This window comes from Elephas maximus, chromosome 22 (assembly GCF_024166365.1).
Source record: "Elephas maximus indicus isolate mEleMax1 chromosome 22, mEleMax1 primary haplotype, whole genome shotgun sequence".
Classification (NCBI taxonomy): domain Eukaryota; kingdom Metazoa; phylum Chordata; class Mammalia; order Proboscidea; family Elephantidae; genus Elephas; species Elephas maximus.
In genome coordinates, this window is record NC_064840.1 from 64135610 (window position 1) to 64207698 (window position 72089).

Here is a 72089-nt window from a genome sequence, read left to right on the forward strand (position 1 = left end):
TTTTTTTTTAATGGATAGAAATATGAGGCCATAAATTGCCTCCTTCAGACCATTGAAGAAATCAGTTTTGGACATGGGATTTAAGAAGAGATAGACATGGCTCCTATGTTTACGATCAAATTAAGAAGCTATACCAAAATTTCAGGCTAGTGTCCCTCTGTGACTGCCTCCCATCCCTCTTCTTGGTTAAGCCAACATGTAAATTAAAACCAGACATAATTTAACACCTTGTGTTTAGTACTTATCTAAAACCTATTATTCTAGGATAATAATATGCAAATTTCTACCAGTGATAAAGTCCATATCTTTAGTTTGGTCACTCTCCAAACTGGGGAGAACAATTCCTACATTTATTAAGTAGAACCCAAATTTTCTATCTATTGTCCAAGTGGATTGTTTGATTTTTGAATGCTATCTACTTGTATGCATAAATTAAGTAACAGGAGTAGAGCTTTAAAAGTTCACAATGGACTTAACGGTCTTGCGTTCACTTTCACATATTTGTCCTTCCAAATAGACGTGTACTCAGAAACTCACAGATTATTTTCCAAACAGTTTTTCCCAGATTTCACTAGACTTAACTCCATAAAGACAAATGCTCATGTCTGTACCCTCAGCACCTAGTACAGTGCCTAGGCCAATCTCCAGCACACACACACAAAAAAATGTTTGTTTAATGAATAGATGGATTGATTATGCCCATATTATCTCCATTTACTACTAAGTGTCCGGCAGTTTGTTGGACTGTGGTGGCTTGCATGTTGCTGTGATACTGGAAGCTTTGCCACCAGTATTTCAAATACCAGCAAGATCACCGTTGGTAGACAGGTTTCAGCAGAGCTTCCAGAATAAAAGATACTCTAGAAAGAAAGACCTGGCAGTCTACTTCAGAAAATATGGCCAGTGAAAGACCTTATAAATAGCAGCCGGAAGATGAGCCCGTCAGGTTGGAAGGCATTCAGAATATGACTGGGCTACATCCTAAAAGTAGAGTCAACCTTAATGACATGGATGGAATCAAGCTTTCTGGACCTTCATTTGCTAATGTGGCATGACTCAAAATGAGAAGAAACAGCTGCAAAAATCCTTTAACAATCGGAATGTGGAATGTACAAAGTATGAATCTAGGAAAATTTAAAGTCATCAAAAATGAAATGGAACACCTAAAGACTGATATCTTAGGCATTAGTGAGCTGAAATTAACTGATATTGACCATTTTGAAGCAGGCAATCCTATGGTCTCCTATGCTGGGAATAACAAACTGAGAAGGAATGGAGTCACGTTCATCATCAAAAAGAACATTTCAACATCTATCCAGAAGTACAATGCTGTTAATGATAGGATAATATCCATTTGCTTACAAGGAGGACCAGTGAATACAACTATTATTCAAATTTATGCACCAACTACGAAGGCCAAAGGTGAAGAAACTGAAGATTTTTACCAACTCCGGCAGTCCAAAATTGATCAAACATGCAATCAAGATGCATTGATAATTACTGGTGATCGGAATCTGAAAGTTCAAAACAAAGAAGGATTGGTAGTTGGAAAATATGGCCTTAGTGACAGAAATGACACCAGAGATCACATGATAGAATTTTGCAAGACCGATGACTTCTTCACTGCAAATACCTTTTTTCAAGAACATAAATTACAACTATACATGTGGGCCTTGCCGGATGGAATTAAACCCACTGTGCGATGGAAAAGCTCAGTCAGAACAAGGCTGGGGCCAACTGCAGAACAGACCATCAGTTGTTCACATGCAAGCTGAAGTTGAAGAAAATTATTACAAGTCCAGGAGAGACAAAATATGGCCTTGAGTATATCCCACCTGAATTTAGAGACCACCTCAAGAGTAGATTTGACACATCAAACACTAATAACTGAAGTTCTAATGAGTTGTGGAATGACACCAAACACATCATCCATGAAAAAAGCAAGAGGTCAGTAAAAAGATAGGAAAGAAAGAGAAGACTAAAACGGATGTCAGAAAAGACTCTGAAACTTGCTCTTGAACATAGAGTAGCTAAAGCAAAAGGAAAAAATGATGAAGTAAAAGAGCCGAACAGAAGATTTCAAAAGGTGCCTTGAGAAGACAAAGTAAAGTATTATAATGAAATGTGCAAAGACCTAGAGTTAGAAAACCAAAAAGGGAAGAACGTGCTCAGCATTTTGCAAGTTGAAAGAACTGAAGAGAAAATTCAGGCCTCGAGTTGCAATATTGAAGGATTCTATAGGGAACATATTGAATGATGCAGGGAGCATCAAAAGAAGATGGAAAGAATACACAGAGCCACTGTATTGAAAAGAACTGGTCAACGTTCAACTATTTCAGGAAGTAGCGTATGATAAAGAACCAATGGTAATGAAGGAAGAGGTCCAAGCTGCATTGAAGGTGTTGGCAATAAACAAGGCTCCAGGAATTGACTGAATACCAATTGAGATGTTTCAACACACGGACGCAGTGCAGAGGTATTTGTCTATGCCAAGAAATTTGGAAGACAGCTACCTGGCCAACTGACCGGAAGAGATCCGTATTTATACCCATTCCAAAGAAAAGTGATCCAACAGAATGTGGAAATTATCAAATTATATCACACCCAAGTAAAATTTTGCTGAAGATCATTCAAAAGCGGTTGCAGTGGTACATTGACAGGGAACTGCCAGAAATTCAAACTGGATTCAGAAGAGGATGTGGAACAAGGGATATCATTGCTGATGTCAGATGGATCATGGCTGAAAGCAGAGAATACCAGAAAGATGTTCACCTGTGCCTTATTGACTATGGAAAGATATTTCACTGTCTGAATCATAACAAATTATGGACAAAATTGTGAAGAATGGGGATTCCAGAACTCTTAATTGTGCTCATGTGGAACTTACACATAGACCAAGAGACAATTGTTCAAACAGAACAAGGGGATACTGTGTGGTTTAAAGTCAGGAAAGGCGTGCGTCAGGGTTGTATCCTTTCACCATACTCAAAGGCACCTAACAACAACATTTCTGTTTAATTGAAGCCTACTGGCACTGATTTTTATGGACACTGTAGTTATCTATCTACATTCCCCTAGGAGGCAGAGGTTTTGACTGTATCAGTTAACTATTGCTGCATAACAAAACCAAACCAAATCCATTGCCCTGGAGATTGGGACTCATATGGATCCCATAGCATTTCAAGGGTTGTAAATCCCTGTGGAAGCCAACTGCCACATCTTTCTCCCACGGATCCGTTAGTGGTTTTGAACCCCCAACGCTTCCATTAGCAGTTGATCCCTTTAACCACTGTACCATTAGGGCTTGTACTGCATAACAAATTACCCCAAAACTAAGCACTTTAAAACTGTATTTATTATCTTACAGTTTCTGAAAGTTAGGACTCTGGGTAGTTCAGGCTTAGAGGTTCCCAAAATGTTTCAGTCAAACTGTTGGCCAAGACTTCATTCATCTTAAGGCTCAAGCAGGGCTGGTGAAAACATTTCCAAGTTCACTCATGTGAGATCCCTGTTCCTCACTCACTGTTGACTAGAGATTTCTGCTCCTTGCCATGTGGGCAACTTCACAACATAGCTCACAGAATTTCCTCCCCTAAAAAAAAAAAAAAAGAAAAATAGATCAAGTGATCTGAAAGAGAGAGGCAGATCAGGTAAACCATACCAAAAAAAAAAAAAAGCCAAACCCATTGCCATTGAGTCAATTCCGACTCACAGTGACCCTACAGGACAAAGTAGAACTGCCCCAAAGGGTTTCCAAGGAGCAGCTGGTGAATTTGAACTGCCAGCCTTTTGGTCAGCAGCCGTAGTTCACCGTAGTTCTTAACCACTGCGCGACCAGGGCTCCAGGTAAGCCATAAAAAAAAAAAAAAATGAAAACGGTAATCTTTTATTACCCAGTAATGGAATGACAAACCATCAGTCATACAGACCAATCCTGTGTTTGCCTTCTCAACGAGAAATTTTATAGAATTGTAAAATGAGATTAGAATTCTTGCTAACAGATTTTGTTGCTCCATGGTTTATTTATTTATTTTTCCTCCCTCAAAAATATTAAGCCCAACCCCGGTACGATGGAGAGGAAATCACACGAGAGTCTGAATATCAAGAAGCAGGGATCACTGGGTGCTGTCTTGGAGTCTGGCTACCACAATGACTGTGCAATCTAGCCCTCCATTTCAGCATATATAATAAATTATTTTACATGAGGAAGACAATTCTTTAAAGAGGGCAAGACCATCACAGGTTTGAGAACCTCATGAAGGACATTATGTTAAGTTCATCTTACAAGAGTTCAACACCAATCCTAAATGTAAAAGCGTTGTGGGTTAAATGAGGGCTGGGAGGCTGAGGTAAAAAAAGAAAGAACTAAATTGAAGGAGGGGGGAATGTCCATTGTCTCCCTCTTGCACAGACCATAATGGGTACTCATCAATTTTCCAAACTTTAATCTCTTCCTGTGAATGGCGAAATCCTGTATTTCCACCAAAAGTTGAAAGGCTAGCTTAGTGGTGCGATACAGGTAGTGAAGAGTGGTTGATAAATTAGTAGGATGACTGTATAATTGATTGTCCCACCCAGGACACTATTAAGAGCAAAAGGAAGTGCTATTAATAACTATGCCAAAGGAACAGGCATAAACTGAGACTGTCCAAGGCAATCTTAGACACATGTTCACCCAGTAAATTAGAGGCATTTATTTTGGACCATTTTTACTGTGAGAAACCTGGAATAGTGAGTTTGGTAAATAGTCCCTTGAAGCTTGCCTTTTGTGTATTCCACAAAAATATCTCTGCCAGAAAAAACTGAGAAAGAAGCAGGCAGCCCAATATACTGTTCCTTGACAAAGGACAGCCTCTTGGGGAAGGATTGATTTGTGAGGATGTTGTCTAAGAATTCATGTCCCTCTCAAGGAAATTACCAGCCGTTAGGGTTTTGAACAAATCTTTTACTGCAGTTTTCCTCATATCAGTTGCAAATAGAGGGTCTGTTTAATTTTGCAAAATTTCTTTTTCATATGTGTCTAATTAAAGTATCTGTTGAGTCCATCATGTTGTGTTCAAGTTAATTGAAGAGAAAAAAATTTTAATGGTCCTCTATTAGATTTTCCTGGTTAATGTCACAGGCATCTATTGATTTTTTTTTTTTAATTAGAGATTTTTGTTAATGGATTTGCAAACATTAAAATCTGTCTGATAACTAGTGTTCCTCTGGCAGTTCCCAGGACACTTGCTGGGATTTTGGCAAGTCCCTTTGATGGAATTTTGAAGAGTTTGCCTTTTCAATGACAGGTTCTATAGAATTGTAAAATGAGATTAGAAATCCTGCTGATAGATTTTGTTACTCCGTGGGTTTTTTCTCCCCTTAAAAATAATCAGGAGACACTTAGGGATATAAGTGCATAAATAATGACACTCATTTGCATGCAAACACAGAAAAACAAACCTAATGCACTCCAGCCCAATGGAATTGTTGGAACTCCAAGTAGAGAGTTGTGCTCTTGAATTTCTCTGCCTTTACTGTAATGATAGTAAGACAGGGAGCAAAGGCCCTGAGATCGGAGGGTGCCTATTTGAGAAATAGCAAAGAGACTGGTGTGGTTTGAGGAGAAGCAAGTAAAAGAGAAATAGCCTATACTATTTTTTTTTTTTTTATCAGGGGTTGGGTGTGGAACCTAGGGACTTATTAAGACAAGGAACAGAGGGGACCCCAAATCTGCAAACAAAGTAACAAGAAATGGGCCAGGGTGTAGGAACAAAGCCATTCCCCAGAACAATGGGGCAGGGTATCTAAAAATAGCCTGCAAACTTCTTTAAAGTTGCCTTTCAGAAGCAGCTGGAGAAAACCAGGCCCAGGGACATGCGTAGAACATCCACCTGTGACCGCTGTGTGACCTTTCACCAGGGGCAGTGAGGGGCTACAGCCCCAGCTGGGGAATTGAACCCAGGGAGCAAGAGACTGCGCAGGCATGACACTCCATAATAAGTCCTGCCACGAATCCCAGAGGCCTCCAGGATAGAAGCCATCTTGGAAAGCTGCTGCACGCACACCTTAGTTAACGTATCCCCGCCTGTGTCTATGAATAAACATGAATATTTTCCCACCCAAGAACTTTTAAAAACTCAGGCCCATCTTTTGTTTTGTGAGATTGGAGTATGCTTTGCTCTAGGCTCTCCTCATCTCCACTTGCAAGCCTCTTCAATAAAGCTTTGCTTGTGTGGAAAACTATGTGCCTTACCTGCTCATTCTTGACCAGTGAGAGGCAAGAGCCTTATTCCAGTAACAATAGGAGAATCACAGAAGGGTCAACTGTGCAGCGGTTAAGTGCTCAGCTGCTAACCAGAAGGTCAGCAGTTTGAACCCACCAGCTGCTCCCCAGGAGAAAGATATAGCAGCCTGCTTCCATAAAGATTACAGCCTTGGAAACACTATGGGACAGTTCTGCTTTGTCCTACAGGGTTGCTATGAGTTGGAATCGACTCGATGGCAGTAGGCCTAACTAGAAGAAAAAAATTTATCCAGGATAATTAATTATAAGCCATATCTCAGTTTCCTCTCCTTTTTCATCCCCAAAACACAAAAGGAAAATTTGCTGCAACAATGGTCTAGAGGTCTTGTGTTAATCTGAGAGAGGCCTTTTACTCCTGCGTTTATTTTACAGAAGTAATGACCGGCCTTTGACTTGATGAGCCATGGTTCTTGATGGTTTAAGGTCAGAAAAAGAATATACAGTATTTTTACTATAACTTATTACAAATCACTTAACTTCATACTGAACCCAAATCCACTATGAGACAAAAAGAAGCCTGAAGGCAGGTCAAGAGTGAAACAGAAAGTGTTCAGGGTCAGTATCTGGTCTGGGAGACAGACCCATGGTGAACAGGTTTCAAAGGAGCTTCCAGACTAAGACAGACTAGGAAGAAGGATCTCGTGGTCTACTTCTGAAATAATTGGCCAATGAAAACCTTAAGAAGAGCAGTGGAACATTGTCTGATACAGTGCTGGAAGAGGAGCCCCTTAGGTTGGAAGGTGCTCAAAACACAGTGGCTACAACAATAGGCTCAAGCATAACAATTACTGTGAGGATGATGCAGGACCAGGCAATGTTTCATTCTGTTGTATGTAGGGTCGCTGTGAGTCAGAACTGACTCAACGGCACCTAACTACAACAACTGCCCGGTGGGCTGGAGTTTGTCACCAAAATCAGATGAGCTATAGAGAAAATACCAAGACCATGTTCTTTGTGCATCTAAGTTGTTCTTTCAGCAAATCTGAAACCACGTTACATGGTTTGTTGTTGTGTTGTCAGTTGCCAGCGAGTAGGCTTTGATTCATGGGGACCTTATGTATAAGAGAACAAAACCTTGCCCAGTCCTGTGCCTCCTCCGTGATCACTGATATGTTGGAGTCCAATGTTGAGGCTATTGTATCAATCCACCCAGTTGAGGGTTTTCCTCGATTTCACTGACCCTCTACTTCATGTGAGTTAATTTTTTCTCCTCACCAAGCTAAAGTCCTTAAGACTATTGTTAATGCTGTGGAGTCTATTCCAACTCATGGTAACCCCATATGTGCAGGGTAGAACTGCTCCATAGGGTTTTCAAGGCTCTGACCTTTCGGAAGAAGATCGTCAGGTCTGTCTTCAGAGGCATCCTTGGGTAGGTTCGAACCTCCAACCTTTCAGCTAGTAGTTCAGAGTGCTTTACCAGTTACACCACCTGGAGACTCCTCTCTTAACTAGGCAGCAGCTTATCCTTCTTTTGCATTTCCTGCTGGCTCAGCTCACAAATGGGCATAGTAGGTGTCCAGGAATATTTGTAGCCAGGATGCCCCACTTGCCAATGAAAGGGAATGCATCTCTCTAGTATTTTTTCCCAGCCAATTAAAAGAAAGAAGATAGCACACTGCATGTAATTCTTTTCAGAATAATTTTCTTTCCTCGCATCTCACTGTCTTCTTGGTAAGCGTTGGCTTGGGAATCCAATCTGGCCTTGCTACAGCCTCTGACTGTGTTATAACCCAGGGAGCAGCTCCAAAACAAGATAGGCCAATTAGTAGTGCATCTAATTTTTGTAATTTTCAAAACCCTCCATCACGATGAGGCTATTACAGGAAAATTAACCTCTAGCAGTTGAAATCATTTAGTGCGGAGTTTAGCCAGGGGCAGGAAACAAAGCTGAGGTTTACCCAGACAGAAAGCACAGAGCTTTTTCTTTCAAGTGACTGTGCAAAAAGTCAGCCAAAATGTGGGAACTTTTTCTTACTCCACTGCCTTTTACATTCCTCTGGCAATCAGATAGTTGAGGGCAGGTTTGACTGAGGAAGGCAGTAGAGTGGATTCAGTTTGGAAGGACTGGTTTTCACCAGATGGCCTTGGGTCAATGCACATGGACAGCAGAAAAAAAGAATAGTCAGTGAAAGGGAGAGAAAAGAGACGATGTCTGGCACAGAGGGGCCATGATTGGAAGTTATAATGCATGAATGAACATTTTAAGCGGGTATGTGTCAGGTAAGGAGCCCTGGTGGCACCACAGTTAAGCACTCGGCTGCCAACTGAAAGGTCAACAGTTTGAACCCACCAGATGCTCCAAGGGAGAATGACGTGGCAGTCTATTTCCATAAAGATTACAGCCTTGGACACCCTGTGGGGCAGTTCTACTCTGTCCTATAAGGTCTCTATGAGTTGGAATCGACTCGACAGCAATGGGTGTGGTTTTGGTATGTGCCAGGTGAAAGGAGTTCTGGGTGGTGAAAATGGCTAAGCTCTTTGCCACTAACCAAAAGAGCAGCAGTCAAATCCACCCAGAGGTACCTTGGAAGAAAGGCTTGGAGATCTACTTCCAAAAATCACAGCTATTGAAGACCCTATGGAGCATAGTTCTCTGACACACATGGGGTTGCCATGGCTCAGAGTTGACGCAATGGCAAGTGGTTTGGGTTTTGTTCTGGTTTGTTTTGTTTGTTTGTTTGTTTGGTGTCAGGTAAAATAACAGGTATATTCTTAAAGAATTAAGTGGTGATAGATTTTTTTTTTTTTTAATCAAATTCTATGTCAAATGCTATTCGTGAAATACACCAAGGTTTTTATTGTTATTTTTTATTTTAAAAAACAATTTCTGATAAATTCATTTTGAAAATTTGTGATTTCTTACATTAGTTTTTCCTTTCTTTTCTTTTTAATTAATTTATTTATTTTTAACAAAGCACCTCTAAGTGACGTGCTCTCCTGCCAGGACGTAGAGCTAAAGGAAGAACGTCGCTCCCCTCAGCCCTGGCCAGTGCAGTAAGCGCCTTCTGATAGCCCAGTCCTTGAGACAGGTATACAGGAAGCATTCGCTTCTTGTGCCCATAGCTTACAATCAGCCTGGGTTTGAGTTTAGGGGAACTGCCTTGCCTGTGAACATAATCTGAAGTTCCGGGTTGTATTGTTTCAACCAGCAAGCCTATTTGGAAACCCATTTAAGAGAATTTTGCAGAAAGTGGCACTTACTTACTGGGTTGATGAAGCAAAACTTCCATCTACTTGGTAATAAAGGCACCTGGAGTATGTTAAAGTTCGTATTGGCCCTGTCAGATCTTCTCTCCAGAATGTAAACTTATTGCCACTTACGCAAGCCAGGTCAATGAGACCCAGGAGCTAATCAATAGCTCTCTGGCAATGATTAACTAGAATCTTTGTAAAACTAAGAAGGGAAAGATGTCTGAGAGCATGCCTACATTCCTACCCACCCCAGAGCCATGCAAGGCCAGAGAAGCAGGGGCATCTCAGAGTTCCTCTCTAGCACTCGCCAGCAGGGCATGAAAAAAGAACAGCACTTCACAAACTTCAACGTGCCCACAGCTCACTTGAACCCCATTGCCACTGAATCCATTCCGACTCATAGAGACCCTATAGGACAGAGTAGAACTGCCCCATACGGTTTCCAAGGAATGCCTCGTGGATTCAAACTGCCAACCCTTTGGTTAGTAGCTGAGCTCTTAACCACTGCACCACCAGGGCTCCTTCTATAACCCAGCGGTCTTCAAATTTTACTGCTCACCTGAGGATCATGTTAAAATACAGAATCTGATTCAAAAAGTCTGGGGGGGAGCCAGGATTATGCATTTCTAACAAGCATCAAGGTAATACTTATACTGCTGGTCTGTTCATGGATCACATTTTGAAAAGCAAGGCACTAGATAACATGATGTGGGGGCAGTGACGGTTTAGTAGTAGAACTCTTACCTCCCATATGAGAGAACTGCTAGGTTGGTTCCCGGTCAATGCACCTCAGCACAGGCACTGTTGGTCTATGAGTGCAGGCTTGTGTGTAGCTAGGATACTGAACAGGTTTCAGCAGAGCTTCCAGACTAAGAAAGACTGGGAAGAAAGGCCTGGTGATTAACTTCTGAAAATCAGCCAGCGGATCACAATGGTTCGATCTGGAACAGATCGTGGGGCTGGCATAGGACTGGGCAGCATTTTGTTCCCTTGTGCATGGGTTCACCATGAGTAGGGGGCCAGCTGGGTGACAGCTAACAAGTCCCCCAAGTAACAGGTAACATGTTGGAGACCCTCGTGGTACAAATGGCTAATGCCTTTGGGTGCTAACTGAAATGTTGGAGGTTGAGTCCAGCCAGAGGGACCTAAGAAGAAAGGCCTGGCAATCTACTTCTGAAAAATCAGTCATCGAAAACACTACAGAGCATAGTTCTACTCTGACACACATGGGGTCGCCATGAGTCAGAATCGACTCAGCAGACACTGGTTTTTTTAGATAACATGATACGCATTCGGAATCCAAACTAAAGCTGGTAGAGTTGAGTCTCTTTGCTTTTCATTTTTCTTGTCGCTATGTGTATACACAGGATAAAGCTGCAAACAGTTGTGGCTATGGGAGGATGGGAATAAAAAGGAACTTTTTTTTTTTCTTTTAATCCATTAAGCATTATTCTTCACTTTGGACCAAATGATGCAAAATTCTGTGGTCCTCCTTTTGGACTACATCAACTGAAGGTTTGATTTTCCAGGAAGAGGCTTAACCTTTGCAAGCCACTGGAAAAGTGCCTCTGAGCTGGGCATTAGTTAGGAGGCTGCAGGAGAGCAGTCTTAAATGAGTTCCCTTAAAAAACAATAAGAAATAATCAGCTATTTTCATTTTGCCCCGATTTACAAGCGTCTCAGATCACTTTGGGTATTTAAGCTATGCATTCTAATATTACTAAATAATAAAATAGAAGACAGCTACTTCAGCGTTGTCAAGATGTAGGAGTACCTTTCATCTATGCTGTAAAATGCGAACATAAATGTGCAAAAAGACCAGCTCACCTGGTAAGGTCAACAGCCAGTCTGTGAATGAACAAGAATCTGAAGTTCATGAGACCATTTCCTGAAGTCTCACAGAGTGACAAATTCTCACCAAGACAGCAATCCTTGACGGCGCATAGCATTGGGGAATAGACTTAGCTTGGCCTTGCACTTTGTGAATTGACAGTGGAAAGGACAGAGCCTGGAAAAGCCACAGAAAGGTATATGCTGTGAGTTATAATCCATTTACTCTGTCAATTACCAAAAAAAAAAGCTAAAACAAACAATTTAAAGAAAGGTAGACTGAACTCAGGATTACGCAGAAATATACTTCATTCCCCAGAGTAAAATATTCTCATGTCGAGGTTAGATGATGCAGGCCATGCCTGCAAATTTACGTTCAATAAACTGTTTGCCCTGAAGTTGATTCCAACACACGGAGACCCCATGTGTGTCAGAGCAGAACTGTGCTCCGTAGAGTTTTCAGTGGCTGGTATTTTCAGAATTAGATCACGAGGCCTTTCATTCAAGGCACCTTTGGGTGGACTCCAACCTCCAACCTTTCAGTTGGCAGGTGTAAGGATAACCCGGGACTCCTTTACATTTAACAGGAGACAACAAAACACCAGAAGCCCAGTTAAGGCATGCATGCATGCATCTTTGAAGTCTACAGCTTTAGTTTTGAGAAGAGAATTCTAACAGCAACCAGACAGACTTAAAAAACATCTTTTTTTTTTAATGATTAGGAAACTGGAAAAAAAATTAATCTTCACAACAGCCCTATGAAATAGACATAATATTATTATCTCTACTCTTCAGAGGCAGAAAAGGAAGCTAATCGAGAGTAAGTTATGCAAAATTACACAGCCTTACTGAGCAGGTCTGCAATTCTAACTCAGGCATTTTCTTCACAGACTTGTAGCTGTTTTCAGTTGTCTTCATATCGATTCTGATGCATGACGACCCCACGTATGCAGAGTAGAGCTGCTCCTCCTTAGGGTTTTCAAGGCTGAGACCCTTCAGGATCAGATAGCCAGGACTGTCTTCTTAGGCATCTCTGGGTGGGTTCAAACAGTCAACCTTTTAGCTAGTAGTCGAGCACTTAACTGTTTGTGCCACCCAGGAATAATATGTGTCACATGTAAGTAAATGCTTCCTTTAGGAGCCCAACTCACCTTCCCTGAATCAACAGTGGCACTGCCTTAATGTTTTCAAACAACTTGTTCAAATGTAATAAACATGGCAGAGCCAATTGTCCTGGTTATGAAAAATAGAAGTCTGTCGACTTCAGTTACAGTCCTTGGAAATCTCACAAAAGACAAACCTGGTGAGCTAATGAATTGTGTTTGTAGGATGTAACCAGGGATAGTCATGGTGCAGGGGACACGCACTAAATAGTCTAATGGCTGATTGTGTAGATCCATCACATGGAGCAGAGCAGGATTCTCTCATTTGATTTCTCTCTGTTCTTTGAGGAGAAAAGATACATGTCTGAGGCTGTATCAGCAGTAATGCTTTGTCTAATTACTGTGCTTCTTGCATCCAAAGAATTGGGGCATTTGTCTGTATTTTCAATGAGATTCAAAGAATTGTATTACTCAGCAGGAAGAAGGTGGTAGTGGGACACAATGTAGACAGGGTTTCTAGTTTTTGACTTTGCCTGTTTCTCTTTTTTCTGTGAACCTCCTCCACCTTTCTTCCTCTGTTGTATCCTTTCTTCCTAGTCCCCTTTTCCTTTCTTAAAGACTGCATCTATATTTACCATCTTCTCTTTTCCAAAAAGTTGACACTTGAAAGTCAACAAGGGAAGAAGAGAAAAGACAAGCCAATAGTAAGAGGTTTAGGAGAGGTCACGAAGGTCTCCAGAAACTGTCCCAGATTCCAGAGGACATTCCTTCTGTCCTTCCCTACCCTGCCTGACATTACAGCAGATGCCTCTGCCAGCCAGCCATCTGTCTGGTCATGTGCAAGGGCATCCTGAGGTTTTGGTACGAGCCCTATTTGTCTGCTTTCACAGTGTGTCATTGGGTATCTGAAAATCCAGCATTTTTTTTTTTTTTTATAGGGCTCTGCCATCATCCATTGCTCCCCTGTCTGTTCCCTCCCTGCCCCAGTCCTTTTGAAGCAGAATGTGCACATTCTATGTAATTGCCTCACTGGTGAAATTCAGCCTGTAGAAGAGGGGGCAATAGAAGCTGGAGAGCAGGGAAGATAGTTAGATCAAAGCTACCAGAAAAGAGCATTATTTTTAACAAGGTACAAGTCTGGGTCCAAGACCAAGAAAGTGATAGCGCTCCCAAGAGGCACCTGGGAAGGTCCCTAAAATCTTCCCTTTGCCTCAGTACTGACCCTTTCTAGTTCCCTTTCCTGGACTAGATATTGGGACAGACTATACTGAGACAGTATATTCAGTGGTGTACGCCATGAACTCTCCTGAGGCCCCTCATTTCAAAACAGTTGGAATGAGCTGCCCAAGGAATACTTGGTAAAAGAGTGATTAAATGCCACCGCGCACGTATTTGTGCTTAATTACCTTGTTGGGAACACACCATAGCTCGCTGCATCTACGAGCAAATTTTTGTATCTGAGAAGCTTCTGAAAGGGGTTGGGGCTGATTACCTGCAGAGGCTCAAATGAGCATCAATGAGGCAAATACTTCTTTTATTCATTTAGAAGAGATGCCCCTCCCCCGGTAGGTTTCCTTTGCTTAAATTTTGCCGCCTCTTTTTTTTTTTATGCTGCCGCGCTATTTTGCTGCTGGGGAAGATGAAGATAAATAGCATTTTGAAGAGTAGATTTTAATAAGGCAGGGCAGGGCAACTTGCCCAAGACTGATGCTTGGTAAGTCTGATTCCCAAACTTTCTGGACCACGTATTACAGTATTACTCCATTATGCACGCGCACGTGCATACGCACATGCACGCGCGCGCGCGCACAGACACGCACGCACAGCACATACACGCACGCACGCGTACATACATGCACGCACACGTACATACACACATGCGCAGGTAACACACATTCCCTTATTGTACCCTCTTGTCTATTCTGCTCTATTACATTTTTTTAATGTGTAATTACTGGTTGCGACCCAGTTAAGAGATTTTGCAACCCATATAAGGAACTGTGATGCTCTGAAAAGAAGAAAAGAAATTGCATTAGATGTTGCTCCCGCAGCTGCTCCTGTAGTATTTTTAAGCTTCATTAAATCCCCTAACAAATGATGGAAACGACGTTCCTACACAATACCCCAGCCCCAAGGGTCAGCCTAAAATCAGACCAAGCAGCAGGACTGAGAACAGCAACACAAGTGTGCAGGGTAGTTTGCTGAAGACAGCAGGCTTGGAAGCAGAAAGTATTCCCTGGCGTGTGGCATTCTGTTTAAAACGATGCCAGCTTCCAGGGGCATTTGTGTTCACAAATATAAGTGCTGGTCAGCTTGAATGGCTCTCGGGCACTGCTCTTATTCCCGATCACCTCTGCTCAGGCCTTCAGACCAACAGGGGCCTTGTGAGGTGAGGTGACCTCATGTTTAATGCTGACTACGGCTATCATTTTTCTCACTACCTTCCAGATGGAGTTAGGCGTCATTACCTTTCATGGCATCCTTTTAAGGTAGACAGATCTGTTTTAGAGATTCTGGCTTGTCAACCAATAGGGATCCTTTGTCAAAGGTAGCCCTCAGCTAACCAGGACTTAGAAGGACTCTGGATCTATAGAGGGTAGGGATAAGAGGGACCTCCGATTCTAGATAGGAGTTCTGAAGCTACCTTATAATATCTGGAGTCCAAACATTAATAGTCCAAAGATAACATCTTGAGTAAGATGGAGCATGGGGGGTTATAAAACTCTTGAAGAGAATGAAGGAGTGGGAGATGGTGAGAGAAAAGAAGGAAAGGTGGAAAAAACATTGATTGAATGCCTTCTGTTTGGGACACAATGCTAGACATATTATTTTATTTAATACTTTGATAACCCCATAAAAAAGATAATCTTATTTATTTGAAAATGATTTTTAGGAAGGCTGAGCTAAATTTTCCTGTGGGATGTAGCTAGGAGGTGTTACATATTAAAGTCCAGGTCTGCATGGGTCCGGAAAACATGATCTTCCTAATATACCTCGAACTTTATATCCTAAACTTGAACCACAGAGAACCTCCGTTGGAACTTAGACAATCAACTCTTGATACTATACTTCCACACTCCAAGTTTACCTTCACATCCAAAAACTCTAAGCAAACATTTGAGATTGAATGAAAAGTGAGCTGGAGATTATGAGAGCAAGGTCCTAGATCACTTGATGGGTCAGGCAAGGTATTTCCCTTGGGACTTGAATGAAGAACCTAAAAAGGGGTGGGGGGGGAGGGCTATTTTTTTAGATACACCACTCAGGAAGAAAGAAAGAAATTTTTTTTTTATATACGTTCAGAGAGCAGGTGTTACCGTAAAAAAAAAGTTTGATTCGAAATCAATTGTTCACTTCCTTTTTGTACCCTCTTCTCTGAGATCACCATTCCCCATATGTTTACAAGTTGCAGGTTTGGACCTCATGCCTGATTGGTTTAGACTTGACCCCTTTTCAGAAGCCTCAGCTTTTGGAAACATGCTATCAAATCAATTTGATGTTTTTCTGATTGTTACTTAATGTTTTTGTGTAAGGAAGGTATCTGTTAAAATTGAAAACAAGGAAAACAGTTTTATTGTGGGATAATGCTCCCTGGAAGAGAGGCCCTCTGCCAGTTGCTAATTACCCTCCTATTGTATGTCGGCTTCTTGCTTCCCACACTAGGGAGAGGAAGAGAGTTGTGGAGGGGTGGAAGATAATTGAACAAGGTGAAAATGAATGCTCATTAAATTCCAGAATACAGGAGGGCTCATTTCATAGGAGAGGGTTGTAAATATGACTTTTAATGAAGTTATGACATGGTTGCCAATAAAAGTCATTTACTCTGCGGTATTACAGTTAATTATACACAGCTGGAGCCATTTATGGCCTGTCCCTTGTTAACTTCGCCTTCACTGTGTATTAACCCTTTCAGCACAGGATCAGTCAGGATCCAGGCAGTTTTAAACCTAAACAAGACATCTATTCAATAAATGTCCCATATAACTCAAGATAATAATTATCACTCACTGTTACAGAACACACCTGCCTGCCCCTCCTCTTGGGATACCCTCCCTTCCAAGAGCATACTGGAGGGAGGGGTGAGGATAGAGAATAGACAAGGAGAGAGAAGCCTGCTACTTGGTGCTTTCTTCCTTTTTAAAAATAATACAGACATGGTCCTGGATTTGTGGGAAAATTTCTAGACATAGCCATTTTACTACTAGCTTTAGGAGCATTTTAAATACATTTCACATGGCCATCTGGTTTCTCCCCACCCAAGGTAAATGCTAAGAGCTTTGATTCTTTACTGTAGGTCTGCAGGATGTTAGGAAATTTCCTGTGACTATGGCCTCCCTCTGCTTTTCACAGCTAGCTCCTGGGGGCAACAATTTCAGGAGGCCACAGGCCAGTCTCAACTTTGTGGTTGAGAGAATTGCCCCATGTCATGGTATACATTATGATTATTATTTGAGGGGAGGGGTGGCATGGAAAGAACCCTCACATTACTTGCCTATGTCTTTCTGAAGTGGTCTTTTGCATACAACCCCCACTGATATTTGCTAGTGGCTGCGTTTTCTAATGCTGCCAGTTTTCCCTGTGTGTGTATCCGTATGTAAAAAAAACTAAAAACAAAACAAACAAAGAAATAACTCTCCCCACTCTACAGAAGGAAGATAATTACAAGGAATGGTCTGTTTGTAATTGGAGCCCTTTTCCATCTATAGCCAGAATATTTTGGAAGCATCCTTGGATACGTGTTCATCTTGGGAATTTACTCTATTTCCACACTATATGGATATATTCCTGGTGACACAATGCTTAAGCACTCTGCTGCTAACCAAAGCCAGCAGTTCACTGAGCCCAGCAGCAGCTCCTCAGGAGAAAAGACCTGGCAATCTGCTCCCATAAAGACTACAGCCTAGGAAACCCTGTGGGGCAGCTCTGCTCTGTCATACAGGGTCACCATGAATTGGAATCAATCCACAGCACACGACAACAACAACAACATGTGAATATCTAAGACAAACAGCCTACAGGACAGAGTAGAACTACCCCACAGGGTTTCCAAGGAGTGGCTGGTGAATTTGAACTGTAGACCTTTCAGTTAGCAGCCAAGCTCTTAACCACTGTGCCACCAGAGCTCCAAACGTACCACTAAAGAAGACAAACGATGTGCAAATATTTAAAGAAACTGAAACTATTTGGCCTGGCTTGGAGATGAGGGGCTTGCCCCAGCTTATATCAAAAATACGTGGATGAACCTGAAGATGTGATGGTTGGGAAGGCAGATGGATGAATATGGCCTAGCTGGGCCCTGAAGACCTCTCTCTCATTAATGAACACCTTACCTCCTGAGAAGGCGAAGGGTTTCTATATAATCAGGCCTTTTCTCTAGAAAGTTGAAGTGTACTATCCTCTGACTGTAAACTCAGAAATCCCTGCCTTAGAAACTCAGTACCCAAAGATTCCTACCTGGGCCTCAAACGTAGAGAAAAGATTTTATATCCATAGGGAAAGATGAGCCCTCGTAGTGCACTGGTTAAGCACTAGGCTGCTAACTAAAAGGTCAGGGGTTCAAACCCACTAGCTGCTCCATGGGAGAAAGATGTGGCAGTCGGCTTCCATAAAGATTTACAGTTTTGGAAACCCTATGGGGCGGTTCTGCTCTGTTCTTCAGGGTCCCTGTGAGTCAGATTCCACTAGATGGCAGTGGCTTTATATATATATATATATATATATATATATATATATATATATATATATATATATATATATAGGGAAAGAACATATAAGTGCCTCAACTCCTTCAAGACTTTGATTAGATTCTTGTGTAACTTGAAGTATTTTCTAAGAATACTTTTGGTATCCCTTTGCTGAACTTGGCCAGCGGTGGGGGGAGGAGGGAATTAATAAGTTAGAATACCTTAAATTTAAAGGAAAGAAGGAAGAACTTACACTTTTAATGCTTTAGATGTGCTGGCCCTTTGAGAACGACTTCTCCAGAAGCTCAGGGAAAGTCAAGCTGTGCTGGAGATGGCAGATCACTAGATAAGAAACCAAAGAAATGCAAATAGTATTAAGCAAGCAACAAATGGTCATAAAAAGTGCACAACTGAAAGCTAGGGTACACGTTTGCTGCATGGTGAATAAAGGCAGAATTACTCTAAGGTAGTAGCTTATGTGATAAGATTACCAATCAAGGTAAATCTTCTGATACATTTGATAATTTTGGTTTAAAATTTAGCAGTATGTCTTCTCTCTGCTTTTATCACAATGAGAAATAAAATATAAGTTTAATATTTTATAAATCATTGGGTTTATTTCTAATGGAAAGCCACTTTACTTTGAACTTCCTACTTTTCCAAGGCAGATACATTATCATTGTTTCCAGACACTATTTTAAGGTTTTCAGAATGTAAGCATAAATGTTTAACTAGTTGAATTATAATAATTAATGTCTTTTTAAAAGATGGTTTTGTGAACTTCAGACAGTGCTGCAGATCACCTGGGCTTGGTTCTTCTACTGGCATTGCCTGAGTCAAAATTTAAATGGGGTCTGTCTGTTGAAATAGCCTTGTTATGCATACAACGGATTTGGTCTTTGTAGAGCCCCAGTTAATGGTGAATTCATTGTGGTAGATGCATTCTCTACTAGGTTAATATATTTTGAAGTTCAAGTTAAAAGTTTTAAATTGGTCACCTCAATATATATTTGTGTAAAGACATGTTGAAATTACTAAAGAAAGCTAGCTTATCAGTGATAAATCGATTGTTGGTCTTGGAGTGTTCAGTCTAATCTTAACAACAGGGGGTAGTAAACGTTATCATTTACAAGCTGTATAGTTTGCCCAATGGAAAGGGACCCTCCTCCCTAACTATACTCTCATTCATGAGCCCGTTAATGCTATGCATCTTTTTGTTGGTTGGTATCAGGCTCAGGGTTTTTTTTTTTTTAATAAATTGTATCGTGGTGTGATTTATACATATACCAGTTTTCAGTGTGCAGTTTGCTGAGTTTTGACAAATGTATACACCTCTGTGATCACCACCAAAATTAAGACGTGGAACATTTCCATCATCCCCAAAAGGTCCCTGGGTTTTGTAAGCTTCTCATTGGCTTTCTACAAACTGCTATAGGTTTGAGTAGCTTTTTCTGGAATTTCATATACTTGGGTTTATATAGCATGTAATCTTTTGTGTCTGGCTTCTTTTGCATAACATAATGGTTTTAAGATTAATCTAGGCTCTTGTGTGTAACGAATTCTTTTTATTGCTGAGTAGTATTCCCTTTTATGAAAATAGAACAATATATCCATCTGATGGACCTTTAGGTTATTTGCATCTGGGGGCTATTTTGAAGAAAGTTACTCTGGACATTTACATGCAAATCTTTTTGGTGGACATATATTCTTATTTCTATAGGAACAGCATGCTAGGTTGTAAGATAAGTTTATGTTTAAATTTATTTTTAAAAAGTGCCCAATTTGTTACCAAATGGTTTCTGAATTTTTTTTTTAAATAAAAGTTTCTTACTTCCAAAAGAGCTAAAGTTCGTTATAATTGATACAGAAACTTCTTCTAGTTTTATATTGAAATTTTATCACTCTGACTAATAATTTAATCAATACATACTTCTTATCTTTAGGTATCTATAACTTATGGCCATTTCTCCAGATAATGATGGTGGTCCTATGACAACCTTTTTTTGATATTGCTATTCCCAAATCCAGGTCCAAAATTCAGAATAACAAAACCATTACGGTGTCTTTTGCATGTCAACTATCATTTCCTACAGGGCCTCTGGATGGCCCTGAGGTTTGCTCCCTCACCTCATGAAAGGAAAGATGCCAGAAAATGATTAAGCTTGTTTGTATTCACTATGCTTTTAATTAGTCCAACATTATATTGACAGCTGTCCTATTTTCTCAAGATCAAAATATGGGAAGAGCTGTCTAATCAAAAAGAGAAGCTCAGTCTTGCCTGTGTCAGTTAGGTACAGGTCAAATGCTATTAACATAAATAAGTTTGCACCATGCTTTCCCTTCCATGATGACCAGAAGCATACTTATGTTCACAAGGCAAAAACTGGCACAAGGACTACAAAGCAGTTAATTTTAAGAAGTTGTATTTTTAGGTTTGAAATACCCTGATCAATTAGTGGCAATTGTAACACACTTTACTGGATGGATTGGAAGGGCCTGGAGATCTAAGCCATTACTAAAGGTGATGTGTTCTTACCTTCAGGATAATCACTGAGTAAAGCACTACGCAAAGGCATTCGACTGTGTGGATCATAACAAACTATGGATAACATTGCGAAGGATGGGAATTCCAGAACACTTAATTGTGCCCATGAGGAACCTTTACATAGATCAAGAGGCAGTCTTTCGGACAGAACAAGGGGATACTCATTGGTTTAAAGTCAGGAAAGGTGTGCGTCAGGGTTGTATTCTTTTACCATACCTATGCAACCTGTATGCTGAACAAATAATACGAGAAGCAGGACTATATGAGGAAGAACAGGGCATCAGGATTGGAGGAAGACTCATTAACAACCTGAGTTATGCAGATGACACAATCTTGCTTGCTGAAAGTGAAGAGGACTTGAAGCACTTACTAACGAAGATCAAAGACCACAGCCTTCAGTACGGATTACACTTCAACATAAAGAAAACAAAAATCCTCACAACTGGACCAATGAGCAAGACCATGATAAACGGAGAAAAGATTGAAGTTGTCAAGTACTTCATTTTACTTGGATCCACAATCAACAGCCATGGAAGCAGCAGTCAAGAAATCAAAAGACGCATTGCATTGGGCAAATCTGCTGCAATGGACCTCTTCAAAGTGTTGAAAAGCAAAGATATCACCTTGAAGACTAAGGTGCTCCTGACCCAAGCCATGGTATTTTCAATTGTCTCATATGCATGTGAAAGCTGGACAATGAATAAGGAAGACCAAAGAAGAATTGACGCCTTTGAATTGTGATGTTGGCGAAGAATATTGAATATACCATGGACTGCCAAAAGAACGAACAAATCTGTCTTAGAAGAACTGCAGCCAGAATGCTCCTTAGAGGCAAGGATGGCGAGACTGCGTCTTACATACTTTGGACATGTTGTCAGGAGGGATGAGTCCCTGGAGAAGGACATCAAGCTTGGCAGAGTACAGGGTCAGCGGAAAAAAGGAAGACCCTCAACAAGGTGGATTGACACAGTGGCTGCAACGATGAGCTCAAACATAACAACGATTGTAAGGATGGCTCAGGACCAGGCAGTATTTCGTTCTGTTGTGCATAGGGTTGCTATGAGTCGGAACTGACTCGACAGCACCTAAGAACAACAACAAAGCACCAGGAGGAGTCCCTTAGATATACATGGTTAAGCACGTTAATCATTGAATTCACAGCCAAAAGTTTGGAGGCTCCAACCCACCCAAAGACATCTGGAGATCTGCTTCCAAAATATCACCCCCTTGAAAATGCTATGGGACAGTTCTACTCTGCACACATGCGATCACCGTGGGATGGAGTTGACTCGAGGGCAGCTAACAATAACAACAAAGCATTGTAAAGCAGTTATGGGTTAAACACTAAGAGGGGATTTCACTTTCATTTTGATATTGTTGTTTACTATAATAAATTAACTAGAACTATTCAGTTTTAGGATTAGTAGGTGGTTCCCAGATTTTTCCTCATGGTTGCCTAAAAGTCTCAGCTATAAATTTTAGGTCAAAAATTTAATCTTAAGGAAGAAACAGGAAAGAATTATAGTTTCTGAAAAAGAGTGTACTAGATATTCCTGATATTCCAGAACACAGATTCATGGGCACAGGCTCCCCAGGATGAGCTAGCAGTAGAGATACGGTGATCTTGGCGGTCATCCCTCCTCCCACCAAATCTTCGTCTGTTCAGTACCTGCTCAGCTACTGAGCTTTCAACTCTCAGCTGCAGGTGACAGCAGATGAAAGAAGGCATTTACTGAATCTTTTGAACAAAAGATTCCCCAATTCAGTTTTAGTTGTATCTTACTCATTCTTGCTTCAGCCCCTCTAGCCAGATTAAAGAAATTATTGCTTGGGACAAGGTCACTACATTTGTTTTTGCCGAATGGAAGATAGAATGAAAGAGGGAACAGGGTACGGAAGGAGAAAACAAAACAAAACAAAACCCTGTCTGGAATAAATATAAATCTGGTCTCAGCAATGCATTTAATTACAATCAGATATAGGAATTTTTTTTGTCCTGCCAGAGCACATGTCCCTTGCTAACTGACGGAGTGGGCGTCGAAATGAAGGTGTTATCCTATCTGACCCAAGTGCTGGAGAAACCTCTCAATACCTGTCACCCCTCTATCATTCTACAATTACATTACCCAGTGGTGACTTTGCCTAATCTATGGTTGTTTTCCTGAACACAACTCTTCTTCGACAGTCTTAGCTCCCTCCTCCAACCTGGGATTTGCAGAAGAATCTAAAGTCTATCTAGTTTTTTAACATAGGCTGTGGATCGTTTTTCACAGAGCTGCAGGTTGTGGAGAGCAAAGCTTTAACACTTTACCCAATGAATGTAAAGGGAAGGAACTTCACAGTCTCAGACTTTGGGGAAAGGGTCTCCCATGTGGACATCTGCAAGAGGAGCAGCCAGCACTCTAGCCAGATCCCCTCGGACCTTTTGACTGTTCTGCACACTGATTATCAGTGTGCTTCCATTTCCCAAAGTTGGCAGGTACCTGCGGCTTTTCGGTGGGGAGCTACCCTAAACCCGAACTAAACCTGTTGCCGTCGAGTCCACTCTGACCCATAGCAGCACTATGAGACAGAGTGGAACTGCCCTATAGGGTTTCCAAGGGGTTGCTGGTAGATTCGAACTCCTGACCTTTTGGTTAGCAGCCAAGGTCTTAACCACTGCATCCCCAGGGCTCCAACTAGGAGGCCGAAATCCACCTTACTTGCCCAACTGGGAAGCAAAACCAAAAACCAAACAGGTTGCCATCAAGTCAGTTCTGACTCATAGCGACCCTGTCTGGGAATTTACATTCTCCCCAGGGCAGCCCTTCATCAATGACTGCATTCCACTTTCCCTGATCAGGACACTTCTGAGGTGTGACCTAACCTGTTCCCAGAGCAACCTTTCAGGATTGAGCCAGGCTTTGTATCACTCACTTGCTTGGTCCCTGTCTTATTTTCCTAGGCCTGCAGCAACGAAATACAACAAAGGGCAGCTCTGAAGAACAGAAATTTTCTTTATCACAGTTCTGGAGGCTATAAGTCCAGATGAGGGTATCAGCCATATGGCTTCATTCTGAGGGCTTTTCCATGCCTCTTAAGAGCTTGGCTGCTAACCAAAAGGTCAGCAGTTCGAATCCACCAGCTACTCCTCGGAAACCAGATGGGGCAGTTCTACTCTGTCCTATAGGGTCGCTATGAGTTGGAATTGACTTGGTGGCAGCAGGTTTTTTTTCTCCTTGTTTCTGGTGGCTACTGGCAATCCGTGGTGTTCTTTTGCTGCGTACAAATATTTGCTTCTGTTGTCATGTGGTGTTTGTCTTTCCCCTATGTGCATCACTCTCCGTGTGTGTCTCTTTCCCCCTTTTATAAAACACTACTCAGGATCAGGACTAGGACCCACCCTACTCTGGTATGACTTAACTGATAATATATTCGAAGAAAGATCCAATTTCCCCAAAGAAGGTCACAGTTACAGTGGTTAGGATGTCTACATTTTTTTTACTGGTTGGGGAGCTCAACTCCATCCATAACAGTCTCCTTCCCTTCCTGGCTCCCCTTCCTCATTCCCCAATTTTCCTATGAACACCTCTTAGTAAATCACTTTCACATGACTCCTTGCCTTAGGGTCTACTTCTGGATAACCCAGCCTCCTTCTCTCCAGCTTCATCTCTGCCCCTCCATGTCTACAGCACCTCCTTTCAAAATTGTGTCCAGTTCCAGAGTCTAAAGTCCACTTCTCCCCACAAGAAGGAGAGGTTCAACTACACTGTCCTCTCCAGCATCTTGACAGTCAGGCCCCATAGGTGCTTGTGGACGGGTTCCTCTGCATGGGTTTTGCCAATGTCAGATAATGACAGATGGGCTGTGGACCCAGGAGAGGGGAAGTAGATTCTTCCAAGACCAATTCAGTGTCCTCTCCTGCTACAGTTGTAGGGTGCCATTGAGTTGATGCTGACTCACAGTGACCCTATATGACAGTAAAACTGCCTCATAAGGTTTCCTAGGTAGTAATTTTTATGGGAGTCCTGGTGCAGTTGTTAAAGCGCTCAATAGGTTGGCGTTCAAAGCCACCAGTGGCTCTGTGGGAGAAAGATGTGACAATCTGCTTCTGTAAAGATTTACAGCCTTGGAAACCCTATGGGGTCACCATGAGTTGGAATTGACTTGACAGCAGTGGGTTTGGCTTGAGTTTTAATCTTTATGGGAATAGATCACCAGGCCCTTTCTCACCTGGAGCCACTGGTAGGTTTGAACTGCTGACATTTCAGTTAGCATCCAAGGGCTTAACCTTTGCTCCCCAAGGCTCTTTCTAGTTAAAAAAGATGACAAAATTACCTCAGCAGTTTCCTAAAAAGTAAGCATACTTCAGCAAAGAACTTTTTTTTTCCCTTTTTTTTTTTTTTTAATGGAAGGAACATAGCCTAGCATTATATAAGGAAAAATATTCCTTTTTTAAAGAATATACTTAGTCTTGCTCCTCGGGGGAAGGGGACAGTACCATGACATTGTAGTCCTGAGAAACATATAACTTTTACCAAAGCTTGGCTTACATTACATGAATAACCACCTTAACTATGAATGGCTGTATCTTACCAGTGATGCCAGCTCCTGTTAAATTTTCTGATGACCAGATCTTTTCCTTAATAGAAGATTGGGGAAGGTATGGAATCAACTTTATTCATCCTGAATGCAAACAGTAAAGGTGGACCACATAATCCATTATGGGCATGACTTGTAAGTCTGTGAGTTTCCCCACCACAAAAAAAAAAAAAAAAAGAAGTCCCCTTCTTGGCACCTTACCAAAACATTTCAAACCTTACTGTATGTGATGGTCGAGGTTGTGTGTCAACTTGGCTGGACCATGATTTTCAGTGGTTTGACAGTTACGATGTAGTTTGATGGCTATATAATGATCTAATCACCTCCCTAGTGAGATCTGATACAGTGTAATCACCTCCATGATGAGATCTGCTATGAGCAGGCAGTCAGTTGAAAGAGAGTTTCCTTGAGGGTATGGCCTGCATCCAATATATGTGGACTTTCTGCAATCACTGGCTTTTGCTCACACTGGATCCTGCACCTGGCCTCCAGTTCTTGGGACTTAAACTAGCAGCTAACCTGCTGATCTTGGGATTCACCAGTCTCTGCAGCCTCTGAGCCAGCGGCCTGCCATCTTACTTACCGATCTTGGATTCATCAGCTCCTGCAGCTATGTGTGTCAGGAGAAGCCTCCTGCCTGACCATGGACTTGGGATTTTCCAGCCTCTACAACCATGTAAGCCATTTCCATGATATAAATCTCTCTTTCTCTCTCTCTCTATATATATGTATTGGAGCCCTGATGGCATAGCAGTTAAGAGTTACAACTGCCAATCCACCAGATGCTCTTTGGAAACCTGGGGTAGCTCTACTCTGTCCTATAGGGACACTATGAGTCAGAATCGACTCAAAGGAATGAGTTTTGGGTTATATATGCTTACTGATTTTGTTTCTCTAGAGAACACAGCCGAAGACACTATACGAATTGCTGAATGGTGTATTAAAACTGTATATAAACAAACATCTGATAGGATATTATCCTGAGCACAGTTTAAATTTTATTCTAAAGTTTTCGGTATTGGAAGCAAAGTTAAAGTGGCCATCAGTCTGAATACCGATTCTCATGGTATAAAAAGAAGGGCTGTGATTTAGCCATGAGATTAGGTGGAAGCAGTATTGACCCTAAAATTTAACCTGTAAATTATAAAGTTTGCTTGCTTACTCAATCCTTGAAAACATTTTTTTAAATCAAAAGTCCCTACCAACTTCCAATATTGTCTTCAAATAATTCTTACTAAAACAGTAGTAAGAATTAATGAAAATTTTACTATATTTTCAGGGTTAGAATGCCTCATCTACTCTTCAATCCAGTGAGACAGGGACTAGTAGCTGCTAATATTTATTTCCCTTCAAATTTAGTTTAAAAAGAAAAACTCACAATTTTGTTAGGACCATCAATGAGATAATTTTTTTTTTTTTTTTGCTTTAGATGAAGGTTTACAGACCAAATTAGTTTCTCATTAAACAATTAATACACATACTGTTTTGTGACATTGGTCGCCAACCCCACTACATGTTAACGCTCTCCCCTTCTGTGCCTTGGGTTCCCCATTACCAGCTTTCCTGTCCCTTCCTGCCTTCTCATCCTTGCTCCTGGGCTGGTGTGCCCTGTTAATCTCGTTTTGTTTATGGGCCTGTCTAATCTTTGTCTGAAGGGTGAGCCTAAGGAGTGACTTCAGCTCTGAGTTAAAAGGGTGTCCAAGGGCCATACTCTCAGGGTCTCTCCAGTCTTTGTCAGACCAGTAAGTCTGATCTTTTTTCATAAGTTAAAATTTTGTTCTAGACTTTTCTTCAGCTCTGTCTGGGACCCTCTATTGTGATTCCTGTCAGAGCAGTTGGTGGTGGTAGAAGAGCACCATCTAGATGTGCTGGACTCAGTCTGGTGGAGGCTGTGATGGCTGTGGTCCATTAGTCCTTCGGACTAATTTTTCCCTTGTGTCTTTGGTTTCCTTCATTCTCCCTTGCTCCAGACAGGGTGAGACGAGTGGAATATCTTAGATGGCTGCTCACAAGCTTTTAAGACTCCAGATGATACTCACAAAGTAGAATGTAGTAGAACATTTTTTTTATATAAACTGTTATGCCAGTTGAGCTAAATGTCCCCCTAGACCATGGTCTGCAGCCCTCAACCCAGTAATTTGGTCCTTCAGGGTGTTTCCATGTGTCTAGGATGCTTCCATGACCTTGACTTGGTCAAGTTGTGCTGACTTCCCCAGTATTGTGTACTATCTTACCCTTCACCAGAGTTACCACTTATCTGTTGTCTAGTTAGTGCCTTTCCTTCCCCATCCCTTGCCTCCCTCATAACCATCAAAGATTGTTTCTTTCTATGTGTAAACCTTTTCATGAGTTTTTATAATAGTGGTCTCATACAGTATTTGTCCTTTTGTGATTGACTTATTTCACTCAGCATAATGCCCTCCAGATTCATCCATGTTGTGAGGTGTTTCACAGATTCAGCATTGTTCTTTACTGTTGCATAACATTCCATTGTGTGTATGTACCAGAGTTGGTTTCACCATTCATCCCTTGATGGTCACGTAGGTTGTTTCCATCTTTTTGCTGTTGTAAATAATGTTGAAGTGAACATGGATGTGCGTATTTCTATTCATGCGACGGCTCTTATTTCTCTAGGATACATTCCTAGGAGTGAGATAGCTGGATCGTATGATATGTCTATTTCTAAATTTTTAAGGAAGTGCCATATTGTTTTCTAAAATGGTTGTACCATTTTGCATTCCCACCAGCAGTGCATAAGAGTTCCAATCTCCCCACAGCCTCTCCAACATTCGTTATTTTCTGTTTTTTTTTTTTTTTCCTGGTTTGTTTTTGATTTGTGCCAGTAATATGGGGATGAGTTGGTATCCAATGAGCCAAATTTTTAAAAACTGATTTTCTCAGTGTCTGTAGAAGCTAGGTTTGACCAGGAGATGCAGTTCTGGCACAAGGGGTGTAAGTGGAAATCATTAGATGTGACTTCCAAGAAAGCTTAGAAGGGCTGGCAAAGGGTCTCTTTGATCTTCACTCTTCCTTTCCTTCACATTTGGAACACGGACACAGTTCTGGAGCAACCATTTTGCAGAGGTAAGGTAACCATGAAGAAAAAGTGAACAGAATTTCACACCTCACACCTCATATTTTCGATCTGCTGAACCAATGCTTGCTAGCAAACACCAGCCAGATTTTATGGAAAAAATAGAATTTCTTATTTATGTAAGCCACTATTTTTGTTCTTGTTTTGTGTTTGATTTTTGTTACTCATAACTGAACATAAATCTGTTGTTGATGCAGCCAGAAAATATTTGTCCTAGCTTTGACCTGGTTACTCAGAGCCTAAAAATTGTATATCCATGCTCTGTCTTTGCCCATATTTTAAATATTGCACTGACTTCTCCATGTTTTTTCTTTCTTATAAAGAATGGTGAACACTGACATCAGGTCTGCTAAATTGAAAAAAAAAAAAATAAGAGGCCACCTAAGTAGTGTGATATCAGAGTCTTTATCACCCTTGAAGGAGCCTTGGTGGCATACTGGTTAAAGTACTTGGCTGCTAACCAAAAGGTCAGCAGCTTGAACCCACCAGCTGCTCCAAGGGAGAAAAAGGTGGTAGTCTGCTTCCATAAAGATTACAGCCTTAAAACTCCATGGGCAGTTTTACTCTGTGCTATAGAGTAAATACGAGTTTAAATGGCAATGGGTTTGGGTTTTTTTGGTAAGCACACTTAGCATCCACTTCCCAACACCTATCAGCAAGCTGATTTCAATGTTTACCCCAGTTCTTCTGTAAAAGTGCCATTATGTAAGGGAGATTGTGCTTATTAGTCATTAAAAAAAAAAAATTCTAATGAGTTATAATGGGGAAAGAGCAGGGGCCAATTAGGAGCACAGAGTAGAAGTTAACAGAGAGTCCCTTGGGTGGTGCAAACAGTTAATGTGCTCAGTGCTAAACCAAAAGGTTGGAGATTGGAGGTTGGAGTCCACCCAAAGGAGCCTTGGAAGAAGGGCCTGGTGATCTACTTCTGAAAAATCAGCCATTGAAAACCCCTTGGAGAAAGTTCTGCTCTGACCTACATGTGGACACCATGAATAGGAGTCTACTTGATGGCAACTGGTTTTAGGAGCTAACAGAGACAAGTATGCTTTAATATGAGAAGTTTTATCCTACTATTCATTCTGTCTCTATCCAGCATTTCCCTTCATTTATAAATTCTCCATAGACTTCTGACAGCAAGGCATCCATTTAGCCTCTCCTGTTCATTTTTGCGTAGGTCTGGGGACCGTGCTGTTTATGATAATATCTGGTGCCTTGCAGTTGAGCGATGCTTTCATCCTCCAAAGATCCGATAAGGACACATCTCTCCAACAGTTGTTGATAATGGGAGTCAACGGAAGGGCTAACTGGTTAAAGTTGTGCAAGTGTTCATTTTGATGCTGGGTTTGAGTAAATTGGATGCTGCACTCTGCAGGAGAGCCCCCGTCTGTTCAAGGGGCTTGGATTAGTCCATCTGTTTCTGCTTTTCAGAAACCTGAGGCGAATTAAATAAATAACAAGGAAAACAAAAATGAAAAATGCCCCAGGCTCCTGAATTGCAGTAGGTCTGCATGTGCTCCTAAATCGCCTGTTCCCTCCAGACGCACCAAGCCGGGCCGGATTTCCTGGGCAGAAGGAGAAAAGCAGCATTCAGATTTTGCTTTTGAGGATTTCAAATCCCCAGGAATGTGAGCAATTACTTCATAATAAAGCAGTGACATTTCATATTATTTTGGCAAATAGATCAATGTAGCACTTAATTTATGAAACCATATTCTTCCTATTGATTGCTTTTTAAAGGCTATTTGCAAGTTTTCAACTGGGGCCTATCTGAGACCCCCCCTTTTTTTTCTTAATAAGAAAAAGATGCATCCGAGGAATCAGATATTGCTGGAAATGCTATAATCAGAGCCTCTGAATATTTGAAGAATTAACTGTGGAAGAGGGTTTTGGCTTAGTGGCCTTGGCTCCAGAAGGCAAAATTTTAAAAGCAATAGATAGAAATTATAGGGAAAATTTCAGAGCTTAAAGAACTCTCTATCTAAAGAGCTGATAAGTCTTGAGTGAGCTCCCTTGGATGGCATGGGGGTCCATACTTGGAGGAAAGGAAACGGGGACTGCGTGGCCATGAGTTGTGGTTGTTGCATAAAGGATGCCTGAGCGTGCAAAGCCTGAACTGATGGTTTCCAGGTTGTTCAGCTACTCTACAACTTACTCAGTTTGTTTTCTATGCTCAGCCCTCTTTGAAACTAATATTCACCTATGGTTATGAATTATCAGGGGAGACATTTTCTGTTTTGATATTTACTTTGCCGATAAGACCCAAGGCTAAGGCAATTTTTTTTTTTTTTTTGCTTCTCCATTTACTGGTAGGCAAATGTTATTTCTTAGCCCACCCTTTCAATGAGAGTGAGGATCCCAGCTTTATGCAGGGATTTCAGCAATAGACACCTGTTTGCAGAAACCTAAGACTCTTCTTTCTCCAGCCCACCATTTAAACCTGCAGTTCCAAGTTCCTCAATATACGCAAACTCCCCACAGGTTCCTGCTGTGTTGGACTTCCCTTCCACTTTGGTTTAAACTCTGAGTTGAGAATGAGTCAACAAATGACTTCTCAGGTTCTGTGTTAGTTTTCTGTTGCCACTGTAACAAATTACCAGAATCTTAGTAGCTTAAAACAACATAAATTTATCATCTCACAGTTCTGTAGGTCCAAACTCCAATCAAGATCGATCTCACTGGGCTATATTCAAGGTGTTGGCAGGGCTGTGTTCCTTCTGGAAAGCTCTAGGGGAGAATCAGTTTCTTGCCTTTTTCAGCTACGAGAGGCCACCTGTATTCCTTGGCTCATGCCCCTTTCCTCCTTCTCATAACCAGCAACATTAAATCTCATTGACTGTTCTTCTATAGTCACATCTCCCTCTGACTCTGATCTCAGCTGGACAGAGTCTACTCTTTTAAGGACTCAGGTAATTCGGTGAGGCTAACCTGGATAATCCTGTCTCAACATTCTTAACCTTAGGCACAACTGCAAGTCTCTTTTCCCATGTAAGGAAATATATGTACAGGTTCCTGGAGTTAGAATGTAGATATCCTTTGGGAGCACATTATTCTGCCTACTACAGATTCCTTCTAATAGTCCATGGTTTGATATGAGGTTTCAATACACTTTACAGCTCTATAAATCAATTCTAATAGTCCATGGTTTTTAGAGGGATATGAGACTTCAATACACTTTACAATTCTAATAGCCAATCTACCACAAAGTAGCTGTATTCTTCAAACATTATTACAGAAAAGGAATTTTTGCATAAGATGAGTTAATTTTGACTGTTTCTATAATTTTTGTATAATTTCTGTTTCTGGATCCATCTTTATGGAAGTCACTGCCTGCCTAGGGTCAGTCAGACCTCCATAATGAATACCTACTTATAGCCATTTTGCCTAGGCAACTTCATATGTCTGAATTTATTTCCCTTGTTATCTGAAACTTACATGCCTTTTATTTCTTAAATTTAAAAGGACTTGTTTGTTTTCTCCGGTATTTTAAAATTCTGACCTGCTCCAGGAGAAACGAATGTTTTGGTTAAAATTTATCTTTCTGACTCTTCTGATTTTGAGAAGACATGTGATGTCACAGAAAGGACAACACCAGGCTATAAGTTGAAGAGACAGGAATTCTATCTCTCTCCTGCTATTGCCTAGTAAAGTGACTTTGGATTGGCCATTTTACTTTATTTCACTTTAATTTCCTCATGGGGAAACGAAGAGATTGGGCTAGCCTACCTCAAAAGTTCTTCTGTTCTGGAAGGGGAACTCACAGAGAATTCCAGATTCACTATTTTTTACCTTGGAGAAACCATCTTTTATGTTGGAGAAATTCTCTCTCTGCTCAGTATACATTTCTGGCTGTGGCAAATGTGTCATTTCTATCCACTCAAGAGACAGTTGAAAAAACCTAAGCTCTTTTATGATCAATACTACCTCATCTCCCTCAGCTCTCAGGAACACATCTTTTCTCCAGCCTCACTGATATACTCAAAAAGATTCCAAGATGTAATATCCTTGGCATTAATATTTGGAGGATAATATCAGTTATGCCATTGAGCAGCTGACCTCAAGTGACTTCCTGAGCTATAAACATTAACCAAGAATGTTGGTTAAAGCTATGGAAGGGAAGTAAGGATAGATTTTTCTTCCTTTCTGACTCACCTCTTCTCACACCCACTAGCTGTTGTTTTTGATCCCACTGGTATTGAAATGATGTGGGAAGGAGAGACAGGATTTGCCTTTTAGATTTTCTAGGCAGTCATCAGGAACCACTGATTGGGGAGATACATTCCAAGCTATCTGAGAGGTCCAGATTGAAGGCCTTTTGTGCTAACTTGAAGTGAAGAGAAAAGGACCGCTCACTTCTCCCCCGCCCAGGGCAGAGGAGGGGTAAATGGACAACAATAAGCCACTGTTGTTGTTAGGTGCTATTGAGTCATTTCTGACTCACAGTGACCGTATGTACAACAGAACGAAACACTGCCTGGTCCTGTGCCTTTCTCACAATCATTGTTATCCTTGAGTACATTGTTGTAGCCACTGTGTCGGTCCATCTCATTGAGGGTCCTCCTCTTTTTCGCTGACCTACTTTTTTTTTTTTTTTACTTTACCAAGCATGGTGTCCTTCTCCAGGAACTGGTCCCTCTTGATAACATGTCCAAAGTCAAAGTCTTGCCATTCGTTCTTCTAATGAGCATTCTGGCTGTACTTCTTCCAAGACAGATTTGTTCGCTTTTCTGGCAGTCCATGGTATATTCAGTATTCTTTGCCAACACCACAATTGAAAGGCATTAATTCGTCTTAGGTCTTCCTTATTCATTGCCCAGCTTTCACATGCACATGAGGCGATTGAAAACTCCACAGCTTGGGTCATGTGCACCTTAGTCCTCAAAGTGACATCGTTGCTTTTTTACCCTTTAAAGGGGTCTTTTACCAGTAGATTTGCCCAATACAACAGGTTGTTCCATTTCTTGACTGCTGCTTCCATGGGCGTTGATTGTGGATCCAAGTAAAATGAAATCCTTGACAACTTCAGTCTTTTCTCCATTTATCATGATGTTGCATATTGGTCCAGTTGTGAGGATTTTTCCTTTTCTTATGTTGCGTGGTAATCCATACTGAAGGCTGTGGCCTTCGATCTTCATCAGTAAGTGTGTCAAGTCCTCTTCACTTTCAACGAGCAAGGTTGTGTCATCTGCATATCATGGGTTGTTAATGAGTCTTCCTCCAATCCTGATGCCACATTCTTCTTCATATAGTCCAGCTTATAAACCACTTTAAAAAAAAAAAAAAAAAAAAACACCTGCTGTCTACAAATCCCCTCTTTCCCACTCTCCTCTTCTGCTGTGTCTTTCTACACCCAGAGGTTGGTACGGAACCCTTCACTGAACTTTGCCACTCATGAATCTTTTTTCTTCATTGAACCCTTCTCTGCCACCTACAATTTTCGAGTTCTCTAGGATGGGCTGGTGGCACAGTAGTTAAGAGCTCAGACTGCTCACCAAAAGGTCAGCAGTTCGAATTCACCAGTCACTTCTTGGAAATCATATGCGGCAGTTCTACTCTGTCCTTATACGGTCGCTATGAGTCAAAATCGACTGACAGCAACGGGTTTGGTTTGGTTTTGGGTTTATAGTGTGGTCAATCTCACAACTCACTTTGGTTCCTGTCCTCACTTGGATATTTTTTCCTTAAAAACTTAGATAAAACTTCCATTTTTAACAGCCTGTTGCAGAAAATTAGAAATGTTTGTAGAGAAGGAGGCTGATGGTAAGCTTCAGTCTAAGGAAACACCAGGTCACTCAACTATAAAAGTTCCTTAATCTTTTGAAGACTATTTCTTGATCAAACAGAATGCTTACCTTTGTTTGCTCTATTCCTGCTTCTCCCTTTGTTCATTATTATCGGTGTATGCATCTAAATTGAATTTTAACTTGTGTTTTTGCTGTTCCAGCCAACTGTATCTATTTAATCTAAGAAAATTTTGGTTTGAAAACAAATGAACAAAAAGTCCCAAAGCACCATTACTGGGCAGGGCAGAGGACCCTTGAGTGTTGCAGGCACAGAGCTTGCTGGTTCTGAACAACGTCTGGGATTTGTTCTCAGTTTCCTGGCAGTTCACTAACATGGAGATTTTATAGTGGCAATAAAGAGCCTGAAACTACCCCATAAGCCTCTCTGTCAGACAGCAAGTCTCCTAGCACTTCTGCTAATTAACTTCTAACCTGCTAGCTGTGGCGATTTTTTTTTTTTTTCTCCTTTAACTGCTAATGAAGTCTAGAATCTCAAAGTCTCCCTTGATTTTACTAGAGCCTCCTAGTCGTTAATTATGAGCCTTGTTTTCCTTGCTTACTTGGACTTTATAAGGTGCTCCACAGTGGAAGCTTATCCTTTTTTTTTTTTTTTTTCCTGTTTAGAATTGACTCTTAATTTCCTTACAGATGTCTTCTGCTTGCCTCTGCAGAATCAACAGAAAATTAAGGAAAACACACACACACACACAGAGAGATGGGAAAATGGATTTTGGAGTGTGAGGAAAACCAAGGGAGAAGTTTAAGAATGTGGTAATATCCTAATTCCTAGAGAAACACTATCTGTTCTCTTTCTCATTGAGTGAAAAATGTTGGTATGAAGCCTGGAGGAGAGAAAGTTCAATGAAGTGAAGTAATCAGAGTAACAATGCATTCAAATTAGCTGTAGTTCATTTCTACCACTCATCTATTAGTTTATGTTATTGTTGTGGCTTTTGTGTTACTATCATGCTGGAAGTTATGTCACGAGTATTTCAGATACCAGCAGGGCCACTCATGGTGGACAGGTTTCAACAGAACCTCCCAACTAAGACAGATTAGGGAGAAGGACCTGGCAATCTTCTTCTGAAAAGAAGTCAGAGAAAACCCTATGGATCACAAATACTGACCGAGACTTTGCCTAGCTTATTTGGATGCATCATAGGGAGGTAAAGTGGAGGGCCAGCAAAGACAAGAGAAACCCTCAGTGAGATGGATTGACACAATGGCCATAAGAATAGATTCAGACATACCAACGATCATGAAGATGGTAAAGACAACCAAACCACACCCATTGCCATTGAGTCGATTCCAACTCACAGCATCCTATAGGTCAGGGTAGAACTGCCCCATAGAGTTTCTAAGGGGCACCTGGCGGATTTGAACTGCCGACCTTCTGGTATTTTAATTGAAAAATAAACTTCTGCAACAAAGATAAACACAGATGACCACTTAATAGCTTAGTATTTAATTCTGAGTTTCTTTAATCTTACTTGTGTGTAAAAACTGCCCAAGAAACTTTTAAAACATAAAGATCTCTAGGCCCCATTCATGAAGATGCTGATGCAGTAAATATGAGGTGAGATCAACTCATTGTTGATATTTACTCAATAATAAATGATAAGTCAAACCAAGTGTATTTCCCTAAAATAAGTGATCCTTGGGTGGTGCTAATTAAGCATCAGTACAACATTGAAGGAAGGTGCTCCGTGCTTTTTTTAAATCCATTTTCCATGTTTTAAAATATTTTTTCTTGGTATAATTAAGAGGTTTGTTTTTTTATCTTTGTGTTTTTTTGGTTAAGTTCCACAAATGATTTTGATGGGTTGTCAGAAGTAAGAGCCACTAAATTCACCAGATCTAGAAATAGTTCAAGGAGCCCTGATGGCACAATGGTTAAGTAAGTACTTAGCTGCTAACCAAAAGGTCAGTAGTTTGCACCCACCAGCCGTTCTGCAGGAGAAAAGACCTAGTGACCTACTCCTGTAAAGATTACAGCCTAGAAAACCCTATGGGGCAGTTCTACTCTGTCATTTATGGTTGCTATGAGTTGGAATAGACTCGATGGCACACAACAGCAACACAAGTAGTTCAGTTCATTAGACATTGAACTAATTGCTCAATTCTAAGCAATCACTTTTTAATGAACAGTTCTTTTTTTTTTTTGGTCATAAATTAAGATTTTTCAGTGAACCCCATCCAGAGAAAATATTCCCTGCTAGTTAAGATGTTTAGTTTTATTCTCTGTGTCATTCGTTGGAGATTAAAATGGTTCATAATATAGTTTCCAGATTTTGACAACGTGAGAAGTCACATGCCAACAGCCCTTGTGTGTCCCTCTTCTCAAATGACTCTCGTATTTACCTTGATATTCTCAGGCATTAAAACAGGGCTGCCCTTTGAAAAAGGACCGTAAGATTAGTTTGTCATCTTTGTCCTCTCTTTGACATTTTCCTGATTGACATATTTTACTTCTAACGTCCTTTGAGGTATCCAGAAGAAACTGAAATACACACAGAGATGCACATAAAAAATAGTATTTCCCATTAGAATGACTGACCAATTTACTTTTGAGTACTCTGGATATTTCATATTTTTGGAATTTGGCTTTGTTCTAAAATTCAGAGAGCTTTACATTTTTAGATTGTTATCCAGGATCAATCCTTCCATCTCTTCCCTTAATGATGCCAGATGTTTCCTCCAGTTCTGTTGGTTTCTTTAGGTGAGGGCAGCAATTGGGTCAAGGACGTGACATATTTCATTATGCATAAGGCAAGAAATGACACATTAAAGTCTCATTTTTTTTTTTAAGGGGGAAAGACAAAGTCTATCCAACAAACTTACCACCAGGTATTTTTAACCACAATATTTGTTTATTCAAGAACTCAGCTGGTTTATATGCATCTTCCTGTGAGTGTTGTGGGGCTTTTAATGTCAAAGTATAATTTCCAGAAATGTAAAAACATGACTCTTGTATGAATATAATAATATGAATGTGTTTCAAAGATTTTATTGACCTCACTAATTAATGTGGAAACCAGTAAGATGGTAAGGCTGGTCCAAACAGCATTTTGAGGGCTTGAATTTTTATGGTCATTTTCAGACAATGCTTGAGAAAGAATCATAGGTTAGATAAATATTTGATTGGTGTCCCACAGGCAATAATCCATGATCTTAGGAGTTATCTTTTCTACCTGACAGAAACTATGTGCATTTCTACTCGACAGAAATATGTAAGTTAATTAACATATCACTAAGTCAATAATTAACAGTGAGTCAAACCAAGTCTATTGCCCTAGAATAAGTGATCCTTGCGTGAGTCCGTTAAACAATGCTTCAGTGTAACCTAGAATGAAGATGCTGTACACCTTTTTACCCAATTTCTGTGTTTTAAATAGTTTTTCTTATTATAGTTAAGTGGTAGTATCAACTCTATGACAGGCAACAACAATTACAAAGCAGCAAGCCCAGAGGCAGTGCTGAGGACAGCTTTCAGGAGGGGGTAGTGAGCCCACGTTTCCTCTTTCCCAAATGTCATTCCCATGTATGATCATGTGTGGAAGCGCCTGGTGGGTTTGAACTGCCGATCTTTCTGTTAGCAGCCGTAGCACTTAACCCCTACGCCACCAGAGCTCCCACCCTGGTGTTTAGTATCAGCCTTATTCATATTCTTTTTCTACCATCCTCTTAACTGCAGCTCTCTGTGCATGTTTCCTAGCCTGGAGAAGGAGCCACATCCTAATCAGATCAGAAACTGCTCTTTGGGACCATTTATGGAATGCATTTCATTGTCCTTCACAAGGGAGCTTTACACCGCTGCTTAGAAATCTAGAAAATAAAGAATAGCCTTCCTCAGATGTATATCAAGGGGCGGATTGTTTTTCTCACACCTGTACAGCTCTGTTTTGTTTTTTTAAAGGCACGTTTAAATTTAAGTTCCTTTTATCGATGCCGGTTACATTCTCTGTGAGGGTCTCTGGGACATACAAAGAGTAAACCTCACTTTCAGATTTCCATTGTCTTGAGGAAGAGAATATTAAAATTAGCTCTTCCATTTGCAGTTTGTTTCCTTGCTTTTATCTTGAAAGTTTCCTGATGGTGAGAGAGGTCCTCCTTAAAGATTCACCTCTCCTGCTGAGGGGTCCACAATTGTATCAGGATCAACCGGCTGCTAAATGCAAATGTTCTTAAGTTTGGGAAACATTTTGCAGAGAGCTCCTAGGCCTAAGATCTATTTTCTGCAACAGAATTTTCAGAATGGAGAGTCAAACATTTTGGAATTGCTTCAAACCTGATTCTTCATATTCCCAGTCTGTGGGCATGTTATAACATCTTACCGTGGCATTGTCATTTTCTCCAATTTGCTAACGAAGACTAATTATCTGAATAATTCAGCCTGACTATCCGCTCTTGACCACCGCAAATCTCCCTGCTGTTCCTCAAAGCTCTGTTTGTTCCCCTACGTCTTCTCCTGTTTTAAACCCCTCACTGTTCTGAGTGCCTTTTATTTAAAGAGAAATTGGATACCTACTGTGTAAATTTCTGCAGGGAGTCCTTTAATGGACACTGTTGCAATTTTCTCCAGGAATATGCTAATAATTACAATGGCTAAGGACTTTTTTTTTTTTTTTTAAGGACTTGGATTTTGTTGTCTGCAGAGGAGGAATTCTGTGAAAGAGGAAAAAAAATCTTAACTCTCTGCACCACTGGAAAGAAAATGAAAGAGAAAAAAAATTAAAGGAAAAGGAAAACAAAGTTATTTTTTAAAGTGCAGGCTGGAAATAGGTGGATGTGGAGAAGTAGCAACTTTGGCCTGCAGGAGCTTAGGCAAAGTCATGCCTGAAGTGAAAATGGTGAATTTTGGTCCACTGGGCGGAAACCCTGGTGGTGTAGTGGTTAAGAGCTACAGCTGCTAACCAAAAGGTCAGCAGCTCGAAGCCATCAGCTGCTCCTTGGAAATCCTATGGGACAGTCCTACTCTGTCCTGTAGGGTTGCTATGAATTGGAATTGACTGGATGGCAACAGGTTTGGTTTGGTTTTGGTTGGTCCACTGGGCAGCAGGCCACATTCAGGTCTCCATTGTCATGGTAACAGAACACTTCCAGCCCTATCTTGTGCTCCTGGGGAGTAGAAAGGAGACCCACTTAAGTACTTTGCCACCTGTGCCTGAGGCATGAGCATCTGAATGGCAACTTCACTATTCTGAAATGTTGGTTAAAAATGGGCTTTTATCTTTCTTGTTTTCGTTTTTAAAAATAAATTGTATACCTACTTCAGAGGAAAGTGTCTGGAAAATGAACATGGAAATCTTAGCACCAGGTTTGCACTGAAGTGACGCTGCATTCATACAGAGCTTGGTCAACAGCAGGGTCATATCCTGAGGTTATTTGCAAAGTGGATTACTTGAGGTGACCTGGGTCTTCTACTTTTATTACCAAACAGGTTTTTGGTGACCACAAACCAACTCCGTCTGATTCTGTATGACAAAGTTCTGAACACACAGTCATGCTGTAAGTTTGTCTCAACCAAGATGAAGAAAAAAAAAAAGAGATCCCTTTTTGGAATCCCTATATGAGCAATGAGCCCTGGTGGTGCTGTGGTGAAGCATTCGGCTGCTAACCAAAAGTTGGCAGTTCAAATTCACCAGCCACTCCTTAGAAACCCTATGGGGTGGTTCTACCCTGTCTTATAGGATCACTATGAGTCGGAATCAGCTTGACGGCATTTGGCTTTTGGTTTTATATGAGCAATGGGACAAAGGAAATAAAAAAAAAGGATATAGTTGCTAATAATGATGTGAAAAGTGACACACTGGAGATGAGAAGCACCTGCCCGTGATGGCACCCAAGTCAAGTCTGGCAGGAACCAGATCCTTAAATCCTTAAATTCTTTGCTTCCTTTTATAAAATAGGTCAGCCTTTTTTTGTGTGTTCATTATTTGTTTTGTGTGTGTGTGTGTGTGTGTGTGTGTGTGATTGCTTTAGGTTTTCTTCTGTGACAAAGGTTTTAAGGAAGTGTGCAAACTGAAAAGGAGCATGAATTCCCTTTAATTAAAATAGTCATAAAATCAATACCCGGCAGTACTTTTTGGGGTTGCACAGAAAGGGAGGTTTTCAAAACCAGCCAAACAAGAAGAATGGTCCTATTAGTAATAATAACACAAAGAACGCTTACTGAACTATCTCTATCTATATTCTAAGCACTTTATATGTATTATATCATTGCTTTATTTCCACTCCACTGATGAGACAGAGACACAGAGAGTTTAAGGATCTTCCCCAAAGTTGCGTAGTAACTGGTAGAGTCAGGATTGAAACCTATGCCATCTGACACCATTGTCGGAGTTCTTAATAACTCCACTGCACTTCGCTGTGCTTCTGCAGCATGGTTTTAAAAATATATGCAAGGCTTATATGCTATAGAATAACAAAATGCTTATAAATTATTTAAAAAATTTACTAGCTGTATCAATGTATAGGCAGCAACAACTACTGACTATAACTCCTTGCTGAGCTCCTACTGTGTAGCAGATTCTCTACTGGGCACCTTGCATGTATCGTCTCCATTCCTGACCACAAACTTGCAAGAAAAGAAATACTATCCTCTTTTCGCGTATGAAGAAATGAAGCCTGAAGTTTTTTTTTAATAACTCCCCTCTGGTTTCATAGTAAGTAACTGGCTGAGCTGAGGAGTAAACTTAAGTTTGAATGGTTTCGAGACATCTGCGTTTTCCAAATTGCCATGCTGTTTTTTTCCAGTTGTTTTGGAGATGTGGTTTTAGTTACACCAGAAATAACTAGGAATCAATTCCCTCTTCCTAGTTCCTGATTGTATTTAATAGGAATAACAAAAGCAGATGTATTGTCTCCAAGAAACCTGAATTAAAATACACAAATTACCAGAGGTGGAGAAGATGGTCTATCTTTCTAACTTTAGGTTAACTTCCTTAGTTTGATTAACTTGATTTTCATTTTTTAATATTTGAATGAATGAAAAATGAGTTAATGAGTGAGCAAATAAAACAAACTAATATCTACTGAATGTCTACTAGGTGGCAAGCACTGTGCAAGGTGGTTTCCCATTCTGAATTTTATACCTTTTCTAGTTCTGAAGCTCAGGTAGGTTAAAAGAATTGCTCAGTTTCAGCTAGTGAACGAGACAGCTGAAAATAGAGCCCAAGGGCCTTTGACACCAAAATTTAAGCTTTTCCTCCCATGTTTAGGTAATTTTTTTTATAATTTATAAAAATTTTTTTAGATACAAAAGAACATTCTAGAAATATCTGTAGGAAATAAAGCCGCATATAATGAACACCCAAGTATTCATGCCCCAAATTTATAAATACACTATTACCTTGAAGTTGAAATTCTCAAGTGTCTCTTCACATCCCATCCCCTTCCCTTCCACCACAGAGGTAAACGTCTCCTTATAGTTTTGTATTTGTTTCTATTCCTAAGCATTGTTTAGATATATATATTTTTGAACTTTATATTAATAGAGTCAAAGCATATATATTTTTATCTTTTTTGTTCTCTTTGACACTGTTCTTGAGACTAATCTGTGGCGTTGGGTACAGCTGTATTTAATTTTTTTTCACTGTTGTATAAAATCCTGTTAAACCATGCCATAATTTATTTAGTCATTCTACTTTTGTTGAATATTGATGTTATTTTTCCAGTTTTTTTTTTTTAGCTGATAATAATGTTATTGTACATTTTTCCCAGAGTATATATGAGAGTGTCATAGGGTCATCAGGTTTACACATTTTGGCTTGTTAGATAATACCACACCATTTTCCCAAGATGGTGGAGCAACTAATACTCTAACTGACACTGAATAACGTTGTATGGTTAGTCAGGTTCATCTACATCGTCGGCAATATTTGATATTATTAAACTTTTTAGTTTTTACTAATCTGGTTGGTTAATTTGGATTTCCCTAATTATTGACAAGGTTGAACATCTTTTAAGTGTGTTGATCAGCATTTTCTCTTCTGTAAAGTATGTGTTCATTTTTATTTTTCCCGTTTTTTTTTTTAGTGGGTAATTTTAATTTTTCTTTTTAATCTTATTAATTTTTAGGCATTTTAATACATCCTAGATATTAGCTTTTGTCATTTAATTTCTCCCAGTTTACAGATTTTGTTTTTACTTATTTATATGGACTTTGAATGAACAAAAGTTCTTAATCTCAATGTATTCGTATCGATCAATCTTTCCCTTTATGATTTGTGCAGAAAGAAAGTTTTCTTTAATCCAAAGTCTGGAAACATCTGGCTCAAAGTTCTATAGTTTTCCTTTTTGCATTTACACATTTAATCCAGCTAGAGTTGATTTTTGCTCAAGATGTGGTATAACGATCCAATTAATTCATGTTTTTCTGATTAAATAACCATTCATCTCAGCCGTATTTATTCTTGATCTTTTTTTTTCTCAAGTCTCTGCAGTGTTAGCTAGCTCTGTATAAATCTTGTTTCCATGTATGTATGGATCTGTTTCTGGGCTCTCTGGGTTTTGCCAGTTTGTCCATTTCTGCAATAGTACTATCCTGTCTGAATGTCATGGATTGAATTGTGTCCCCAAAAAATATGTGTATCATTTTGGCTAGGCCATGATTCCCAGTATTGTGTGATTGTCCACCATTTTGTCATCTGATGTGATTTTCCTATGTCTTATAAATCTTATCTCTATGTTGTTGACGAGGTGGGATTAGTGGCAGTTATGTTAATGAGGCAGGGATCAATCTACAAGATTGGACTGTGTTTGAGCCAATCTCTTTTGAGATATAAAAGGGAGAAGCAAGCAGAGAGACAGGGGGACCTCATACCAAAAAGAAGGTGCCAGGAGCAGAACATGTCCTTTGGATCCCAGGTCCCTATGCTGAGAAGCTCCTAGTCCAGGGGAAGATTGAGGACAAGGACCTTCCTCCAGAGCTGACAAAGAGAGAAAGCCTTCCCCTGGAGCTGACAACCTGAATTTGGACTTCTAGTCTACTAGACTGTGCGAAAATAAATTTCTCTTTGTTGAAGCCATCCACTTGTGGTATTTCCATTGTAGTAGCACTAGATGACTCAGACTGAATTTTTATAATTTATAGTAATACTTGATATCTGAGAAGGCAGATCCGATTACTTGGTTCTTCTTAAGCAGTGACCTGCTATTCCTGTACCTTTGATCTTCCCCAAAATGAGCTTGTCAGATTCCCCCAAAGTCTGTTGGTATTTTGGCTGAAATTTCACTACATTACTAGATCATTTTGGCAACAATTTATCTGCTTCTAATATTGCCTTTATATGTCTGTGTGTGTGTGTATCAATTTAGGAGCCCTAGTGGCTCAGTGGTTAATAGCTACAGGTGCTAACCAAAAGGTCAGCAGTTTAAATCCACTAGCTGCTCCTTAGAAACCCTATGGGGCGGTTTTACTCTGTCCTGTTGGGTTACTATGAGTCAGAATCAACTTGACAGCAACAGGTGTTTTGGTTTTATATTAATTTGAAAACAATGCATGTGATGTGTTTTTCAATTTATTTAAGTCTTTGAAAAGTTTTCTTCCAATATAATTTTCTCCATATGAAATTGGTACGTTTTGCTTGATTAATTCCTCTGTACATTATTTTCTTTTTATTTGAAGCCAATATAAAAGCTATGTTTTAAAAATTACCTCTTCTAAATGTTTGTTGAGCATGTATTAAATTTCAATTGATTTTTTATCCCGTTATAAAAAAGCTTTGTTTTTCAAAGTTTTATATTTACAAAAAAATTGTGAAGACAGCACAGAGAGTTCCTATAAATTCCACATTCAGTTTCCCCTATAATTAACATCTTACATTAGTATAATGTGTCTGTTACAATTAGTGAATCAATATTGATACAGTCCCTTTAACTAAAGTCTATATTTTATCTGGAGTCCTGATTGCACAGTGGTCAAGAGCTTGGCTGCTAACCAAAAGGTCAGTAGTTCAAATCCACCAGCTGCTCCTTGGAAACCATATGGGAAATTTCCATTCTGTCCTATAGGGTTGCTAGGAGTTAGAATCAACTTGAGAGCAATGTTTTTTGTTTTTTTATAATTTATTCAGCTTTCTTAGCTTTTATCTAATGTCTTTTTTTATTATTAACTTTTATTGAGCTTCAAGTGAACATTTACAAATCATGTCAGACTGTCACATATAAGTTTATATACACCTTACTCCGTACTCCCACTTGCTCTCCCCCTAATGAGTCAGCCTTTCCAGTCTCTCCTTTCGTGACAATTTTGTCACCTTCCAACTCTTTCTATCCTCCCATCCCCCGTCCAGACAGGAGATGCCAATACAGTCTCAAGTGTCCACCTGATATAATTAGCTCACCCTTCATCAGCATCTCTCTCCTACCCACTGTCCAGTCCCTTTCATGTCTGATGAGTTGTCTTCAGGAATGGTTCCTGTCCTGGGCCAACAGAAGGTTTGGGGACCATGACCGCCGGGATTCCTCTAGTCTCAGTCAGACCATTAAGTCTGGTCTTTTTATGAGAATTTGGGATCTGCATCCCACTGATCTCCTGCTCCCTCAGGGGTTCTCTGTTGTGCTCCCTGTCGGGGCAGTCATCGATTGTGGCAGGGCACCAACTAGTTCTTCTGGACTCAGGATGATGTAGGTCTCTAGTTCATGTGGCCCTTTCTGTCTCTTGGGCTCTTAGTTGTCGTGTGACCTTGGTGTTCTTCATTCTCCTTTGCTCCAGGTGGGTTGAGACCAATTGATGCATCTTAGATGGCCGCTTGTTAGCATTTAAGACCCCAGACACCACATTTCAAAGTGGGATGCAGAATGTTTTCATAATAGAATTATTTTGCCCATTGACTTAGAAGTCCCCTGAAACCATGGTCCCCAAACCCCCGCCCTTGCTCCGGTGACCTTTGAAGCATTCAGTTTATCCCGGAAACTTCTTTGCTTTTGGTCCAGTCCAGTTGAGCTGACCGTCCATGTATTGAGTATTGTCCTTCCCTTCACCTAAAGCAGTGCTTATCTACTAATTAATCAGTAAAAAACCCTCTCCCACCCTCCCTCCCTCCCCTCCTCGTAACCAAAAAAGTATGTGTTCCTCTCAGTTTATACTATTTCTCAAGATCTTATAATTGTGGTCTTATACAATATTTGTCCTTTTGGCTCTGACAAATTTTGCTCAGCATAATGCCTTCCAGGTTCCTCCATGTTATGAAATGTTTCACAGATTCGTCACTGTTCTTTCTCGATGCATAGTATTCCATTGTGTGAATATACCACAATTTATTTAACCATTCATCCATTGATGGACACCTTGGTTGCTTCCAGCTTTTTGCTATTGTAAACAGAGCTGCAATAAACATGGGTGTGCATGTATCTGTTTGTGTGAAGGCTCTTATTTCTCTAGGGTATATTCCAAGGAGTGGGATTTCTGGGTTGTATGGTAGTTCTATTTCTAACGGTTTAAGATAACGCCAGATAGATTTCCAAAGTGGTTGTACCATTTTACATTCCCACCAGCAGTGTATAAAGAGTTCCAATCTCTCCGCAGCCTCTCCAACATTTATTATTTTGTGTTTTTTGGATTAATGCCAGCCTTGTTGGAGTGAGATGGAATCTCATCGTAGTTTTAATTTGCATTTCTCTAATGGCTAATGATCGAGAGCATTTTCTCATGTATCTGTTAGCTGCCTGAATATCTTCTTTAGTGAAGTGTGTGTTCATATCCTTTGCCCACTTCTCGATTGGGTTGTTTGTCTTTTTGTGGTTGAGTTTTAACAGAATCATATAGATTTTAGAGATCAGGTGCTGCTCAGAGATGTCATAGCTGAAAATTCTTTCCCAGTCTGTAGGCGGTCTTTTTACTCTTTTGGTGAAGTCTTTAGATGAGCATAGGTGTTTGATTTTTAGGAGCTCCCAGTTATCTGGTTTCTCTTCGTCATTTTTGGTAAGGTTTTGTATTCTGTTTATGCCTTGTATTAGGGCTCCTAACGTCCCAATTTTTTCTTCCATGATCTTTATCATTTTAGTCTTTATGTTTAGGTCTTTGATCCACTTGGAGTTAGTTTTTGTCCTTGGTGTGAGGTATGGATCCTGTTTCATTTTTTTGCAAATGGATATCCAGTTATGCCAGCACCATTTGTTAAGAAGACTATCTTTTCCCCAATTAAGTGACACTGGGCCTTTGTCAAATATCAGCTGCTCATATGTGGATGGATTTATATCTGGGTTCTCAATTCTGTTCCACTGGTCTATGTGCCTGTTGTTGTACCAGTACCAGGCTGTTTTGACTACTGTGGCTGTATAGTAGGTTCTGAAATCAGGTAGAGTGAGGCCTCCCACTTTCTTCTTCTTTTTCAGTAATGCTTTGCTTATCTGAGGCTCCTTTCCCTTCCATATGAAGTTGGTGATTTGTTTCTCCATCACATTAAAAAATGTCATTGGAATTTGGATCGGAAGTGCATTGTATGTATAGATGGCTTTTGGAAGAATAGACATTTTTACTATGTTAAGTCTTCCTATCCATGAGCAAGGTATGTTTTTCCACTTAAGTATGTCCTTTTGAATTTCTTGTAGTAGAGCTTTGTAGTTTTCTTTGTATAGGTCTTTTACGTCCTTGGTAAGATTTATTCCTAAGTATTTTATCTTCTTGGGGGCTACTGTGCATAGTATTGATTTGGTTAATTCCTCTTCGTTGTTCTTTTTGTTGTTGTAGAGGAAACCAAGTGATTTTTGTATGTTTATCTTATAACCTGAGACTCTGCCAAACTCTTCTATTAGTTTCAGTAGTTTTCTGGAGGATTCCTTGGTGTTTTCTGTGTATAAGATCATGTCATCTGCAAATAGAGATAATTTTACTTCCTCTTTGCCAATCTGGATGCCCTTTATTTCTTTGTCTAGCCTAATTGCCCTGGCTAGGACTTCTAGCACGATGTTGAATAAGAGCGGTGATAAAGGGCGTCCTTGTCTGGCTCCCGTTCTCAAGGGAAATGCTTTCAGGTTCTCTCCATTTAGAGTGATGTTGGCTGTTGGCTTTGCACAGATGCCCTTTATTATGTTGAGGAATTTTCCTTCAATTCCTATTTTGATGAGAGTTTTTATCATAAATGGGTGTTGGACTTTGTCAAATGCCTTTTCTGCATCAATTGATAAGATCATGTGGTTTTTGTCTTTTGTTTTATTTATGTGGTGAATTACATTAATGGTTTTTCTAATATTAAACCAGCCTTGCATACCTGGTATAAATCCCACTTGGTCATGGTGAATTATTTTTTTGATATGTTGTTGAATTCTATTGGCTAGATTTCATTGAGGATTTTTGCATCTATGTTCATGAGGGATATAGGTCTGTAATTTTCTTTTTTTGTGATGTCTTTACCTGGTTTTGGTATCAGGGAGATGGTGGCTTCATAGAATGAGTTGGGTAGTATTCTGTCATTTTCTATGCTTTGAAATACTTTTAGTAGTCGTGGTGTTAACTCTTCTCTGAAAGTTTGGTAGAACTCTGCAGTATAGCCATCCAGGCCAGGGCTTTTTTTTGTTGGGAATTTTTTTGATTACCGTTTCAATCTCTTTTTTTGTTATGGGTCTATTTAGTTGTTCTACTTCTGCTTGTGTTAGTTTAAGTAGGTAGTGTTTTTCCAGGAATTCATCCATTTCTTCTAGGTTTGCATATTTGTTAGAGTACAATTTTTCGTAATAATCTGATAGGATTCTTTTAATTTCAGTTGGGTCTGTTGTGATGTGGCCCTTCTCATTTCGTATTCGGGTTATTTGTTTCCTTTCCTGTATTTCTTTAGTCAGTCTAGCCAATGGTTTATCAATTTTGTTAATTTTTTCAAAGAAACAGCTTTTGGCTTTGTTAATTCTTTCAATTGTTTTTCTGTTCTCTAATTCATTTAGTTCAGCTCTAATTTTTATTATTTGTTTTCTTCTGGTGCCTGATGGATTCTTTTGTTGCTCACTTTCTATTTGTTCAAGTTGTCAGGACAGTTCTCTGATTTTGGCTCTTCTTTTTGTATGTGTGCATTTATCGATATAAATTGGCCTCTGAGCACCGCTTTTGCTGTGTCCCAGAGGTTTTGATAGGAAGTATTTTCATTCTCGTTGCTTTCTATGAATTTCCTTATTCCCTCCTTAATGTCTTCTATAACCCAGTCTTTTTTAAGGAGGGTATTGTTCAGTTTCCAAGTATTTGATTTCTTTTCCCTAGTTTTTCTGCTATTGATTTCTACTTTCATTGCCTTGTGGTCTGAGAAGATGCTTTGTAATATTTCGATGTTTTGGACTCTGCAAAGGTTTGTTTTATGACCTAATATGTGGTCTATTCTAGAGAACGTTCCATGTGCGCTAGAAAAAAAAGTATATTTTGCAGCAGTTGGGTGGAGAGTTCTGTATAAGTCAATGAGGTCAAGTTGGTTGATTGTTGTAATTAGGTCTTCTGTGTCTCTATTGAGCTTCTTACTGGATGTCCTGTCCTTCTCCGAAAGTGGTGTGTTGAAGTCTCCTACTATAATTGTGGAGGTGTCTATCTCACTTTTCAGTTCTGTTAAAATTTGATTTATGTATCTTGCAGCCCTGTCATTGGGTGCATAAATATTTAATATGGTTATATCTTCCTGATCAATTGTCCCTTTTATCATTATGTAATGTCCTTCTTTATCCTTTGTGGTGGATTTAAGTTTAAAGTCTATTTTGTCAGAAATTAATATTGCTACTCCTCTTCTTTTTTGCTTATTTTTTGCTTGATATATTTTTTTCCATCCTTTGAGTTTTAGTTTGTTTGTGTCTCTAAGTCTAAGGTGTGTCTCTTGTAGGCAGCATATAGACGGATCGTGTTTCTTTATCCAGTCCGAGACTCTCTGTCTCTTTATTGGTGCGTTTAGTCCATTTACATTCAGCGTAATTATAGATAAGTGTTTAGTGTTGTCATTTTGATGCCTTTTTATGTGTGTTGTTGACAATTTCATTTTTCCACTTACTTTTTTGTGCTGAGACGTTTTTCTTTGTAAATTGGAGATCCTCATTTTCATAGTATTTGACTTTATGTTTGTTGAGTCGTTACGTTTTTCTTGGCTTTTATCTTGAGTTATGGAGTTGTTATACCTCTTTGTGGTTACCTTAATATTTACCCCTATTTTTCTAAGTAAAAACCTAACTTGTATTGTCCCATATCGCCTTGTATCCCTCTCCATATGGCAGTTCTATGCCACCTGTATTTAGTCCCTCTTTTTGATTATTGTGATCTTTTACATATTGACTTCAATGATTCCCTGTTTTGAGCATTTTTTTTTTAATTAATCTTAATTTGTTTTTGTGATTTCCCTATTTGAGTTGATATCAGGATGTTCTGTTCTGTGACCTTGTGTTGTGCTGGTATCTGATACTTTTGGTTTTCTGACCAAACAATTTCCTTTAGTATTTCTTGTAGCTTTTTTTTTTTTTTTGGTTTGGTTTTTGCAAATTCTCTAAGCTTGTGTTTCTCTGTAAATATCTTAATTTCGCCTTCATATTTCAGAGAGAGTTTTGCTGGATATATGATCCTTGGCTGGCAGTTTTTCTCCTTCAGTGCTCTGTATATGTCATCCCATTGCCTTCTTGCCTGCATGGTTTCTGCTGAGTAGTCTGAACTTATTGATTCTCCCTTGAAGGAAACCTTTCTTTTCTCCCTGGCTGCTTTTAAAATTTTCTGTTTATCTTTGGTTTTGGCAAGTTTGATGATAATATGTCTTGGTGTTTTTCTTTTTGGATCAATCTGAAATGGGGTTCGATGAGCATCTTGGATAGATATCCTTTCGTCTTTCATGATGTCAGGGAAGTTTTCTGTCAGCAGATCTTCAACTATTTTCTCTGTGTTTTCTGTCCTCCCTCCCTGTTCTGGGACTCCAATCACATGCAAGTTATCCTCTTGATAGAGTCCCACATGATTCTTAGGGTTTCTTCATTTTTTTTAATTCTTTTATCTGATTTTTTTTCAGCTATGTTGGTGTTAATTCCCTGGTCCTCCAGATTTCCCAATCTGCATTCTAATTGCTCAAGTCTGCTCCTCTGACTTCCTATTGCATTGTCTAATTCTGTAATTTTATTGTTAATCTTTTGGATTTCTACATGCTGTCTCTCTATGGATTCTTGCAACTTATTAATTTTTCCACTATGCTCTTGAATAATCTTTTTGAGTTCTTCAACTGCTTTATCAGTGTGTTCCTTGGCTTTTTCTGCAGTTTGCCTTATTTCATTTCTGAGATCATCCCTGATGTCTTGAAGCATTCTGTAAATTAGTTTTTTGTATTCTGTATCTGATAATTCCAGGATTGTATCTTCATTTGGGAAAGAGTTTGATTCTTTTCTTTGGGGGGGTTGTAGAAGCTGTTATGGTCTGCTTCTTTATGTGGTTTGATATCGACTGCTGTCTCCGAGCCATCACTAAGATATATACTGAAAAAAAAATTTTTTTCTTCTAAGAAAGACATATAATAGTGATTTATTCTATAATTGCTCACTGAGTCTTATCTTGTTTTGTTTTCTTTCAATATACGTGGATGGGCTACTAGGTTGTGCTGTCTTGTTTGTTGTAGCCCTTGACTTACTTATGACCTATTACCATCTGGTTTGGGCTATTGCCAGATATATATGCCTGAGTCTATTCACTATTCTTGAGTAGAATCTGATTTGGGGTCATCAAGTGTGTGCTGCACCCTAACACCTATCCACCTCGAGAAGTAGTGGTGATAGTTGTGTGCACCAGATTCTATTAGCAGCTGGGGTTCACACTCCAGGGGTTGGGCAGGATGCTGACAGGCTTCCCCCAAGTGTCAGTGAGGTAGGTGTGTCTCTATTCCTATAGCACCTTGGTGGGAGGGCTCTGCAGCTCTACCTTAGGCCCCCAATGCAAGTACCTCTACTGATTGGTAGGTGTCACCCTCCTTAGACCCCTAAGGCAAGAGGCTAGGTGGTCTGGGGGGAGCTTCAGCCCTCAGTTCCCTGTTGTGGGTCAGTTAGGGCTCTGTTGAATAAGCAGAGATATCAGACCTGGGAAACTTGTTTTTCCAGTAAATCCACTGAAAAAAATGCAGTCAGATCCCTATCAGAACTGCCTTTGCATTGTAACAGCCACGTTGTTCCCTGTAAGGATGAAAGCCTGAGATTTGGATCATATATGCTTGGCTGGAGCTGGTTCTGTGTTTTTAGTCCAATTAGGGAAGGATTTTTGGTCCCTGGGTTTTTTGTGGTTGCTTCTCTCAGGCCAGAAGAATGGGTTAGGAAAAGACCAAAAAAAAAAGGGGGGGGGAAGCAAAGCCGCGGAGCTGGAGCCGTTCTCCCTCTGGCTCAGGAAATTCCAATGTTAATGAAGCCGCCTGGGAAGGGGAGGGGAGGGTTCAGAAAAACAGGAGAGAGTAGCACCCCGGATTATAGCCAAAGTTGCTTATCTTGCTTGGGATGACTATTTTATCTGAGATTCCCGAGGGGCGTGTCGCCCATATGTGCTGGCTGTGTGGAGATTGCCCCCGAGGGTCTGGCCCACTGAAGCCACGGTCAGATCCTCCACTACCAATCCAAAGCCCAGCGTCAAGGTTCCCCTGCTGGGACGCTGCACTCCCGGCTCCAAAATCAGTCGCTGCCTCCCGGGGACTTCTTGTCCCGCCAGCCACGTCGCCTCGCCGCCCCCACGGACTGGCTGGGCCCCCTCCTGGGGTTAGTTCAGGGGAGTAGGGCTGCGCCCCGTGTTTGCACCATGACTGGATGCTGTGTTCAGCTCCCCTGTGCCCAGTCGAAAGCCCAGCGCTAAGGTTCCCCGGCTGGGACGCTGCATTCCCAGCTCCAAAACCAGTCACTGCCTCCCGGGGACTTCTCCTCCCACCAGCCGTGTCGCCACGCCGCCCGCGTGGACCGGCTGGGCCCCCGCCCGGGGTCAGTTCAAGGGGGTAGGGCTGTGCCCCGTATTTGCATCATCACAAGATGTTGTGTTCAGCTCTCCTGGGCCCAGTCCTCAGCCCGGCGCCAAGGTTACCTGACTGGAACGCTGGCTCCAGGCTCCGAAAACAGTCGCTGCTTCCCCGTAGGTGTTCATTCTCCGTCTCTGTCACTCAGGTCAACTCTTTAAGTCTATGTTTGTTGTTCAGGGTTCATGGATTGTCATGTATGTGATCGATTCACTTGTTTTCCCGCATCTTTGTTGCAAGAGGGATCCGAGGTAGTCTCTACCTAGTCAGCCATCTTGGCCCCCCCCCCCAATGTCTTTTTGCTGTTCTAGGATCCCATCAAAGATACCACATTTCATTTAGTCATCTTGTTTCTTTAGGTTCCTCTTGGCTGTGACAGTTTCTCAGACTTTTCTTGATTGAATGACCTTTACAGTTTTGAGGCATACTGGCTGAGTAGTTTGTAAATATCCATTTATTGGGATTTGTCTGACACTTTTCTCATGATTAGACTGGGTTATGGGTGTTTGAGAAGAAGACCACAGAGGTAAAGTGTCATTTTTATCCTGTTATATAAAGGGTATGTACTACCAACGTGACTTACCACCGTTGATGTTAACCTCGATCACCTGGCTGAGGTAGTGCTTGTCAGGTTTCTCCGCTGTGAAGGAATTCTTTCTTTTTTTCTCCACTTTCCATCACATCACCTGCTACATCTCTCTGCATGAAGCAGTCTCATTTGGAAAGCACTTTTTTTTTTTAATCCTGTAAAAATCATACACATTTTACAAGGACAATGCTGTAAGTCAGGATGTGGGGCACATATACACATATTCTCTGTTGCTACTTTGTAGTCATAATTATCTTACTCAATTTAACATTTTTTTTATTAGAAACTCTTAAGTAGGCTTTGTTTTAGATCTCATCCTTACCTAAGCCAAATTAAATGATGTCCTTAATAAAAATAATAAGAGTGGGTGCTTTTTGAAATCAAATACAGTGACTTTTGTTCGTCTGTTTTTGGCCAAGATGATGGACCTTAAGCCTATTGGGGATCTGAGGGGTCTCTGAGATGGATCTGCCAGCCCTTACCCCTGAACTGTTCACTGTCTCTCCTGATGAGAAGTACGGAAGGGCCTAGGCACCTGGCTGATTGTTTGCTTTTAGTAGTTCTTGTCTTAACTCTCTCTCTAGAGCCACTCCACTCACTGAATTTTACCAAATAATCCATGGATCTACGCTCCACCGACAGGCTAGCCCTGGATACATTTGTGAAAATGCTGAAGCTTGAATTTACTCTGCTTTAATTCTGCTCTTCCAACTTCTTATTTCTTGTCTCTTCCCCTTCCTAGTAACATTTTCACTGCCTTTGAATTGAGACCCTCCCTCCCCTTACCCTATTAAATTTGCAGTCTGATGATATTTTTCTTAAATGATTAGTAACTCACTCTTCTCCCATGCCATCCTCCTAGGCATTTGAAATTCACTAAGGATCAAAGCTTTAAGTGAAAGCTATGCAGATATATGTCTTCCATCCTGGGATTTACAGTTACTGGAGTTTAAATTGTCCCTTGAAGCTGCACCCTAAATTTTTACCTATTCGTCTACTCGGCCCAAGCCCACATGTGCAAGGATCCTTACAACATGAAGCCAATCAACCAGGGCCCCAACCTTCACTACCCAAAGTCTAACAATCCTGGAATCAAATAAGCATATTATTATTTGGGATGATTGAAAGCAAATTTCCTTCTGCTAATATTTTTTATTTAAAAATCAACATCCAAAATAAATTGTGGTATATTCACACAATGGAATACTATGCATCGATAAAGAACAATGATGAATCCATGAAACACTTCATAACATGGAGGAACCTGGAAGGCATTATGCTGAGTGAAATTAGTCAGATGCAAAAGGACAAATATTGTACAAGACCACTATTTCAAGATCTTGAGAAATAGTTTAAACTGAGAAGAACACATTCTTTTGTGGTTACAAGAGGGGGAAGGGAGAGAGGGTGGGAGAGGGTTATTTACTGATTAGATAGTAGATGAGAACTACTTTCGGTGAAGGGAAGGACAACACTCAATACAGGGAAGGTCAGCTCAACTGGACTGGACCAAAAGCAAAGAAGTTTCCTGAATAAACTGAATGCTTTGAAGGTCAGCAGAGCTAGGGCCGGGGTTTGGGGTCTGTGGCTTCAGGGGACTTCTAAATCAATTGGCAAAATAAATTGTATTAAGAAAACATTCTGCATCCCACTTTGAAGTGTAGCATCTGGGGTCTTAAATGCTAACAAGCGGCCATCTAAGACGCATCAATGAGTCTCAACCCACCTGGATCAAAGGAGAATGAAGAACACCAAGGTCACATGACAACTATGAGCCCAGGAGACAGAAAGGGCCACATGAACTAGAGACTTACATCATCCTGAGACCAGAAGAACTAGATGGTACCCGGCCACAACTGATGACTGCCCTGACAGGGAGCACAGCAGAGAACCCCTGCAGGAGCAGGAGAACAGTGGGATACAGACCCCCAAAATCTCATAAAAAGAGCAGACTTAATGGTCTGACTAAGACTAGAAGAATCCCGGCAGTCATAGTCCCCAAACCTTCTGTTGGCCCAGGACAGGAACCATTCCCAAAGACAACTTATCAGACATGGATTGGACTGGACAATGGGTTGGAGAGAGATGCTGATGAGGAGTGAGCTACTTGTATCAGGTGGACACTTGAGACTATGTTGGCATCTCCTGCCTAGAGGGGAGATGGGAGGGTAGGGAGGTTAGAAACTGGCAAAACAGTCATGAAAGGAGAGAATGGAAGGAGGGAGTGGGCTGACTCATTAGGGGGAGAGTAAGTGGGAGTATGTAGTAAGGTGTATATAAGTTTATATGTGAGAGACTGACTTGATTTGTAAACTTTCATTTAAAGCACAAGAAAAATTATTTTTAAAAAAATCAAGATCCAGACCAAAGAGGAAAGGAAAAAGGAAAAAAAAAAAAAAATCACAATTACGTGGCTCCAGGTCTCTGTATCTCTCAATCAAGTAAGGAAACTACTCTTTACCTGGCAACTGGATTGAGACTGTCAAGTGCAAAGAGAGGTTTTCAGATTTTAACATACATAAGAATCAACCTTGGAGCTTGTTAAAGATGCTAGTTTGCTCATTTCTCTATCCCCATTAAGATTCAGTAATTCTTGGTTAGGCCTCTGGAATCTGTGGTTTCAACAAGTGTCCTGGTTGATTATGGTGCAGGTGGTCCACCCAGCTGACTTTCAGAAACCACTGCTACTTGTGATAAGACGAGTAAGAGAGAGGCTCTCAAAAAATCATATAATTTGTGGGCAATGTGATAGTAAGCAGGAGTGTCTTCTAATTTCACTCCACTCCTAGCTGTTCTGGGTTTTGCGATCCAGAACACCTAGACAAAGACCCGCAGGCATTGCTCTCCTAACAGTGCTGTGGCAACAGCTCCATCCTTGGCTGCAGAGAAGAGAAGAAGCTTGACAAAGATGTTAACCCCACCCACTGCTGTCTGGTTGACTCTGACTCACAGCAACCCTATAGGACCGAGCAGAACTGCCCCATGGGGTTTCCAAGGCTGTGATCTTTATGGAAGCAAATCGCTACATCTTTCACTCCCAGGGTAGCTGGTGGGTTTGAACCACTGACCTTTCCATTAGCAGTTGAGCTCTCTAACTGCTGTGCCACCAACCAGTCCTTACTGCTAAAAATCAAGTCATAAAAGGCAAAAATGTGTGCATGTGCACCTCGGTGTGCTCTATAAATCTTTCTGAAATCTGGAAACGGGAAGCCGGGATTTATGGGAAAAGGGCTAGAGAGTCATCTTGGGTCTGATGCACAGAATGTGTGAAGTCTGAGCATTCCCCCACAAGCATTCTATCACTTAGGCCCTTTCCCCTTGAGAAAGGCTCACAGGATTCCTGAAAGCACCCTCCTCATGCTTCCCATTTGCTCTTCTTTTTCCCTCTTCTATTATACATATATACATACATACCCAGTGCTGTCGAGTCGATTCCGACTCTATTATAGTATTATTATTTTTTCCTTCTTTGATTTTTCTTCAATAGCATAATGGGTTGCAACAGACTGAAAAACCTAATGAGTCCATTCAGACCTCAACAACAACAACAAAAAACAACCACCACCACCAAACCCATTGCCTTCCAGTCAATTCCGACTCAGTCATAGCGACCCTGTATTACGACTTTAATCACCTGTTAAAGATGAGAGCATCCAGTAAGGAACAACAGCATCTAACCCTTTGAGGAGAACTAATTGAAATTTCTCGTTTGAATCCATGACTGAGTAGGTTCAGCAAGAACGTAAAATATAGAAACTCAGACTCAAACATCAGCAATACTAATGGGCTTGGGGATAAGTGAGGAGAAAAAGAGGCTGCCCAGTGCAGGTAATTAGAAGTTCAAGTTCAGTTCAGTGCTTTTTCTTTCCTCCTGAGCTGAGGCCTGTGTACTATGATTTCTAGAATAAAAAGAACTATATAAATGCAGTGAAACATTATCATAATTACTTTTGGCATAGAAATATTTTTAGCTAATGTTATTTTAATAAGAGCTGCTGTCAAGGGGAAAAAGGCAACTCATATACGGAAAAATTTTGCTCTGATGTTCTCTGATATAATGTTTCCTTGCCTGTTTTTCTGGGTATTCCAGAGTCTCTTCAACAGTTTTTTAGAGTAGTAAGCCTCTTGTTCAATCCTGCAGGTAGTAATGGCAACTCCTCTGTGCCAGACATTGTACTAAGTATTAAAGGGAATGGGAGAAAAGATTGGGACAGTCTGTATCCTCAAGGTACGTACAGTTTGGGAGTATAGGGATACAGACACATGGAAAACTAACAATTTTTATACTATACAGAATGAGATATGGGTGCAAACAAATTATGCAAAAAAGCAAGGCTCAGATAATTCCAAAGACAGAGATGTGGAAACACTCCTTCCTGGGAAGATGGCACTTCAGCAGGTCCACAGAAGGATGAGTAGAGTTATCCCTGAGTTAGAGAACAAAAGGCATTCCGAAGAAAGAGCCTGAGCAAAGGTGGGGGATCCTGAAAATTCATAGAATAAAACAGGTAAGTGACATGAAGTTGTGTCTTATAACTAGTCAAACCAGTTGCCGCCAAGTAGAATCCTACTCATGGTGATCCCATGTGGGTCAGAGTAGAATTGTACTCCAAAGGGTTTTCTTTTGAGGTGCTTTTGTGTGGACTCGAACCTCCAACCTTTCAGTCAGCAGCCAAGTGCTTTAACTGTTTGCATCACCCAGGAAACTACTTTGCCACATAGGTCAATCTAATAAATTGCATACTTCAAAGAATCCTGAAAATAAATTATCTGGGTTGGAAGTGCTTTCTATTCTCTTCTTTGTTTTGTTTTGTTTTATGACTGTGGTTCTCAAACTGTGGTCTCTAGATGAGCAGCATTCCAGCGTCAACCAGGAGCTTGTTAGAAATGTAAAATCTTGGGCCCCATCCTAGACTTGTTGTTTTTCTGTGTTGCCATTGAGTCAGTTCTGACTCATGAGGACCCTGTGTGTGCAGAGTAGAACTACTCCATAGCGTTTTCAAGGCTATGGCCTACTTTTCTAAAATATCTTGGGGTAGGATCCTGCAAACTGTGTTTAAAAAACTTTCCAGGGGACTGTGATGGAAGCTAAAGTGAACCACATGACACAACTTAGTGATTATGATCAATTTCCCTTTCCCTAATCACATGGCTATTAAAAATATTCTTCCTCTTCTTAAGTTACCTACCTATTTCCACCATTATTGTTTTTAGTAGATGACCTTCTATGCAGAGGGGAAAAAGTGCTGTCAGGAAGGAACAGTTTCAGCTTCCTCACAACTCACAATTTAAGCCATTTTTAGAGGACCCTTCTTTCCCTTATGTTTTACAGGAAGCTATGCCCTTTCTGCTCTACAAGGCTCATGGTCCCTTTCATTGTGTCTTGAATTTCATGACTTCCACAAAGCCACCCAGACCTTGCTACACCAAGCATCATTCCTTCCTTGATCTTCCATCTCTCCTTCCCTACTGACCCAATTTTCTCTGCTTGTAAGTGAAGTCAAGTCTTTCCATCTCCAAAGAAACAACTAATAAATCAAAAAAAAAAAAAAAAAAAAAATTCCCTTGACCCTATCTTCCTTACAGCCTATTCTTTGGCTTTGATTGCCAAACTTGTTGATCGAGGAAACTAAAACTGACATGAAAATTCAATGATAAATACTCAATTAGAATCCTACTTATGTTTTCTATAGTTTCTTTAAGCTTGATTTTACATTTAAGCTTGCTTCTCCATTAATTTCTGACCTGTTACTGCTTCCCGGTTCCTCTACTTCTCTGCCTCTCCTGCTGTTTCCTCACCTAATGTTCTGGCTCCTTCTTGAGGGCTGGGGTTTGCAAAGGTTATATTCTTCTTTATTATGTTTTGAGTGAAAGTTTCCAAATCAAGTCAGTCTCTCATACAAAAATTTATAAACACCTTGCTATGTACTCCTAGTTGCTCTCCCCCTAATGAGTCAGCACACTCCTTCTCTCCACCCTGTATTCCCCGTGTCCATTCAGCCATCTTCTGCCTCCCTGTGCCTTCTAATCTCCACCCCACCCCAGACAGGAGCTGAACACATAGTTTCATGTGTCTACTTGAGCCAAGAAGCTCCCTCCTCACCAGTATCATTGTCTACCTTATAGTCCAGTCCTATCCCTGTCTGAAGAGTTGGCTTTGGAAATGGTACCAGTCTTGGGCTAACATAAGGCCTGGGGGCATGACATCCAGGGCCCTTTGAGTCTCAGTCAGACTATTAACTCTGGTCTTTTTATGAGAATTTGAGATCTGCATCCCACTGCTCTACTACTCCTTTAGGGATTCTCTGTTGTGTTCCCTGTCAGGGCAGTCAGTGGTTATAGCCAGGTACCATCTAGTTCTTCTGGTCTTAGGCTGATGTAGTCTCTGATTTATGTGGCCCTTTCTGTCTCTTGAGCTCATAATTACCTTGTGTCTTTGATATTCTTCATTCTCCTTTGCTCCAGGTAGGTGGAGACCAATCCATGCATCTTAGATGGCTGCTTGCTAGCATTTAAGACTCCAAATACCACTCACCAAAGTAGGATGCAGTATGTTTTCTTAATAGATTTTGTTATGCCAATTGACTTAAATGTCCCCTGAAACTATGGTCCCCAAGACCTGCACCTCTGCTACTCTGGCCTTCAAAGCCAACACTGGACTCTTTATCCCTGTAAATTTATTTTTAAAATCTTAATTAATGGCATCTTCCCAAATGACACATTGCATTGTGCAATTTGCTGCAATAGATCTTTTTAAAGTGTTAAAAAGCAAAGATGTCACCTTGAGGACTAAGGTGCACCTGACCCAAGCCATGGTGTTTTCAATTGCCACATGTGTGTGTGAAAGCTGGGCAATGAATACAGAAGACCAAAGAATAATTGACGCCTTTGAATTATGGTATTGATGAAGAATATCGAATATACCATGGACTACCAGAAGGACGAACAAATCTGTCTTAGAAGAAGTACAGCCAGAATGCTCATTAGAAGCAAGGATGGCAAGACTTCATTTCACATACTTTGGACATGTTATCAGGGGGACCAGTCCCTGGAGAAGAACATCATGCTTGGTAAAGTAGAGGATCAGCGAAAAAGAGAAAGACCCTCAATGAGATGGATTGACACAGTGGCTGCAATGATGGGCTCAAACATGACAATGATTGTCAGGATGGCACAGGGCCAGGCAGTGTTTCTTTCTGTTGTACATAGGATCACTATGAGTTGGAACTGAATCAATGGCACCTGACAACAACAACATGCAATATGCCAAGCCAGAATCTTGAAAATCATTCTAATACTTTTCTTTCATCCACTCTTTCTAAAACTCCACATTTATTTTGTCCACAAAGCCTATAGACTCAGCTTCAAAAAATGGTTGCCAATTAAATCTTATTCAGTTGCATTTCTGGTAGCCTGGTAGACTAGTTACCATTAAAAAGAAATAAAAAGCTCATAACTCAGAAAACACACACACACACAACACCGTGATCAAAAATCTGGGGAACAAAACAAATTCCTTAGATATTAAAATTAAAAAATGTGGAATAAAAAATCAGTGCATTTAATATATTTAAAGACTTAAAAGAGTGGATTCAAAAATATGAGTAAACAGCAAGAGATTGTAAAATTACCAAGCAGACTTCAAAAAGATCCAAATAGAACTTCTATAAATTAAATATATAGCTGAAATTAAAACCTCAATGAAAGGGTAAAACGGGACATTAGATTGTGCTAAAGAGAGAATTAGAGAACTGAAAAATACTTCTGAAGAAAATATTAAGACTAAAGAACAGAGAGATAATGAAATTCAGAGACATGAAAAATAGAAAGAGGTCTGTTATGTGCCTCATTGAAGTTCAGGAGAGGAGAGTTATAATCGGGACTATTCAATATTGCAAGAGAGAAGATGTTGGCATTTTTAATTTGTAACTTTAATTAAAAGTTCTAATTCTTTGATTCAGACAGCTCAACAAATCCTAAGGAACAGAAATAAGGAGAAACCAATACCTCAATATCATAATACCCTAAACCCCAAAACAATGATAATATGCTAAAAGCAATCATAAAAGAAAGGCAAATTACCTCCAAAGGAAAAATCAGACTGACATATGTGTCTCAATGAAAACAAATCTTAGTTCAAAATCTGGAACCAAACATAACTTTACCTCTCTTCCCTCACTCCTCCAGCTTTGTTTATTCCTTCATCATTTCTCATCTGATTTATTTTACATACCTACTTTTTTTTTAGTGGCACAGTGGTTAAATTGCCTGGCTGCTAAGCAAAAGGTTGGCAGTTCAAACCCACCAGCTGCTCCATAGGGGAAAGATGTGACAGTGTGCTTCCACTGAGATTATAGCCTTGGAAACCAATTGGGGCAGTTCTACTCTGTCCTGTAGGGTCACTATGAGCCAAAATTTATAGCAATGAGTTTTGTTTTGTTTTTTTCCAGCCTCTTATTCTCCCTTTTACATTACCTTCCACCCTGCTGTCCATTATATTATTCTCACATCTTCAAAAAAAAAAAAAAAAATCCTTAAAATGTAATCATGCCAGTCTTCTGCTTAAAATTTCTGTTGCTTCCCTATTGCAAACAGAAGTAATTCCCAATTGCTGACTTTAGTACCTGAAGCCCTTTCGAAGCCATTTCAGTAGGCTCTTCTTTCACAGTTTTCTCCAGCTCCCCTGGACTCCTGTCTTACTCTACAGGCTCTGTCATGACCAGCCTTTGAGTATACTGTCCTCTCTCCAAGTCCTCTAAGCCCTTCTGTCTTTGCTTATTAGCCTCCACTTATCTTTTAGGATCAAATTTCTCTGAAATATCCTCTAAACCTTTTCCTGAAGACGCTCAGAAATGTTCTGTTTTGTCCAGTAGGCTCAGATTTTTCATAACAGGGTGACTGTACCCGTAACAGTGAGTGGTAGTGTATGTGCTTGGAACTCCAAAATGGTGAGCCTTCGGGGACAAGGACTGTATTCTCTTTCAGTTTGATTCCACAGAATCTAGAATGCCTGGCTTACGTTGTTGTCGTTGTGAAGTGCTGTTGAGTCGGCTTCGACTCAAAGTGACCCCGTGTACCACAGAATGAAACACTGCCCGGTCCTGCACCATGCTCACAATCCGTGTTATGCTTTAGCCCATTGTTGCAGCCACTGTGTCAATCCATCTCATTAAGGGCCTTCCTCTTTTTTGCTGACCCTGTCCTATATCAAGCATGATGTCCTTCTCCAGGGACTGATCCCTCCTGATAACATATCGAAAGTATGTAAGACATAGTCTCACCATCCTTGCTTCTAAAGTGCATTCTGGTTGTATTTCTTCCAAGACAGATTTGTTTGTGCTTTTGGCAGTTCATGGTATAATCAATATTCTTCACCAACACCACAATTCAAAGGCGTCAATTCTTCTTTGGTCTTCCTTATTCATTGTCCAGTTTTGCATGCATATGATGTGATTGAAAATACCATGGCTTGGGTCAGGACCACCTTAGTCTTCAATGTGACATTTTTGCTTTTCAACACTTTAAAGAAGTCTTTTGCAGCAGTTAGTTGCCCAATACAATGAGTCTCTTGATTTCTTGACTGCCGCTTCCATGGGTGTTGATTGTGGATCCAAATAAAATGAAATCCTTGACAACTTCAGTTTTTTCCCGTTTATCATGATGTTGCTTATTGGTCCAATTGTGAGGATTTTTGTTTTCTTTATGTTGAAGTGTTATCCGTACTGAAGGTTGTGGTCTTTGATCTTCATTAGTAAGTGCTTCAAGTCCTGTTCACTTTCAGCAAGGAGGGTTGTGTCATCTGTATAACGCAGGTTGTTAATGAGTCTTTCTCCAATTCTGATGCCCCATTCTTCTTCATATAGTGCAGTTTCTTGGATTATTCGCTCAGCATACAGATTGAATAAGTATGGTGAAAGGGTACAAGCCGAAGCACACCCTTCTTGATTTTAAACCACAAAGTATCCCCATATTCTGTTTGAACAACTGCTTCTTGATTTATATACAGGTTCCTCGTGAGCACAATTAAGTATTCTGGGATTTCCATTCTTCGCGGCATTATGCATAATTTGTTTGATCTACAAAGTTCAATGCCTTTGCATAATCAATAAAACACAGGTAAACATCTTCCTGGTATTCTCTGCTTTCAGCCAGGATCCATCTGACACCAGCAAGTATATCGCTAGTTCCATGTTCTCTTCTGAATTCATCCTGAACTTCTGGCAGTTCTCCATGGATAAATTGCTGCAGCCACTTTTGAATGATCTTCAGCAAAATTTTACTTGCTGTGATATTAATGATATTATATGATAATTTACACATTTGGTTGGGTCACTTTTCTTGGGAATAAGCATAAACATGAATCTCTTCCAGTCAGTTGGCCAGGTAGCTGTCTTCCAGATTTCTCGGCATAGAAGAGTGAGCACTTCAGCGCTGCATCCGTTTGTTGAAACAACGCAGTTGATATTCCGTCAATTCCTGAGCCTTGTTTTTCGCCAGTGCCTTCAGTGCAGCTTGGACTTTTCCCTTCAGTACCACTTGTTCCTGATCGTATGCTACCTCTTGAAATGGATGAACGTTAACCAATTCTTTTTGATATAATGACTCTGTGTATTCCTTCCGTCTTCTTTTGATGCTTTTTGAGTCATTTAATATTTTCCCCAAAGAATCCTGTATTATTGCAACTTGAGGCTTGAATTTTTTCTTCGGTTCTTTCAGCTTGAGAAATGCGGAGCACGTTCTTCCCTTCTGGTTCTCTATCTCCAGCTCTTTGCACATGTCATTATAATACTTTGTCTTCTCAAGCCACCTTTTGACATTTTCTGTTCAGTTCTTTTACTTCATCATTTCTTTCTTTTGCTTTAGCTGCTTGACATTCAAGAACAATTTTCACAGTCTCTTCTGACATCCATTTTGGTCTTTTGTTTCTTTCCTGTCTTTTTAATGACCTCTTGCTTTCTTCATGTATGATGTCATTCCACAGCTCGTCTGGTCTTCAGTCATTGGTGTTCAACGCATCAAATCTATTCTTGAGATGGTCTTCAAATTCAGGTGGGATATATTTTTTATAGTCAAGGTCATACTTTGACTCTCATAGACTTCTGATTTTCTTCAGTTTCAACCTGAACTTGCATATGAGCGTTGATGGTCTGTTCCACGTTCAGCCCCTGGCCTTGTTCTGACTGATGATGTTGAGCTTTTCCATTGTCTCTTTCCACAGATGTAGTCGATTTGATTCCTGTGTATTCCATCCGGTGAAGTCCATGTATACAGTCGCCGTTTATGTTGGTGAAAAAGGTATTTGCAATGAAGTATTTGGTCTTGCAAAATTCTATCATGTAATCTCCGGCATTGTTTCTATCACCAAGGCCATATTTTCCAACTATCAATCCTTCTTCTTTGTTTCCAACTTTTGCATTCCAATCACAATTATCAATGCATCCTGATTGCATGTTCCATCAATTTCACATTCCAGAAGCTGGTAAAAATATTCAATTTCTTCATTTTTGGACTTAGAAGTTGGTGAGTAAATTTGAGTAATAGTTGTATTAATTCATTTTCCTTTTAGGCATATGGATATTATCCTATCACTGACAGTGTTGTACTATTTCAGGATAGATCTTGAAATGTTCTTTTTGACGATGAATGCAACGCCATTCCTCTTCAAGTTGTCATTCCTAGCATAGTACACCATATGATTGTCTGATTCAAAATGGCCAATACCAGTCCATTTCAGCTCACTAATGCCTAGGATATCGATGTTTGTGTGTTCCATTTCATTTTTGATGATTTCCAATTTTCCTAGATTCATACTTTGTACATTCCATGTTCTGATTATTAATGGATGTTTGCAGGTATTATTCTCATTTTGAGTCATGCCACATCAGCAAATGAATGTCCTGAAAGCTTGACTTTGAGGAGGTAGCTCTTCTTCAGTCGTCTTTTGAGTGACTTCCAAACTGTGGGGCTCATCTTCTGGTACTGTATCAGACAACATTCCACTGCTATTCATAAGGTTTTCACTGGCTAATTCTTTTCCAAAGTAGGCTGTGGGGTCCTTCCTAGTCTCTCTTAGTCTGGAAGCTCAGCTGAAATCTGTCTGCCATGGGTGACCCTTCTGGCTTCTGTTTACCAGTGGCATGGGTTCTAGCATCACAGCAACACACAAGCCCCCACAGTAGGACAAACTGACAGACACATGGGAGGCCTGGCTTATAGAAGTACTCAATAAAGGTAAAAGGAATGGATAATAAGATACATTCAAGATCCTAAAGTATTATTTTGGTCTACTGTTGTATTGTTTACAGTTTAAAGCTGTGCTCTCCTTGAAGCAAGACAACTATCAATATATGTTACCTTCTGCTAAAGAGATTAAAATTTACCATCCATGTATACATATCTACCAAATCTCTGGTTCCCATGGTAACTAGACAACCTTCATATTAGGTATGTAGATGCTGTTCTAAGGGGAAGGGGTGGGAATGAGTAGAAATAACTCCTGTAGGCAGCACATCCCTTGTTCTTCATACATCATGCATTGCAACTATGAAGGATTTTTCCCCTTAAGATGACATAGCTCTAAGTACAGTTATAGTGGTTGTTTTTTAAAATGTGCTTGCCTCTGACATAGTCTAAGTCAGCCTCCCCAAGTAGTCTTTCTTTTTGCACATGTCCTCCCCCATCCTATGGTCATTTGTTTTTTATCGTCAGTAAGAGTACAGGAGATCAAGATAAAGGGAATTTGGCAGTCACTGGTATTTTATGTCTTCAGGAGATTCTGCAAACCATATGATTTGGCTTTTGGAGCAGTCAGAGTTTTGGGTAGTGAGTTCGATTCTGAGAGTCTCTCATATGTAGAGAGGTAGGAAATGTTACCTATAACTGAGAAAGATCCTCCTCACTTCTGTTGCCACTTGTGACAAATATAAAATTAAAGGAGGCCTACAATAATCCATGAAACTCAAGTACAAATTCACTTAGGAAGTTTCCAATCTTTGAGAGAGAAAATGGAAGATAAAGGAAATTGGCGGATTGAGATATGGCAAGGAGGACAATAAGCTAAATACTCCTTCTAAAAAGTTTTAAGAGCTTCTACCTTTGAAAAATTGTTAGTACAGCAGGTCCATGTGGAGGGAAAAGTCAGCAGATATATCCACAGAATGCCCGCCCTCCCTTAACCCAGCTGACGCCGTGTTAGTTAAGGCACCATTTTCTGTGTGTGATCCTCTTTAATTGGAAAAGAAAATGGCTATATTTATTATACCTTGGATATTTTGCTTTCTCTGAATATGAAGATTAGGAAAGCCCTTATTTTTTTTTTTTTATTAAATAATAAACTGGAACCATGAAGTTAATTTCCTGTGGGGGAGTTAAGTAACATAATGAATGAATGGATGAAGCTCACCGTGGACAAACACGAGACTCCGTGAAGGTGATTTTCACATCTCCGTTTTATGCTCTCCTTTCTGGGCTGGTGCATTTTTTTCTCTGCTGTATGTCCCTTTGGCGCCCTGCAAAGCAGCTATTCATCTGATTCTTTCTACACACTCCTTGCTGCCAAGAAAACACATTGCCTCCCACCCCACTTGTGTGTGCTGCTTTGAATTATCCTTCCGTTTTACCACTTGCTAGAAAAACTGCATCTCAGCAGTGCCCCAAATCCCCTGGGAAACACATCCATCAGCACAGACCTCTTTTTCCCCTTAGGTGCCTGTCCATTTTGGTGCCTCTTATTAAGCCTCATAGGTTCCTATTCATCAAAATCATGCCAAGGAAGCCTTGAATTCTTTCTGAGGTGCATATTCGGCAGAATGCCAAGGAAGTACAGAGACACACAGAGAGGAAACATTGAAAGAATGTGCAAATTAGCCTTCCTATTTTCATTCAAAAGATCCCCAAAATGCAAAGGCATGGATTAGAGTTTTAAACAAAGCCCATTTCTGGTTCATTAGAAGCTCCATGCCTACCCTCCCCTGTCATCAACTGTTCAAGGAAGCAGGGAAGTAAGTGGTCCAGAGATAAGGTTACAAAAGCCCTAGTGATGGGTGAGCCACCAGGGAAGGGTACATGGACTTTTGTTTGTCTACCTGCCTGCCTATGCCATGGAAGGCCTAGCATTCAAAATATGAATGGAAAAAATGTCACTTGTTATGGTAAAGGATATTAGAAGAAAAGGATGCTGAGCTGGCAACTGGGACCTGAATTCTCCTTAGAAATCACTTTGAGTTTGAGTACGTGTCCACCATAATAGATTACCCAGAAATTGAATTGTAATTAGGTTGGAGAGATGTTAACGATTATACTATTTTTAGAAGAAATAATTACCTGGTGATGAGGACATGTAACTGCAACTCCATAGTGGCTGGAGGGAGTTTTGATCCTTGATTGGAAGCCAGAAGACAGGATGCTTCTCCTAAGGAGAAAAATAAACTTGGGCTGTTAAAGGACAATGGTGTGACATTACCTTCTAGGAGCTGTGCACACCCGTGTATGTGTGTGTATGTGTCCACACACGCATGTGTATGTGTGTGCATGCACGTCTAATTTCTCTGCAGAATATAGTGGCCTTGATTGGAGGCTCAACTAAAGGAAGTAAAGCAGAGGGTTGGGTTCTCAGGACAGGTAAGCCTAGTTCAGACAGCTGTCATGGTGATTTTCATATCTCCATTCCATGCAAAGTTCAAAAGTCACTAGGTTTAGTGCAGGGTTTTGAACCAGTTCCTTTTTGTATTTCTACTCCAGATATACTAAATCAGAATCTACATTTTAAGGAGATCCCTGAGAGAGAGAGAAGCTGATTGATTTAAGTGTAAAGAGAGGTGCGGTAAATGAACAAGTATGGAAACATGGTAGTGGTGTCCAGCTTCCCTTTGAGTGACCAAAGTATGAGAAGCATAAACAATATACCTAGATTTCATGTTGTTGGTCACTAGTTTTCCAGGTGACAAAAGAGACAAATTTATCAGTTTTCTTGTTGTGGTTGTAGATTGTTTTCTTCCCATTTTGATGTAGCCTGGTTTTTTGGAGTTTGTTTCTGGCTGTTTGGTTTTGCGATTTATACTCTTGATATTCTGTTCTTATAAATAGCCTTGGATATTGGCAGTACGTGAAACTAGCTCCAGCCCTGAGAGAATCATTAAAGATGGCTTTTGCCTGGATCACCTAATTTTCCTCAGTTCATCCTAGGCTACGTTTTCTGGCAACATTTATGCTGGTATTATTTAGAAAATTCAGAAGCTAGAATACCGTTTGCAAATAAAAGGCCTATGCCATGAAATTTGAGATTCTAAAATGGAATAGAACAGGAGAAGATTGGAAAATTGTTTGGCTGAATAGAGTCACACAGACTTAAAGGATTAATGTTAGATGGTATGCTTTACATCCTTCCTATCCAGAACATAGTCTGTGCACCAAGATTATTTTGCCCAGTTGTAAAAATATTTGTGCATTTAACACTCCTCATTGATGCCTTTGAGTTACAGTGTTAGTGAAGAATATTGAGTATTCCACGGACTCCCAGAACAAACAAATGTGTCTTGGAAGTACAGCCAGAACGCTCATTAGAAACAAGAATGGCGAGACTTTGGATGTGTTATTAGGAGGGAGCAGACCCTAGAGAAGGACATCATGCTTGGTAAAGTAGAAGACCAGCAAAATAGTGGAAGACCTTGACAAGATGGATTGACACAGTGGCTGCAACAATGGGCTCAAGCATAACAACGATTGTGAGGATGGTGTAGGACCAGACAGTGTTTTGTTCTGTCGTACATAGGGCTGCTATGATTCAGATCAGACTCGACGGCACCTAACAACAACAACACTCCTAAACCTGTATTTTATTACATTGGGCAAGGTGGGTGAGGAATAAGGAGAAACCATTGGCAGAAGGGCCTTGAAAGCTAAGGGAATGGCCTCTGGGGATAAAAAGTCTTTATTTCCTTCAGTTTATGCCAATGGGAAGCTACCTGAGAAGAGTGGCACACAGAACCCACCTGAGGGGTCACTGGTGGAAAGGAGACAGGGCATCTCTAATTTAACTCAGGTGTGCATTCAAATCTTTACCCCACCGGTGTCCTCAATGACATCAATAAGACTCAATAAACATAAAATTGGTGTTTTTCAAAATAACACAAATGAGGCCAAAATCTTAACTTCCTTTTTGAGTAAAGATCATAGATTACTTTCTATATCTGATACCCTCTTTGTTAATAGAATGTTACCTTGCTAAAGGAGGCAGTATTCTATTCACCAGATGGAAATACAGTTTGCCATCTGAAGACGAATTGTATGGCCTTGTTAAGGATTGAATGATGTATTCCAAACATATGTGTTGGAATCCTAACTGCTATACCTGTGGACATAATCATATTTAGAAATGGAGTCTCTTTGTTGTGTTAATGTGGCCATAGTAATGTAGAGTGTGTCCAAACCTAATCATGTCTGAGTTACAAGGATCAGCATAGACACAGAGAAAAGAAGCACAAACTAGGGGAGATAGATGCCATATAAGGATCGCCAAGGAACTTGGGAATGCTGGGGCTACAGAAGCTGAGAAAAAGATCTTCCCCTAGAGCCCACAAAGACAGCCCCTTCCCCAGTATCTGATACCCTGAATTCAGACTGCTAACCTCCTAAACTGTGAGAAAATAGATTTCTGTTCTTAAAAGCCACCCACTTGTATTTCTGCTAGAGCAGCACTAGGAAACTACAACAGGCCTCTCATTCTGAACAGTTTATCCCACTACTAGTAATGTCAGTAACTAGAAGTCAGGAAGCCAGTCTACTCGTTCTCTACACTAACTAGCTGCGCTAGCCTGCCTTCTCTGGGCCTTCACCTTCTCATCTCTTCAATGAGGTGGTTCATCCCTTAGGTGCTGACTTATCTCAAAGTTGCTACAGGCTCTAAAATTATAATCCTATGTTTTTGTAAAATCCAACTGCAGAGGTTTTCACTTGGGATGTTCCCTCAGAGAGGAAGTACCATAAGTAAATAGTAATAATAGGATATGTATTTTTTAGTTGGAGTGATGGAGTAGACTGATAAACGATAAATTTAGATGGGATTATATCAGGGATTTACCATTTCAGTCCATTACCTTTCGTTAGAGCACTTGAGAAAGGATTTCTTGCCCCTAGTCTTTTCATTTATGTCCTTTTGGATGGAAGCAAGGTGTTTGACAAGAAAATATTTGCTTAAACCCTATCCACAGCACCGTGTTTTAAGAAAACTCTTGAAGGTTACAGGAAGAAGAAAAAGTTTTATTTTCCTCTATGAATTTGAATATTTATGCCTATTCCAAGGATAGGTGATCCAACTGAATTTGGAAATTATCAAACAATATCATTAATATCACACGCAAGTAAAATTTTGCTGAAGATCATTCAAAAGCGGCTGCAGCAATATATCAAGAGAGAACTGCCAGAAATTCAAGCTATGTTCTGAAGAGGACGTGGAACTAGGGACATCACTGCCGATGTCACATAGATCCTGGCTGAAAGCAGAGAATATCAGATTATTTACCTGTGTTTTATTGACTATGCAAAGGTATTCGGCTGTGTGGATTATTAACAAAATTTGGATAACATTTCGAAGAATGGGAATTACAGAATACTTCATTGTGCTCATAAGAAATCTGTACATAAATCAAGAGGCAGTCATTTGAACAGAACACGGAGATACTGCATGGTTTAAAGTCAGGAAAATGTGAGTTAGGGTTGTATCTTTTCACCATATTTATTCGACTTATATGCTGAGCAGATAATTTGAGAAGATGGACTATATGAAGAAGAACGGGATATCAGGATTGGAGGAAGATTCATTAACGACCTGTGTTATACAGATGACACAACCTTGCTTGTTGAAAGTGAAGAGGACTTGAAGCATTTAGTGATGAAGATCAAAGACCACAGCCTTCAGTATGGATTACACCTCAACATAAAGAAAACAAAAATTCTCCCAATTGGACCAAGAAGCAATATCATGATAAATGGAGAAAAGATTGAAGTTGTCAAGGATTTCATTGTATTTGGATCTACAATCAACACCCATGGAAGGAGCAGTCAAGAAATCAAAAGACCCATTGCATTGGGCAAATCTGCTGCAAAAGACCTCTTTAAAGTGTTAAAAAGCAAAGATGTCACTTTGAAGACTAAGGTACACCTGATCCCAGCCATGGTGTTTTCAATTGCCTCATATGCATGGGAAAGCTAGACAATGAATAAGGAAGACATAAGAAAAATTGACGCCTTTGAATTATGGTGTCGGCGAAGAACATTGAATATACCATGGATTGCCAAAGGAATAAAAAAATCTGTCTCTGAAGAAGTACAGCCAGAATGTTCCTTAGAAGCGAGGATGGCGAGACTTGTCTAATATACTTTGGACATGTTATCAGGAGGGATCAGTCCCTGGAGAAGGACATCATGCTTGGTAAAGTAGAGGGTCAATGAAAAAGAGGAAGACCCTCAATGAGATGGATTGACACGGTGGCTGCAACAATGAACTCGAGCATAACAGTGACTATGAGGATGGCCCAGGAGCAGGCAGTATAGTACACGGGGTCGCTGTGAGTCAGAGCCGACTCAACAGCACCTAACAACAACAGTAAAAACAATGAATTTGTTGCTCTGGTGAGCGTGTGTTGCAGATGGAGGCATTGAAGATACTGTTGTTTATCTAAGCGATCATCTTTTTGTGGGGTTTGCAAGGCTTTGAAACTAAGGACATGCTTTTCAAATAGGTGTTTCATAAAAGGGCAGATACAGGCATGGACATACAAAGGTCTGATTCAAATTCTGCCAATTGCCTTCAAACAAGCTCCGGTGCACATTCACGCACGCTGCAGACTCCAGAGGGGACCCTGCTCCCAGTCGTCAGTATTAATTCCAGGAATGCTGATTTTTAATTTGGCGCTCAGTGTGCAGCCCGGCATCGACTGAATATCTGGGCAGGAGGCACTCACCACCTACCTGGGTGCTGCTGGTTGGCAACACACTAGAAGCAAAGAGAAAAATGCAGCCAAAAGAAAGAGAGAGAGCAGCAGGCATTCTGGATTTCCTGTTCAGGTTCCAAGATCCCTTGTTTTGATAAAGAGCCTCAGGAGACTGATAGATGCTGTATTTTCAGCTCTGATTCTTTGTTTTTTTCTGTTTGTTTGCTGGCTTTGAAGGCTTGGTTTTTGTTTCGTGTTGGGTTTTGGTTTTTCATTCTAGACATTTCTGCTCTTGTCTGAGAAAGCTAACATGTGAAACTTTCAGAAGCTTAACGATAAGGTTTGAGATCTTGTGAAAGAGCAGGGGTTTAGCAAGCAACCTACAGGTCTGACAAATGTAGTTTTGACTTAGAAAAATACAATGAGGTAGGGAAACATCTTTAAAGAGAAAACACTTAGTCTGATTTCTCCTGAACTACCTGATATCACCTTCCAAATTGTAATCCTTTCGTTTGAAAATGGATTTTTATTTAAATCAATGTTTCTTTATCTCAAAAT